Below are 66,822 nucleotides of genomic sequence, written 5' to 3' on the forward strand. Positions count from 1 at the left end.
ATCCAACGAAGTCCCAAGAAGAAAAAGAAAAAGACCAGGTCCCCAAGAAGAAAAAGAAAAACTTCTCCAGTGGCAGGACCCTCCTCTGACCAGACACCACCACCACCCCGGAAAAAGAAAAGAAACCCCAAGAAAAAGAAAAGTCCACAGAAGAAAACTAGTCGCAAGAGAGGCACTTCGGCCAGGACGCAACCTTACACTCGCAAACCACGATCTGCCACGGCAGTGACTGCGTCTCCGGCATCCTCACGTTTGTCCACTTCTCCGTTGATGACACCAGGAACTGAAGAGTACTTGGAGACGTTGATCACACCAAGAACTTCTCCGTTGATGACCCCAAAAAGAACTTCCCCAGTGGCAGACCCTCCAATTTAGTGGCAGTGGCTGCTGCTCACAAAGTACCTTCTCCCAAAATCAAAGTCCATGAAAGATCGGGCATGTTACAAAGTTTACTGGATTTGTCCAAGCAAGAACTGGCTCGATTTAGTCCGTTGCGTACCCCTGCACGACGTGTCATGCCTGTCCTCAAACTGATACGACGTAAAGACAATCAGTGGCGACGCGTTCCAGTATAAAAAAGACCTGTGACCAAGTCGGGGGTATCTGGTTTTTTTTGGTGCTCCTGAAGACTCAAAGATGTCACCCTCCAGAAAACGCCAAGGAAAGAAAAGAAAAGGACTACCACCACGTTTAGTCAAACATGGGGACCTGTTATCTGTCCTGTCCAAAGCTTCTCCACCTCCACGAAAAAAACTCATTCAATCGGCCTCCAAAGAGGTCATCGATACCGTGTGCGAATGTTGTTTGAACGTTTTGAAAGGCACGATCCCTTTGTCCAAACACCAGAAACAATGCTTAAGCAAACATCGTCACGTTCTTCGCCAAATGGTTCGAAAGAAAATTCCCATTCGTCAAAAGAAGATGTTAGTGCAACGTGGAGGCATTTTGCCTCTCTTGTTAGGCCCCATACTGAAAGGAGTCTTGGGAACCATGTTGGGAGGACTGGTGGGAGCAAGATAAAAAGACCTTCGGAAGTCCCAAGATCTCAGAATCGACCCCTGACAACCCCATGGAAGGACGAAAACTAGCTTTAGTGCCTTATAAACGATGGATGGAATACCATCGGTGGCAAGAACAACGCACCCCGCATTTACCTCCCAATCCCCATTTGAGCGAGATGTCCCAGTTACAACACGAATTGCAATCCTTGATGGATCGCCAAGATTTGTCCGAAACAGAAAAATCGCAAAAGTACGGTCAACTCTTGCAACGACTGCAACTCTTTCACCAGAAAGCTTTAGACGAAACAGCTCTACCCACTCTGAAAGATTTTAAGACCTTGATGAAAAGTCCAGCACCATCACCAGTACCAGTACCAGTACCTTTACCACCAGTACCAGTGGTCAAGACAGAAAAAGGAAAAGAAGAAGAAGAAGAAGGGTTTCAAACTCCACCAGAAAAAGTACGCAAGTTAACAACACCACCTACCTCCAGAATTGGATGGATTAAAAAGATGATGGCCACCCCTTCTTCATCACAAGAGAAAAAGAAAGTGAAGACAGAAGTGAAACAAGAACCGATATCCCCCGCTCAGACATCCTCCTCCTCCTCTTCAACACCTATTGCCGGTCGCACACGCAAGGCATTGCAATCCAAGAAAGTACCCCAAGAGAAAGAGAGTAGCCTCTTCCAAGAGTGGGTGCCTTATTAACACACCAACCAACCAACACAAAAAATATAAAAAAAATGGAAAAAGTCTTAGCCAGCATTTACTACGATCCCTCGCATCCTGCAGGTTACGCAGGAGTTCAAAAATTGTATCGTGCTGCCAAAACTCGACTGAAAAGTCTCCATTTACCTCAAGTGCAACGATGGTTACAAGAACAAGCTACCTACACTTTACACCAACTCATTCGACGCAAGTTTGCCAGAAGTCGCACCCGAGTGGAAGGCATCGATCATCAATGGCAAGCCGATTTAGCCGATGTCTCTCATTTGGCCAGCTACAATCGTGGCTACAAATATTTGTTTTGTGTCATCGACGTCTTTTCCAAATTTGCCTGGGTCGTGCCCTTGACTTCCAAATCCAGCATCGAGTTAGTGCGAGCCCTGCAACAAGTGCTGAAACAAAGCGGTCGTCACCCTCTTCGATGGCAAACGGACAAAGGTACCGAATTTTTGAACCAAGCTTTCCAAAAAGAATTAAAGAATCGTGACATTCATTTTTTTACCACCGAGAATCCCGAAACCAAAGCCAGCATCGTGGAACGTTTTCAACGCACTTTGAAAGAACGCATGTGGAAATATTTTACGCATCACCACACTCTGAAGTACATCGACATCTTACCGCACCTGGTGCAAGCGTACAACCAATCTTACCATCGAAGCATCGGACGTGCCCCGCAAGACGTGACTCCCGACAACGAAGTGTTGGTGTTTGAGCGCCTGTTTGGTACGTTCCCGACGAGGGCTGTCCCCAAGAAAAGTGGAGAGTTGGTCGTAGGAGATTGGGTGCGCATTGGCAAAACCAAACGCACTTTCGACAAAGGTTACTTACCTAACTGGACGACCGAATTGTTTCGCGTCACTGGACGAGTGCATGGCCGTCATCCTACCGTCTATAAATTGGAAGACATGAACGGAGAAGTGCTCAAAGGAACGTTTTATTTGCCCGAGTTACAACGTGTCACCAAAAAAGAAGACGACGTGTACGACATCGAAAGCATTCTCGAACGCAGAACCCGTAAAGTGGGCAAACGACGTGTCAAAGAAGTCAAAGTACGTTGGAAAGGATATCCACCCAGTTTTGATTCTTGGATCGACGCTTCGCAAGTCATCGACTATTAAAAGAAGTGACCATCATGCCCTTTCACACAGCAGACGCAGCTACGTCGACCACTCCTCCTTCACCTAGTTCTTCTGTGCAAGATTTACAAAAACATCCCTTGTGGGTGTGGTGTGGAGAACGTGTGCCTAAAACGCAAATCGTCTTTTTCTGCCAAATCTTCGTGGTGTATTGTGTCATCGGGGCAGCCATTGCCAATTTGAGTTTGCAACAAGGAGACAAACAATTGTGGACCATTTTATTGAGCAGTTGCATCGGTTACCTGCTTCCCAATCCCTCCCTGAAATTCTCCTCGAACGGGAACCACGGGAACCTTGTGTCCAGTGCCAGTGCCAGTCACCACTCCAACAACAATCACAACCAAAACCCCATTTTGGGCGGAGACACGCCTCTGACGTCCAGTAACCCCTCGGACAGCCACAGAACTCTAGAATTATGAGTCACGAAAACCAATTTTACTTAACCTTACCCAGTGACAGTTCCATGGAGGTGTTTCCCCACAAGACGTTGTGCTGTTACACGGCCAAATTACCTCAGGCCATCCCCTTAGATCACGAAGCCCATTGGGAAGTGGCTTTAGTAGAAATGATTCACCCGACCCAAGTCCTCAATGTCCTTCCCAATGAAAATTTTTTAAATGTGGAAGTTCATGACGAGCAATTGCAACATGAGTTGGATAAGAAAGTCACATATGACAAGAAAACCTATGATGACAAAACTCAAAAGTGGACCTACCACTTGTTCATTCCCCCAGGCTATTATTTTAGTGGTCAACATTTGGTCAGCACCATAGCCACCAGGTTTAATGGCGTGTTTGGGAAAGCTTTGGAGAATGTCGACAAAAGTGTCACCATGGAGTACCACAAAGTAGCTCGTCGCTTCTCAATGAAATTTGAGCGGAGTAAAATCATGTCCATTTTATTTTGTCCTGAATTGTTTGACATGTTGGGCGGAGACATGAAAATGAGAACGAACATACTCAATAACAACGAATTACCCATCGTTTACGACAACGAATCTTTTAGCAAGTTATTTCGTACCCCAGTAGAACTGAACCAAGGACTGAATTTGATGTTCGTGTATTCCGATGTGGTGGAATACAACGTGGTGGGACACACCTCCGTACCGTTACTGCGTGTCATTCCTTTCAAAGTGGATTCTGCCGCAAACGCTGACGAGGAAGGTGGAAACACTTACCACGTTCACCACGAATTTGTCCATCCTCACTATTTGCCGGTCAGCAAGTCGTATTTGGACACGGTCAACATTACTATAAAAGGAGATTTGGGACAAAATATTCCATTCACCAAAGGAAAAGTCACGGTGAAACTCCATTTTCGAAAACGGTTCTCTCACGACTCGTAAGTCATGTATCCAGTGTACCGAGGGGTTGCACGACAGCGAGGACACGGTTTAGGAGATATGTTAAAATCGGCCTTTCGTTCGGTGGCCCCGGTGTTGAAACCGATGGTGACACGCGGATTGCACGCCTTGAAAGATGCGGCACTGACACAAGGCAAAGAATTTCTCCAAAATGTCATCATCGACAAACAAAACCCTAAAGAAGCCTTCATGAGGGCTGGCAAAAATGTCTTGCTGCAAACGGGCAAAGACATTTTAGGCCGACGAGACACACCTATAAATGCCCTGCACGCTACCGAATCAGGCATTCAGCAAGGACAAGGCAGAAAGAGACGACGCAGAAAACACCCTTTCACCAGACTTCAAGCTAGAAAGGCAAAGAAAAGAAGAACCGTTCGAGACTTAGACGTTTTCGATTATTGAAACACAGAAAAAAAATGATGCACCGAGAGTCTTGCGCTTGTTCCAAGACGGAACTGGACCTGTTTGCCATGCCACCCACCATGATGACGATGCAAGAATCCCAATGGGTGGAATTTCATCCCGTCTCCTCGTTGACGGAATCAGCTCCCATCGAGTTTGAAATCAAAGGACAGCCCGAAGATTACATCGATCTAAATAGCAGTTACCTGTATTTGAAAGTCAAAGTGAGCAAAACGGACAACAGTAATCCTGGAGCCAATGATAGGGTAGCGCCCGTCAACAATTTCATGCATTCCTTGTTCAGCGAAGTGGACTTGTACTTGAATAACAAACTGGTCAGCAGCAGCATGGATACTTACCCATATCGTGCCTACTTGGAAAATCTCTTGACGTACGGAAAAGAAGCCAAGAATACTCATCTGGATGCTTGCGTGGTATGGAAACCTGACACGGCCGGTGCAAACACGTTTAACGACACAGCCCTGACAGAAGACACCAATGATCACAATGTGGGGTTTAACACATGTAGAACTAAAATTCTGCAAGGGCGAAGTTTAGAACTGATGGATCGTTTGCATTTGGACATGTGGTTACAAGAAAAGTATTTGCTGAACGGGGTGGATATCCGTCTGAGACTGAATCGTAGCAGTGCCGCTTTCCATTTGATGGCTAATGCCAATGAATACAAAACTATCATTCAAGAAGCCAGACTCTACGTGCGTCGTGTGGAAGTGTTACCTAAAGTGGGAAACGACGTCAGTCAGACGTTGAGCAGAACCACCGCCAAGTATCCGATACGAAGAGTGGAAGTGAAAACCTTCACCATTCCCACTGGACAGCGATCCATGATCGAAGATCATCTGTTCCAAGGACAGTTACCCAAACGTTTGGTCGTTGGTATCGTCAGGAATTCATCTTTCAATGGAGTACACAACGAAAATCCTTTCGAGTTTCAACACTTTGGCGTGTCCAAGATCGAAGTCAGTCGCGACGGCAAGGTCTTGTGTACCCGACCCTTTGAGCCTAACTTTACCCAGAACAATTACTTGAGATCGTACTTGTCCCTGTACGAAGCCACGGGACAGTTAGGAACCAACACCAGTCACGGCATTACGTACGAGGATTATGCAGGAGGCTACGCTTTGTGGGGTTTTGATTTCACTCCAGACCAAGGCAGCGACGAGGGACATTTCCACCCTATAAAATCCGGACAGATTCGTGTGGAAATTCAGTTTGCAATCCGAGACCCTGTTAATCCAACGTTGAACGTCATCCTGTAATCAGAATTCGATAATACCATAGAAAACAACAGTTTGAGAGAAGTCATTCTAGATTACTAGAAACCATGGAAGACTGTTATCCCTCTTTACCTAGTGGAGAAACTTTGGAGATGGAATGTGAGGAAACTGTGGAAGAAGAATCCCAAGACAAAGACGAAGAAGATATCATGATGAAGTCAAGATGGCCAGAACAAGAAGCCCATTTAGTCTCCTGTTTTGCCAAACACTTGGTCGAAAAAATGACCGAATTGATCAAAAAAGAGTGCTATGGATGTCAAAACGATCATCCCAGTCAAATTCAACGCGATAAATGCCTGATGTTGAGTCAAGAAGAAAAATTGGACGAGTATCTGGACGAGGCTTGGAGTCTCATCTCGGACGAAGACGTGTTGCAGCAGTGGTATAAAGACTTGCGTGAACATTCTTGTCCACCATTAACCACTCAAGAGATCCATCGTATCGAAGCTGTCCTGAATCAGAGTGAGGAGACGAAACGAAGAAACGGTTATTTGTCAGACATTTTCAAGCAGAAAGTCAGGATCGAATTGACAACTTATTATTACCTGTGAAGAAGAAGAAAAAAACCACACACAAATCAATGGATACTTGGGAACTTTATTACCTTTTGAACCACAGTTCGTATACGGCTTCTTGGAATCCTGTCGTCTGTGCTAAAGATGAACTCCCTCATCGCAAACCTAAAGATCACCAAGCTTACGTGATCAACACGGACGACAGTCATCTCCCAGGAACCCACTGGGTAGCCGTCTACTTTCCTCAAGAAGGATGTGTGGAATATTTCGATTCGTACGGATTGCCCCCTTTGGAAGACGATATCATCGACTTTATGAGAAGAAATGCTCAGACCACCCGATTCAATAATGTGAAATTACAAGGCACAGATTCCTTGGTGTGCGGACAATATTGTGTGTATTTTCTGCATCATCGCAGCCTGGGCTATTCCTTAGAACATTTAGTGACTCATTTTGATCCTCGTTCTTCTTCTAGAAACGATGTGAAAGTAGATCGATGGTTTTGTGACCATTATTCTTATCTTTTGTCTCAAGCTAGGAAACGTAGTGTCAATCAATGGCCTAATGATTTCCAACAGTGGAAATCACAATTTCATTCACAACGTTGTCAGCCCTGTTTAAAGTAGACTGTATTTGAAGAAAAAATGTTTGATGTTATCATGTTGGATTATTGTTTAAAAAAATGTTAGAGTTGTTGTTGGTTAGTGTTAAGTGATTTTTGAATAAAAAATGTTGTGTTTTGAAAAAAATGCCTTTGTGGTTTGTTTAGCTATAAGAATGTTGGATTGATGCTCTTTCATTTCTTACTATCCCTCTCATAACACTCAGTGAACGTTGTGACTCGAAATTTGTGTGGGGATGTTTTTCTTCACGTCCGCGCTTTGACTTTAAGAACCGGGTTGTTTCCAGTCTTACCATCCATTGTCGACTCATCCTCCTACGAAGATGTGCTCCAAACTAGCTAAGCTCAACGAAGCCTACGTGAATTTGCATAGGGTCAGACACAGTCTGATACCGAAGCCAGAAGAGATAGAGAATGTGAGAATGCTAAAAGTCACTGAAGACCTGATAGAAGAGCTCTTCAGAGAAGAAGTGAACAGGGAAAAAGAAGAATGGACAGAGAAGTACAGACTTCAGAGACAGCAGCAACAGCAGCAACAACAACAACAACAGCAGCAGCAACCTGAACCTGACAGAGGCTTTGTCGATTGTCGTATCGACACCAAAGAGTTCTTCTTCTCTTTCCGAAGAAGCAGACCTATTGCCAGAAAGTCTATCCTCAGAGGACATCGCATTCTTAGAAACTAAAAGATTGCCATAGCAAACAAAAAACAGCAACAACAAAAAAAAACAGCCCTTTTCAGGGCTACCCCAATACTCTAGAAAAGAAATAACGATCGATTTGCCAATGTGTAGGTAGAGTAGTGTGAATATAAACACTAACTCTTTTTTTAAAAAATGTGAGGGTATGTGTTTGTGTTTGTAAGTGCTCACGTACGTTGGTATGGATAGTAGATTAAAATGATGTCTTTTTTTTGGTGTTTGAGGTGAATATTTGGGGTTAGATTGCATTGCTTTGCGTATGTGGATAGTCAATTGAAGTGATTGATGAAAAATTTTTTTAGAATAGGAATGGGTAGCATAAAAAGTGAGTGAGTGTTTCTTTTAGGTCCGCGCGTTGTTTTTTTTTGGTCATGATCTAGGTAAGATCAATTTTATGTTTTAGAGGGGATGTTTTCCATCACGTCCGCGCTTTCAGTATAAATTGAAACTCGCTCGGTAGTCTAGCTACCCTTGTTGATTGATCAACACAAGAATGAATAGCAGAATAAGCAAACTTCTTGAACTCCAGATACATCTGGAATATGTCAGGCGCCTGTTAAATGAACTGGCCGCGGAGGCTATAGTAGAAGAGGAAAGAATAAAGAAGGAAGAGGAGGAGAGAAGACAGAGGGAAGAGGAGGAAAAGAAAATAGGAGAGAGGATGTCGTACAATATTCCCGAAACAGAGGATTGGGGTGCTGAAGCGAATCATCCTCCCTCTGCGCTCCCCAGAAGAAAGGTGAAAGGAGACTGGGGAAGAAGATGCGTGTGTGGCGCCAGGCCAGGAAGGTGCCATCATTAGATAGGTGCATCTGGAGTTTAAAAAAACAGCCCTTTTAAGGGCTACCCAATACTCAAGAAAAGAAATAACAATCAATTTGCCAATATGTGTAGGTAGAGTAGTGTGAATATAAACACTAACTCTTTTTGAAAAAATGCGAGGGTATGTGTTTGTGTGTTAGTGTTTGTAATAGCTCAGGTATGTTAGTGTGAATAGTAGATTATGGGTTTCTTAGAGTATGTGGAGAGTATAGTTTGGGTTTTATTATATGAAATGAAAAAGTAGGGGATGTTTTCCTTCACGTCCGCGCGTTGTTTGGTCATGATCTAGGTAAGATCAATTTTATGTTTTGGGGATGTTTTCCTTCACGTCCGCGCTTTCACTATAAGAACCCACAAAGTTTGATGTTGGAACCATTCTAAGGAATAACTGAGACAAAATGACTCAAGTATCAGTTCTATTTAATCTATTGAGAGACATCTATTTCTGGATAATGGATGTAGAATATGTTGTAGGAAGAATAGAAGAGGAATGGAGGCATGGAGATATGAAAGACTTTGTAACCAGTCAAGTTCAAGGCCTAAAGACAGCAAGAGATATCATAGCAGGGATGATTGAAGAAGAAGTCAATAAGTCAAGAGGCTTCATTAACCCACCTTACTTCAGAGTGGGAAGTTTGAAGGAAGCACTGGATCATGTCATCCAAGTCTGGTGCTTCCTAGAAAAGATCTTATACTGGACAGAGTGGAGGAATGTAAAATGGGGGTTGGACAAGGTGAAGAAAGGGGAAGATCTGATGAGAAAAGTAATGGAGGAAGAAGTAGAGAAGATTAAAGAGAAATGGAGGGAAGAAAGAAAAGATGTGGAAAACAAAAAGAAAAAGGAAGAGTTTGAGCGACTTAACAACAATTGGATGAAAATCCAAAACAAGTTCCGAGCCATGGGTCACCCGGACTGGATGCCGGAAACAGAAAAGAAGAAGAAGAAAGGAATGATGGACAAAATAAGAGGATGGTGGAAGAAGTTAAGAAGTTAGAAGAAGAAGAAGAAAAACCCGAAGGCCCTTTTCAGGGCCAGCCATATTTCTCGAAAAGAGAATGACTTTTCAATTGCCTACCCTTTTTTTAATTTTTAAAAAAAAAAAAAAAAAATCCCATGTTCAATTCCCCTTGTACGTAAAAGTGACCGACGATTTATCCCCATGTTAATTCCCCTTGTACGTAAAGTGGTATACGATTTTTCGCCATGTTAAATTTCCATTGTACGTAAAGTGGCCCAGGGTGTTTTTTAATGCTAATTCCCATTGTACGTAAAGTGGCCCCATTCACTACTCCCGCCTTCACTACTCAAAGAGTCGAAATATCAGCTACTAATTTAAAATTATCGTACATGAGATTTCCCATGTGTAGAAGTCTCTCACAGCTTCATCGCGACAGCTGTTAAAAATATCTAATCTTCCTTCATAGTCCGAGTCTCGGATTCAGCCAATGTGGGTATGTGAGAAAGCTTGCCAGTAGCTTATCGTGGGTCGGTGGTTCTTTTCGGGTCTTCCCGGGTTCTTCCTCCACCAATAATACTGGCCGCCATGTATAGCCTATCGTGTGCTGAAAAATGGCGTTAAACCCCACAACAACAACAACAACCTTCATAGTCCAAGGAAAAGGGCGTAGGAAACACACAATCAATGCCCGCTACTGCATGAGAGCGGACGGGAGAGTCTTAGACCCAGTAGGTGACAAAATTCCCATTAGACAACATTCTTCTATTGGAAGAGCCCCATAATTCAGTTTTGCCACAGGCGGGGAATGGGGGGGGGGGGGGCTTCCTACGCCACTACCCTAACGGGGAAAATTAAAACTGTATTATTTCCGTCTCTAGATGTATATACGTGGGTTTATTTTGTGTCTCTCTGTCTTGCTTCAAAAAATCCAGGAGAAATAATTTAATTTTCCCAAGCTCAAATCATACCTAACCGGTTATAATCTTTTTTTTTTATAAAAAAGAAGATATTTTCAAATCTTTAATTTGTCCCCAAACTTTGGTTTGAGCTCTGATTTCAGATTAATCACTTTCCTTAAGTCAAGAGAAGTAATGAATTGCCGATATAAATTCTTGACAGCCATTTTCAAGATCATTGTACCTTGCTAAGCAGAACAGTGTTTTTGTATATATATATATATATATATATATATATATATATATATATATATATATATATATATATATATATATATATTGGGTGGGTGGGTAAATATACCCTCTGTATTGTACCTCTTTTATGTGAACATGCTTGTGAATTATTCTCACAAGACTGGGTAATTTACGAAACGTTACAGTAAACCGGTATAGTTTTAAGGTTGATGGTCCTTGCGTTACGTTGATTTAGCATATCGATGATGCGTAAAATCCGTTTTTCAAAATCCGTTGCTATTTTTTATATAGATGATTATTGTATGAAAAAAGCGTACTAATTGTAACGCGTTTAGTGCCAATTGTTAATACAAAATAATTAGATATGCTGGTTCATACTTTCTTTATCCAGAGAGAGAGAGAGAGGGGTCAAATAAATTACCCGTATGTGTTGCGGTATATCAGCATAATGAAAACGTGCGTATTCCAAAGATAAAGTTAGATTACAGTCTGTCTGTGTGAGTGAAGCATTTTACTAGAACTTCGTATAGCGGAAATATCAATGTGAGAGAATATGTCTGAACGAGATGAAAGACACAGTCCTACATCTTAGCTTTGTTATTGGTTCTATCGTATGGACTTGGTCCCTATTTGTCTGCTTCTCTTTAATTGCTAAAATAGTCATGGTAACTTGCAATATGTTATGCAGAATGTGATAATTGTGTTGCCTGTACCTTAGTATTCGAGTCCCCGGTATTGACTCGTCGCAAAAACCAGTGGCGTCGCTAGGGGGGTGCGGGGGGTGCGGACCGCACCGGGTGACACCATCTCAGAGGGGTGACACCAAAATGAAAAATTGCAAATTTTACAGAGCACACACTGCTCAGTCTAGTCGGATTTCAGTCTGGAGGGGTGACACCATGAGTTTACCGCACTGAGTGACACCAACCCTAGCGACGCCGCTGCCAAAACTGAATACGTTTTATTTCATTCACACGAATGTCCATGGATCCATTGATGAACTCGCTACGTAAATAAGAATGTTCACAGCGACATCTTTTGCCGAATACGCTCACCGAGTTATGGTATGAATGATTCGTCTATTAGGTCACTAAATCCACTGTGATATTTATAGACGTGCTGATCTAAAAATAGACTGGAAATACGCTGGGAATTTCCAGTTATTTATAGAAGACTGCAGGGATGTACACTGGATGTAAGTAAGACTCTTGTTTATTTAGAATCCTTCTCGAATGAACATTTGTTTCATAAAATAGTTAATATGGTGTGCAGATGGTAGGCATACAGATTCATTGTTCTAAAAATGTAGTTTAAAGATAGCGAAGACTTACATTTGACTGGAATACACAGACACACGCTCAGTTCTCTTGTAATTCATGTAGAAATTATTACAGTTCATACTGTGTGTCCGTTTACCCTCAGTTGTGTGTCAGAAACTCCGACATATTTAATTTGTTCTCCAGTTCTAACACCGAGGATTATTTTTTCACTCAATTTGACCGTCAGTTCTGACGTCAAGATGATTTTTGTCTCTCAATCTTGCAACTCTGTGCGAAACACTGTCATGGCGTTGATTATTCGCTTGTAAATGTGTGTATTTAAAAAAGGACACCATGGACGAGAGGGATGAATTAACAGGCAAATACATAATCAGGTAATATGTTTAACATACAATTATTATATATCTGGTCAAAATTTAGCCCAATTTTGTTTATATTTAGCGGCGTGGGTTGGAGAGGACATTTCACAATTAGTAAATAATCGTTCGTCTTCTCAACAGCAATATATTTTGGCTATGATACTTTTTTGTGCTGCTTTTTGCGGTAGAACTAGGCCTGGGTGCGTAAATTAGCACTGCATGAGTTGCCACCACCAATTTTCCACCCCCAAAAAGTGATGTACTATTTCTCCACCTATATTTGTATGAGGTGAATTTAGTTTTACCAGGACCAACCAGCCCATCCCTTATTGGCCTCCCGTTTTTGGGAAGTGGGTGGGGGACGAGATATTCTTTTGATTCAAGGCCGTTTTTAATATAATACTCATAAAAGGTCAATACCTGAATAGAAGAGAATGGACCGATATAATTAATTTTTATAATAAATTGTTGCACTACGATCCCCTTTTTAATTTCGCATATTTTTATAACAATAGATTACGTATTCTTATTGTGACATTTAATACTGGAAAAGCTTGGACTCCATTGTATCAATGCATATCAACACAACCGCAGTGATATCAGACTGTTTTCAACACAGCCGAGGCGACGTTTTAAAATAAGATCTTTTCTTATTCGAAAGTATGTTCCCAGTGTATCTACTTATCGTTTGAAGAATATTAATCAAATTTAGCTTCCCCACTTAAAAAAAAGTTGACAACTTATTCAAAAGATTCTAGGATATTCCGATGATACAATGGGCGGATGTGGGTGGTGTTGGGATAGCGAACTGAATCCAACGCCCCTCCCCCCCCCCCCCAAAAAAAAGCACAAACCGACCTGAACTGAACTTACGGTAAGTTTACTTTACAATACAGTCAGACGGTTAAAATTATGCCTTGAAAACATTTCAATTTTAGGAGGTTTCAAGTGCTTCCAGCCACACACCGTCCATATTTTGGGATCCGCTACTGGATAGAGAGAACGTGAATAAAAATTATTTAATAATAAATAGACAGTCATTGCTGACCGCTTCGGTGGCCTAGTGGTTAGAGCGTCCGCCTCGGATGCGGGAGGTCGTGGGTTCGATCCCCGGCCGAGTCATACCAAAGACTTACAAAAACGGTACTAACAGCTGCCTCGCTTGGCGCTCAGCATTAAGAGGTTAGTGTTCGGACCGGTGTCAGGATCATGTGACTGGGTGGGACATCTTGCTACATATCAGCGGCATGATGCCCCAGTGCTAGACATGACTATAAACTGTCACACTGCAGACATCGTAGCGATATGACTGAAAAGTTGTTAAAGCTACGTTAAAAATCAAAATCACACAGTCATTGCTGATATTACTGTATACCGTATTGTATTTATGACCGATCTTTTTTCACGTCTGTGGTTATTTGAATTATTAAATTTATGTTCATCTTATATATGTCACGTAAGGTTGATAGTCTATATAATTACAGGCGATTAGTTTAGTTTTAAAAATATTTATTGAACATCATCAGTCATGCTTATATTCTGCACTTATTTCATTTTAATATGTGAAATAACTTTGTCTGAAACTTATTTGAATGATCACAACGCCAGCGTGTTTATCAGTCAGTTGCTGCATATTCATGAACTTATTTATAGTTATTCCTTCGCCGAACACAAAACTGATTGAATACCATCTTGTTGTTGTAACGGAATGAACTGAATGATTAGGCCTCGGTTTCGACTCCATTTCACACTTCCCTAGTTCATTATATAAAGCGAATCAAAAGACGGTGCTTTTGGCGCGAGAGTATCGGTAGTGGTATTGTGGACTGAGTAGCCACTCCTATGCACAGGTGCTCAGCGCGAGCTTGATGTTAAACAAAACCAATAATCTGAACGGGGAAATAAAATCATACAGAGTGACAAAGTTACCTCAGATTACCCACATAACCCGTGCTGACACAGGACCCTGTCTAAAAGTTAAAATGTGATAGGTTCCTGTGTCAGAACGGGTCACCTGTGTAGAGAAATAGAACACATTTCGTGGTTTGGGCATATATTCGGAAAGAAGTGATCTGATTATAATTCAGACCAACACTGTCCTATAGTATAACGATAAACAACGGTAAAGAATGGTACAGGTGTCTGTTAAATTCAGAAGATTCAAAGTAATTTGTTGCGTAAGCCAAGTTAGTGTCCGATCTTTACGACGTCATTAGTACACGATACTATGCAGGGATGAAGTTTGTACTTTAGAAAAGTACCAAGAGAGGAAATCGGAGTTTCCTTTGATTGTTGCCACCCAATTTATTATATTTGGACATTTGTATTGGGGGTGTAGGATCCGAGTCCATTTCCTATTGAAAAGTTGGACTTCTCAGCAAATAAATCACTTTTCCATCGATTTAATGTATGCACGACTCAACTCAACATCGTTTTAGTTAGCTAGGCCAGCCGGTAAGCGGCCAGTCTGATTAAAATCAAATCTCCACTCTTCTACGCAGAAAAGTGGAGATATGGTTTAAATCAGATTGGGTACCCTATTCGGTGGCGACGTATTCCAACTTTTCGATATTCAGTTTACTCTGACCCTAGACCAGCCAGCTTTTCTCAACCTTTGTTTGTTTTTTTTTTTTGTTTTTTTTTGGGGGGGACTGGCAGTCCAAAAAACAAACAAAAAAAAAAGGTGGAGAACAACTTGCACTTGCTGGTCTACTCTGACCCCACACCCCAACATAATTGTGCAAAGATTAAAAATTATGTGGGATGGGTCAGAGTAAACTCGGATTACGGAGCAGCCAGGTGTAATTTTCACTAGACGCGATTCCTGAACATTGTCAAAATGTTTTAAGATGTTCCTTTAATACAAAAATAAATAAATAATAGTCCTTGTGTTTAATACCAGAACTGATGAATTTCATTGTAGAAATACGTGTAAAAAAGCGTATACCTTCATCAGATATTTTCCTTTGGATCGTTCATCTAATAGCTGCTTTCATTTACTGCCTCTTTTTTTCGTGTACTTTAAGGACATTGCAGCATTTTTGGGAACGTATACATACCGCAGTAAATATGGAGTTCACCCGAATAACGTATCGTACAATATCCAAATATGGTATTACAAGCCTTGTTTGGAAAACGAATTACCGCGAGAATTACGTGTTTTCTGTCATGGCTGACAAAGTGTGGCTTGGGTTGATAAACCGATATAATTTACTTTAAATAAAGTCATCAACTTTATAATTAGCGAAGTTCCAAAAATATTCAACTCTAGTTGGGTAGTAGATTTTATCTCAAATCATCCCTTTTGTCGTTGACAATAGTGTTTTTTTTTTTATTTACTCCTTTGCCAGGTATAGGATAAATTTGAAGGGTCTATTACGTATTTAAAAATGTAAATAGCGAGAACTGCACGACAAAAATTGACCACAAACCACACGCAAACTTTATTTTATTAAAATAGTGACTTTTTTAACCAATGAGGTGATTATAAAAGCGTATTGTCATTTGTAGTAAATTAATACAAATAACTTTTTTGTTGTAATGTATTTTCGAGGGTAGACCACATTTGTTTAAAGTAGTAGCGTGCTTAACCATATCTATATGAAATGGACTTTATTACTTGAAGATAACTATAAATGGTATGAACACTAAAACTTACGTATTTAGCTACGAGTAAATCTTAAAACATTCTTAAATAAAGAAAACCATTTGAGACTGTTATTTTTGTGACTTTTGTCTTAGCCCAGAAAAGGAAATCAAATTCCTCCCATTCAAATGCTGGCCATTATCCAGGCATAGTCTCACTGTGGTGAACTATGTACGTATGTGATGTAATGCAATTTGTACAAGTATAAAACAAGTTGAGAGAACACACTGTGAACATACTAAGACATGGGGCCCACCATTTTCACTAGCTAAAGTTCTGATATGTTAACCCTATCTATATTTTGGCAGATCAAGCAGATATCTTAGTATATAATACCAACTGACCAATAGCATGTAATGGTGGTGCATTGTATCTCAGCTGAAAATGATGGAGGCAATTGTCTTAAAATGGTACTTTTTATATTTAAATTGGAAAGTAGAATATGTACCAGAGAGAATCATTACAGGTGTATTTGAGTGAAAGGTATTTGTACAAACACCAACAGGAAGTGGAAAATTGTTTATTTGTATGAGTCCATTCAAGTTAAGTGCTCCCCTTGTCTCAATCATGTAGAAACAGTGTTTACCGGTAGATTTAAACAACTTAATTTTGATTGGATGCAGTGACCACCACATCCAATGAAATTTACAGACCCAAAGTACAGACATATCTGCTAGATTTACCAAGGTTTAGATAGGATTAACATAATGGTACCTTGCCAAACAATACCATACACTTACCAAGAAATATCATACTCATGCCAAGAAATATACTCTTGCCAAGATATACTGTACTCTTGAAATTTGCATGAACATGATGCCAAAGGTAAACTTTCAGTTGGCATAGTTATGCCAACCAAAACTGTTCAAGAATGTATATTTGGTTGCAGCAAATGTTATTTAATTTAGTTACAAGCGTCCTTATTATTCTAAATTATCATACTAGTCCTGGTCTTGTTTTGATGGCGAATGCTTGTATTATCACTCATCTTTCTGGTAATTGTATGCATATTGCTCATTGTTCATTCATGGACCATTGTATAAAAATATCCTTCCTGATCCGATAAATATCAGCAGGAAAAGTCACCAATCTGTGTCACACAATAAAGTAAATTGTTCAAAATAGTATGCAGAAAATTGATTTAATTTTAAATATCTTTTGGAGAATATTCCTCATCTCTCTTTTGGAGAATATTCCTCATCTACCTCTCTTTTGGAGAATATTCCTCATCTACCTCTCTTTTGGAGAATATTCCTCAGTTTGCAAGGTCAAGCATCTCACTTTTCTAAAGTTTTTTTTTTGAGGGCAACTAGTGTGAAGATATGTCAATAAATAATATATAATAACATATAATTACTTTTTCCCAAGCAACTCAGCTCATATTTCTTTTTTGATACCATTAAAAGTGTTGTTTTTTTTTACATTTTGGATATGATTCAGATTCCTCAATGTAAGCAAGACTGGTTCTATACAAAGAACGCGATTTACCGTCCTAGTCTGCTTTAGTATATTTAGATGTTCAGTCAATTTCGGTTTACGCTGAAAATGAATTCAAATAGATGAGGGAAATGCCATAAAATGTATATATTTTTGAAGATTTCATATGTAGAGCTTTGTATGTGTTGCTCCAATATGTTTGACAAAACTTAAATTAAACTGTTAAAAATGGTTATTTCATCTCTTCTTACGTAGTTTACTAGTTAGGATGCTTGAATATCAGATCTTAATTGCAGCATCTTGTTATAATGTTTAGGTACAATGAGTTTAAATTTTACCAAAGTTAATACCTGTATATTAACACATTAACCCCTGGATGTTTTTGTCGTTTTCATCTGAAATTCGAGTAGGAAACACATTTTGAAAGCTATTTCTCAATACATCCTAAAACACCAACTTCCAGGTGATCTTCCAATCTTCCAATAACATACTGCCTAGTCGTGTTAGAAACATTGTTTTTGAATTGGCTATTTGGCTCGCACATGAGCAGAAGGGTAAAAGTTTAAGTTCTTTTTATTTTTTTTTTGCTTAATGGACCCATCATTTTCATTTCAAGACCACTCTTTATTCCAAATGTCCATCTTCTCCTACTTTATGCAAAGGTTCATCTGTCTGTTCATACCAGTCTGCCTTAGATCTCAGTCTGACCAAAAAGTTTAAAATCCAGGCACAAAATCAGACTCTGACCACAGTTGAATTTTGGTTAGAAAAAATTAGGATTTTGCCTCTGTATTTTGTAGTGCAACTTGAAATTCCAGATATTTTGGTATCATTGTAGAGCTACATCTGTCTACCTTTCTATAATACCACCCACTTAAGTGTATCATACCTGACCTTGATGCTACAGAGCTTGACAGTAGGCTACTACCTCATGCCACTTAAACTCGTCACCAGGGGTTAATGTGTTAAGGCTGTCCTCCCCCTAAATACTAGTTTCCAACATCCTAATGGGTGACCTTCGTAGATAGGTTTCACGATACCTTAAATACCGTAAGTTAAAGTATTCAACACAAGTACCATATGTACACACTTATAAGAGACCAACTACAAACTGTACAGACCCAGATCTGCCGGTGCGTAGTGTGCCAGCAGATCTGGGTCTGTGCAGCTTGTTGGGAGTAATCAGTAGAACAAGCAGCACAGACCCTGATCTACAGGTACATTATGCTATGGCAGATCAGGACCTTTGTTGTTTGCAATTTGACTCAACTTATAAGTGAGTATATATGGTAAAAAAATAAGCACACACCACATTTGTTAGGTGAATAAAATTGGCTGGAATGTTACTCTTCACAGAAGGACTTAAGGGTGGTATTGAGGGCTATGAAGAGAGATCATACATAGTAAAGTTGAGACGCACTGTGAATGTTCATTTCAAAAAGACTTATCTTGTGCATGTAGACAGTAGAATGTTTTTGTTTTGTTTAAGGTTTATTTCCTCTCTTTAGTCATTAAACCATGCATTTTAGCCTGGTGTGACTTCAAATAAGCACAGTAGAACCTACACATTGTAATTAATTTTAACTGCTGTATTACCTAAATTACAATATTGTAATTGCTAATAAATACTAATATTGATTCACCTGCCATAAGAACCAACTATTTTTATTTCTTTCTAAAACCACTGAAAATTGACAAAACATTTCATAACTATTTTGAGGCAAGCCTCATAAAGAACCTATGCACTAGTGTTTTCACACCATAGTTATTATGTATTCAAACCACATATTGCACCAGTGTTTTCACACCATAGTGGTCATGTATTCAAACCACATACATGTATGCACCAGTGTTTTCACACCATAGTGGTCATGTATTCAAACCAGAGTGCATGTGTTTTTAACACCATAGTGGTCATGTATTCAAACCACATACCGGTATACACCAGTGTTTTCATACTATAGTGGAAATGTATTCAAACCACAGTGCATCATTGTTTTCACACCATAGTGGTCATGTATTCAAACCACAGTGCTTCAGTGTTTTCACACCATAGTGGTCATGTATTCAAACCACAGTGCATCAGTGTTTTCACACCATAGTGGTCATGTATTCAAACCGCAGTGCATCAGTGTTTTCACACTATAGTGGAAATGTATTCAAACCACAGTGCATCAGTGTTTTCACACCATAGTGGTCATGTATTCAAACCACAGTGCATCAGTGTTTTCACACCATAGTGGTCATGTATTCAGACCACAGTGCATCAGTGTTTTCACACCATAGTGGTCATGTATTCAAACCACAGTGCATCAGTGTTTTCACACCATAGTGGTCATGCATTCAGACCACAGTGCATCAGTGTTTTCACACCATAGTGGTCATGCATTCAGACCACATATACACCAATGTTTTCACACTATAGTGGTCATGTATTCAAACCACAGTGCATCATTGTTTTCACACCATAGTGGTCATTTATTCAAACCACAGTGCTCACTGTTGCTACGTTTGAGGAACCTCAAATTTACAACTACAGTAGATGTTTTAATTGTCAGTTAAAACTGACTGATTATTTTTGACTTTGTAACTGATTTTAAAAATAGTTTAGACACAAAACAAAATGTTTTGGGGGTCAAAAGAACAAAGGTCAAAGATGATGTTGCAGAACAATTAAAAAAAAAACGGTTTCTTCAAAAACATTTCAGTTTTTCAGCAATAAACCTTCACCCAGGTTTGTGGATGGCTTACACTTTAGGTAAGAAATAGCGAATAGATTTAGGGTACAAATGTTAAAGGTAAAGGTCACTGTGACTGAAAGAAAAAGAATAAATTTTGCATCATAACTTTAATTCTAGATCACTTACCTTTACCAAAATTTGTGGAGTGCATGGATGGGAGAGACCTCTTCATTTTAAGGTCAAATGTGAAGGCCATTTGGACTTAAGGGAAATAGGTCATACACAGTAACCTATATTCTAGACTAAGTTTCTTGACTAAACTTGATGGTTTGCTTGCACTTAGAATAATAAATAAATATATAGATTTTGAATAGAAAAGTGAAAGATCACATTCATGGCAAGACTGATAAGAAAATAATGTTTTTACTCAAGTATATATCAGGACCACCTACCTTGACCAAAAATTCATTCTCAATTTTCAGATTTGTGAATGGCTGAAAAACGAAAAGAGGTATGTGTCCTAGAAATAATGACCTTGCCCAGAAGTTGCAAAACTGCTTATATGTGTGTATATGCATACACACACACACACACACACACACACACACACACATATATATATATATATATATATATATATATATATATATATATATATATATATATATATATATATATATATAACCTCCAAGAGAGGTTATAATTAATGCAATTTTGACATTAGAATAGTACTTGCATCTCTACAGGTATACAACAATTTGTCGAGTATTGAGAGGTTCAAAGAATAAATTTTCATTATTCCAAAATGTATTAATATTATGTAGTCAGTGGATAAATACATGTATTGTTGTTTTAGTTGGGAAATATATTTTTACTATGAGTTGTGTTGTCATTTCTAAATGAAAGAATGATAGTGTTAAAGCTCACTCGCTGGTATACACCATTCCAAATTATTATTATTATTACCTCATATACTTGGTTATAAGACGAGTCCATCTGCAAACTGCACAGACCCAGATCTACCTTCGCATAATGTTACAAGAAGATCTGCATATGAAGGTTGTTTGGAATAATATGTAGAAAAAACAACATAGATCCTAATCTGGAAGCATATTATGATATGGCAGGTCAGGATCTTTGTTGTTTACAGTTTGACTAGACTTATAAGCAAATATATATAGTCCTACTCGATAGTCTGTTAATTAATATAAGAGAACTGGAATAGTTTTTGTTTACAGAGTATTCTGAGTTGTACCTTACAGGAATATGATTCTTTGAGTTCTATGCATCTCTAGATGCTGTTTGTTTTAATGGCATATATTACTGACTTATGAGTCAAGTCAAACTACTAAGACCCTTGATCTCCTATTCCATAATGTGACTGCAGATCAGGGTTTATGTTGTTTGTTCTACTGATTACTCCTACCAAATTGCACAGATCCTGGTCTGCCAGTGTATTATGTGGTGGCAGATCTGAGTCTGTGCAGTTTGCAGTTGGATTTGTCTTATAAGCTAGTATATACGGTATATATCTGGAGCATTTGTAAATTCTTACCCATCACTATCTGTGAAGTCTCCAATGTTTTATGCCCTTGAAAAATCTCTTTTCTGCTAAATAACTTTGGAGGACTTAATGAATCAAAATGAAACTCAAGGTTTATATATTGCGCAGACCTAAGAGAACTTCAGTTTTTACCAAATTTAGGCAATGAGTTAACATATTTCTAGTCCAAGATTGACTTAGATTATCAACTTTCTATTTTGTTATGAGGGACTTGATGGATTGAAATCAAATTGAGTACGAGGCTTTATATGAAGACGATTTTGTCCATGTTTGATTTTCACCTTTCTTTGGCAAGACTTTGCAGAGTTATGGCCCCTTTTAACTTAAAACTGTCCTTCCGTTTCAATTCAGTAACTTTTAAAGATCATGGATTCAAACCAAATTTGCTGTAAGGCATTAGGTTAAGTAACTGATTAATTTATAATGCTTTCTGTCAGAATTGTATGGAATTTTGTCCCCTGTTTGAGTTAGAATGTTTCTATTTAATTATATCATACTGGTGAGAGTATCCATGGCATATGGACATGTTTCAGGTATTTGCATTTATAATCTTACCATAATGTTAACAAATTATGATGAATTTGGAATAATTGAATTAATTGAATTTAAAAGAATTAAATTGAATCAAGTAAATAAAAAAATCAAAGAACATTGCATAGGGTTTAAAACACTTTACTATCGTGACCTCACTATTGTGGTTGCTTAATGTATCTATATCTCAACCAAACGAGCACCATTCTTTTGTTTTTAGTTTTTAAAATTTTGGTTTTCACATATTTTCTAATTTATTTTATTATGATCACAAACTGAAATCCAAGTTTAATGTTTTTAAGTTTTGCTAATTGGGGATGATACATTTATTATTTTGAGGGTTCCTTCACAAAGTATAGCACATCATCTGTCATCATTATCATTTTCTTTTTTGTCTTAATTATTATTATTACTATTGTTATTGTTTTTATTATTACTATTATTATTATTGTTATTATTATTATTATTATTATTATTATTATTATTTTCAGATGTACTTGAGGGAGTGTGATCTTCCAAGTCTTGGTTAGTTAATATCTTTCTCCAATTAATTTTTCCAGTTTTGTCAAGAATTGGACATAAGGCATAAGCTTTCCAGAATTGCATTATTCTGAGATATAAGCTATGAGATCCAAAAGAATAATAAAAAGCCTCTGTCATGAAAAGATGATGTTCTTGATACTTTCGATATGTAAGGTGAAGGATTTCATACAAAATTTGCATCTGATATAATTTTTCTTGATCAATTAAAGACCGATGCCATCATTTTGTAAACAGGAAAATAAATCACATGTCGTCTTGTATCAATACATAACTAGTTTTACCCAAAACTCGGTGACAAATGCATGATGAAATTTTTTTAAATTACAATAAGTTTTTCATTTAGTTTGATATTGTATCAGAACTTATTTTAGGAATTGATATGTACGGAATTTTTAATAGTAGGTTCATTGAAGACCACAATAGTATGAGAGAAACAATACATCTAGCAAATTGTCGATGCATAGTAAGACTGAAGTAAAGAGTGGGGGATGAAAATGTATCATTTTTAAATGAAAAAATATGAGCAAAAAACAAGCAAATGACGTTGAAAAGACCCGTTTTACAACAGTTTGCTTCACAAGCAAATGCAGCAACAAAAATGAGTAGCACTGTGAACGTAGCCTTGGAACACAGCCTGATCTTTTATCGAAGCTTCTTTTGAAAAATAGACCCAAGATGTTTGAATAGGATGTGGTGGTGTGGATGAGTTTCTAAGTTCACATAGCTTTAGAGGAATGTAACATTATCAAAATAGGAAACCTTACCATACTCCAACATTATAATGTACAAGAATAGTAACACTTTCTTGAATTGTCCTTGCTGAAATCTCTGTATTCCTTATATATGACCATTCAAGTTTAACAGACTTGCTAAACTTGGCAAAGACTGTTATCACCTGATGCTTTGGCAATGGAGTCTCAGAAAAAGATGCAATTAATGGACTCCAAATAATGTCACTTGTAATTCATACTATAAAGTTAAACATAGGTTGAAGTTGTACAAGATAATCTTTACACTTCATTATACATATATAATTGTGATAGACAGATCAAAAGATAGAAAAATAATGACTCATGAGTGGGCAAGTGGATAATTTGCTACAGGCAATTAATTATGTATCATATTTTATTTCCAGAACTAGGAAAGCTGATTGACCTTTCTGATCCAAACCAAGTGAAAACATTTATGAGTCAAAAAGGATTAAATATACTTAAAGGTACACTAATTTTCAGTGTCATTGTTGTTCAAATATTTCTCCATCTACCTCCTTGCCTTGAATGTTTATAATTTAAGCACAGTGCAGTTCTATGTTGATATTTCGACCACATTTAGTCTTAATAGGAAACATTATTCACATCATTGCTGATACTCTTTAGTTTTTTTCCTGAATTAAAAAAATCAGATTTCCTGCTTAATATTTTACTTATTATATTCATGGCTTTGGAATTTCAGCAGTCAAGATTTTGCCCTAAAAAATTCAATCTTAATTTACACTGAATGAAAATAGCATTTTTTTAAAAAATAGTGCAAGTTCAGGAGCAAAAAAAATGAAACCTGCTTTAGAGACACCTTCATGCAAAGGACACCTAAATACAAACAACAATATTCTTTAGTGTAATTGTTAGGTTATATATAAGGGATATTTATCTATGATCGATTATTTATTCCATTGATTATTATTTATTGATTGGTTTCACTGCACTTGAAATAATGGCCTTATGATGGACTAAAAACATAAGATACGAAGTAATTATATTTTTGATATTTTCAATAGAATACCAACAATTTATACCTTCAAGTGAACCTACATCACGATCAGGTGATTTACTACATGGCCTTAACAAGGATACTAAAGATAAGCATACAAATGGAAATGAAGACAAACGTGCTGTCTCCAAAATGCAGACTGATTATGCCATTTTGCCATCCACAAATAATATAACTGTTTCATCAGCAGACATAGTCATGGCTGTGCCGTGTAGATTTTCTGACGCTTCAAGTGGCACAGAGTCTTCAGACACTTCATTCCTCTCCGCTGAATTGTTTAGCCAAACCAAGAGAGAGCCTGACATTAACACTACTCCATGGGTTGATCATGATAAGGGACAAAGTGGCATAACATTCGTAGATGGGAATGCTATAGTAATTGAAGATGATCTTGAGGTGATTAGTGATGAATCAAACATGTTTGGCGAGGGACTTCAACAACAACAACCAGATGAGAAATGCAATGAACCAAAAGTAACAGTGAAAACGGAAGGCTATCATAGATTTCGCTACATGTCAGAAATGGGGAATCGTGGGAACAAGAGAGTCTTCGAAAACCACGATGGGAAAGAATTTGTCTGTATTCATGTAAGTAAACTTGTAATGTTTGCTTTCAGTTTACCAATCTTGTTGCAAGGGTTCAGTTGTCATATTTTTAAAAAATTCCATTGCATGAATTTTTGTAATTGAAGAAAGTGTTCATTTCACCTGATAGACTTAGTGAAATGGTATTGTAATAAATTTGGAGTATATAGCTCTCCATTTTAAGGATTTGTTAGATTTTTGTGATTACTTCTTTGATTGTGGGAAGTCGGTGCTGGAGAGATAGTCTTCAACCCAAATAATTAGCCTGTTACTAGGAGCAAACATCATGGAGTGCTGTGTTATTGAGATTTCATGATGGCATGGTTTAATTTTAGTTCAGGTCAGAGCCACACAAGTGTCCCTGGAGCTCAGTAGTCCCTATTAAAATCTAAATGTGTGGATTGATTGTATGATTTCATTTCAGTATTTATTTTTGATTGGGGACTGTTAAATTTCACAATGTAATAAACGAGAAGGGACTTTCATCATTGGGAGGTGCCATTTATTGTTGCTATGATGGTAAATATGGTGTAGAGTCACAGATGAAATGAGGCTTAAAATCATGATTTGACTAGCCTAAGGTAGCGAAGGAAAAATAGTTCCCTGCATTAGGTGGTTGAGTTGTATATTTTCATGGCGTTACATGACGGAAATATAATGAGGAGAAATCATGCAGTTGTGAGGTTGGCAGGCTAATTGTGAAATTGTGAGATTTGTGGTCATGTATCAATTAGAAGAAAATTATTTATAGTCTGTGTGTGTTGCAATTTCCATTTTACAACGGAAGTTGTATTGAGTCCTTGGAAATCAAGGGGAAACAAGTAACTTCGAGTGGGATTCGTGCCAGGGTTTAAATTGCTCAGTAAAGAAACCCCTTTGGCATATTACAAATAAACTATTGATAGAAGAAACTTTAACACGACTCTAAAAATATATTTGTTTCTTCCTTTAGCTGAACTTGAGGGTACTGTTTTAGTATTAGACACAACATAAAGCACTAAAAAAAAACTAAATCTTTCATGACAGATAACAGGACAGGTATTAAACAAAACTTTGCCCAGCAAAAAAATGTTTAATTCTTAAGATTTAAGTTTACAACCTTGACAGTAAACATCAGGTTATATAATTGAAATGTGCCCATAGTTGTCCACTCTATATAGATCTCTCAACACTATCTTGTTTACTCTGACCCCATTGGTACTAATATTCGATTCATTACATTCAGGTGCATGTCATTGAATTATTTCCAGGTACTGCACTCAACTGTATGCTTGTTTGTCAATTTACAGGTAACAGACTATTGTGGCAGCATTAAAGTACTCATGTTCTGTGTAGACATTGAAGGAAGACCTCACCCATTTTATCTGGAAGGAGAACACTGTGTGGATGGATTGTTTATTGATAATTACACAGTTAATCAGGATCTGATAATTAGGTACAGGAAATCCCCACCCCTCTGTGCATGTGTGTGTGTGTGAAATAAATGCATTACCATTAGCCTAAGAGATTATCAATAGCTCATGCCTGCTTAAATCAACACACATTGCACACATTACACACAATACATTTAAAATCATTCCATATTTTACTTGGCACATAACTAAAGCATCTATACACTCGATATCATGAGAGTTGTATATGCATAGTTACCATTTTTAATGATCATTTTAGAGAAGATTGTGTGGCTCAATATATAAACTGGAGGCCTTTGGAGAGAAATTAAGACATCCTAAAACCTTATGCACCAAATAGAATGTACTTGCTAATATTTAAATCGGACTTACATTTCTTGGCTCAACATGCTTTGCAGACTTGCAAATTGATCATACCAGAAGTGCCTTGTTACATTCTACATCATTGCCATTTCATGAAAAGTGCATTTGAGTAATTATATTTATCTACCTATCTATGGGTTTGTGCTTGAAGAAAATGGATATAATGGTTGCCATGTACCCTGATAAGGGCAATGTAGATTTCTATTTACATAAGACCACATTCCTATAATAAATATTATAGGCACTTCAACTTGAAATTCATTGGTTAATAATTTGCAATTGTCTGATGCCATTTTTACATAGAAAAAACTAACATCACAACATATATACAGTATAACATATAACGGTAAAATTATGTTTGTAATTGAACAAGACATATTTTTAATTTTATGTTATATTTTATTTAGGATAAAACAGATCAATATTATTTGTCCAACTCATAAGAAATACAAAGAGTGCCTGGCAAAGCTTAGAGATGCCCTTAAGAAACACGAGACCTGCCATGAATGGCAAGGTAAAAATTCATATTTACTGTTATCTGTGATTTTCCAATCAGAAATGGCAATTAAATCAATCATATCTCCAGGAATTATATGGTATTCATTTGACTAAATATAACCCCATGTAAATATATGAGAAAAAAGTTTTGATTTATTTTATGGTATTCTAGTTTCTGAGATAATATTGGTGTAATTGATTTCACAAGAGTGGTATTCTGAAGCAAGTGGTTTTTGCAGCATTATTATAATTGTAATTTGTTTGGGCCATTTTTGGTCAGTTTAATTTGTAGTATTATGTCTTAAATCTTGGGACAAATTGTAATTTTCATCATGTTAGTCAAGTGCCTCAATTAATACTAATTAAAATGAAATGAAGAATAATGATAATAGGATTTTGCAAAATGTAGCCTCAATAACCGAGAAATGTTTAATGAAAATGATAAATGAGCCAAACTTTTGATCATGATATTATAGATCAGATATTGGAAAGGAAAATTGAAAAATAAGAAGAAAAAAATGTTTGCTTTCATGTTTTTTTCATAATAATGAATTCTTTACTTTCTTTCAGAAAATGTATCTCTTTATTCATCTGTTTTTTGTGATAGATGATGGCCGCGATGTTCAGCTCAAGACCGTGGATAAGTCAAAGGTCCGCTTGCGGGTTGAGGTTAGATATGAAAATGACCAACAGAGTATTGTGAAATGGTCAGACCCCATACAAGACCGAAGTAAGTATGTAAAGAATCTGTATTACAAAGCGTGACATCCACTGCAGAAGAACACACACTTAATTGATCCAATTTAAAATAGTGAAGATCTTAGAATACCAACTTTGTTAAAGAAACATCATGCCAATAAAGTACACACACACACACACACACACACACTTTTCAGTGAAGTGAACACAGGTTTAAACTATTCAGTTATTTACTTGTGCACCTATGGCTGCCTTCAAGTAATATTGAATCCTGATTCTGTTATAATTGCTGAATTTCTTTCGGTCACAGAACATTTATTACTGTTTCAATTGTTTAAAACAAAAAGTGTTATATACCATACAGTAGAATAGTTGTTGATTTTCTTTCATCACCAGTTTTGTAGAATTAATACCTATATCATCAGGCTTAGTCACATTTCTTTCTACTTATAGTGTGATTTTCATATAATTGATATTGCAAAATTCTACGATATTTAGCATTTGCTTGCTTCAAAGTATAAATGCATAGACATATATGCATTTTATGTTTTTTTTTTATTATTACTCAGAACAGGGCATGGATTTCAAGATACACACTGTCAGAGACCCCAGTGCACCTGTCAGTGGAAGCCTTGAGGGGAATTCAATTCTGATTGTAACCACCAATGAAACTAATTTCCCCAAAAGTGAGTAGTTCTTTGTTTTTGAGGTAAAATTTATGCTAACCCATTTGCATTGATTTTTGCAATTTATTCTTTAGAACAAAATTTTCAATTCTGAATAGCTAATTGATTCCTCTGTTTGAATATTTCAGTCCTATCATTTCAGTCACTGTCATAACTGCTTATTTGTAATAAAAGTTGAGAAACAAAATTTATTTTAGAAGTTTGCTAGGAATAGTCTTGTAATATGCTATATATCCTAACACATCTCTTTCATAATTTTTTGTTATCTGCTTTTCATGCTCGTTACATTTTCCTATATGTATTGTGACACGGCTGTTCATGGTTCGTTATAGCATGCTGTTTTATTTTATTCCAGTGATTCTATGATTACCATGACAATTAATGTTTGATGATTGGTCTAATCAGTATATTTTCTTGTTTCACAATACCTTGACAATTAATGTTCGATGATTGGTCTAATCAGTACATTTTCTTGTTTCACATTAACTTAACAATTAATGTTCGATGATTGGTCTAATCAGTATATTTTGTTTTTTCACATTTCCTTTTCATTAGCACTTTAAAATGTTTTGGGAGTTCATGTAAAAAACAGTTCAGGGTGATGTTTTTAGTACCATTTCAGTTATCATCATTGTTTATTTGAAATGATTGGTACTGTTTATCATGTCATTATAATTTCACTTATCATTGCAGTTTTCAGTCTTTCTCGTAGTTTTGATGTGATTGTTTCTTTATAGCAAATTTATCTTTTGCATTCAGCCATTTAATTTTTGTTAATACTTAAGCTTGTTTAAGTTTGAATAGACTGTAAAATGTAGTCCACAGAGCAATAATACAGTAACAACTAAGTAACCAGTAGACTGAATTAACAGTGCTTAACAACCTCCTCATCACTATTTTTATTACAATTAATTATGTGGTTCCATGATCAGTAAGGGTTACATCATGTAGTTACAGCCTTTTCATTATTTTGTCAAAAGCAGCATGGTGTTACTTGGTAAGAAATACTATCTTGCATATTGGGCATGACATGGCTGAAGGAATCTGTAAGAAAAGCCTATATGGATGATGAGATGGACCCTGGATAGTTGACATTTTTATCAACAACATAACATTAGCAGGAACCTTACATTCACTTAGACTGCTCCAGTGGCCTAGTGGTTAGAACGTCTGCCTCAGATGTGGGAGGTCGTGGGTTTGATCCCTGGCGGAGTCATACCAAAGACTTATAAAAATGGTACAAACAGCTGCCTGGCTTGGCATTCAGCATTAAGAGGTTAGTATTAGGACTGGTTGGCATGGTGTCAGGATAATGCGACTGGATGGGACATCATGCTACATGTCTGCTAGGCATCACTGTAAACTGCCACACTGCAGACATTATAGCGATAAGACTGAAAAATTGTTAAAGCTATGTGAAAAATTCAAATCACACACGCACATGCACACACACACACACACTTAACAATAATACATCATGTAGATAAGAACTCACCTCATATTATTGCTATTGCTGCCACAATCTGGACTTAATTAGTTTCAGTCCAGGAATGAATGACCATGTTTAACTAAGAAAATAGATTTTATAAACATAAATGCTGTATAAATGGGTTTTCCTGGGTTCTTCCTCCACTGGTTATGCTGGCTGCCATGTTTAACCTACCTTGTGCTGAAAACTGGCATTAAACCCACAACAACAACAATAAGTAGTCAACTCAAACAAAACTTGTCAAGTAATGAATACCCAATACCTATTTGTTTATACCTATAATTTATCTATATATTATATATTATAATATACCTGTATTATATCAAAATTCCATGAAGTTTAATTACATTACCTGTTTTAGCCAAATTTGACCTTATGAGATAAATGGTGTGCATGATACTAAGTGAGTTTTGAATGGGAAGTTGACAAATTAAAACCAGTTTTCAAAACCGGGCTCTTGGCAAACTGAAAATAGACTTGTGACATTATATGCATGTCAAATGTTCCTAACAAAGTGTCCAACCATACTTTTGCAAGTTATCTGAGGCATCACTTCTCAAAGTTCAAATTGAAAGTATGGCAGCTCTCATAGTATTCCTATAACATTTTTTTCATCTATACATCAAGCTTAGTATTTTATTCTGACAAGGAGCTTCACTTTGGATAAAAAAATTTGCAGTATTGCACTTAAAATTGATAGATCTTCAATCCCCTTCAATACAAAAACATAATCAGAAGAGATAGTATTCTTGTATTAAAAGATTTTATCATTCTGAAGGTATGTCTTGCCTTCTATTGCACATTTTTATTTAAAGGATTTACAAATATTTACATGTACATTATGGACAACAATACAAGTCCACACCATGTTGCTAGTTCAAGCGGTGACTGTTTTTTCTGTTCACATTTACATGCTAACTTGAAAGTACTGATTAAAATATTTGTAAAAATATGTTGGGGGATGCTCCACATGTTATGTAGTGCTTTGGTTATCGTTATCTGGATCCCAGATCATGGAAATAATGATATAAAATAAGAAAATTAATGAATGGAATAACAGATCTGAACAAGATATAAAATAGAACAACATGAAGCCCTATATATAAAATATAAAAATTTCATTATATAAACAAAATGAGTACTAGCTGAACAATGTCAGTCGACACACCAATTTTCTTGGTTGAGAGAATTCACAACTTAATTACACAAATGAATTAAGGGACTTCATGTCTTGTCTTGACTACATTACTTACTAACTAGCGATTTCCTGATGTACATTTCCAGACAAAGAAAAATCAGTTCTTAGCGTACATTCTGCATATCATTTTTGACAGATAAATTCTCATAATTTTATCAGATTAATACATGAAATTTCTACAATACATGATTTCTATTGCATACAATGACTAAATTCAAGGACATTCATATCAATGAAATATTGTAAGACATTCTTACATGAGTCATATAACATTCAAGACCAGTGAATGCAAAATTAACTTCTGAACTCAAGGGAAATTGATGCTTGAATTTAAAGTAAATAAATTCAACAAATAATTACAAACTTACATCAATGAGCATATTGTATGCAATTGAGACAATACATTTGTGCCTTTTCGAGACTCACTTTTTCTATGCAGCCAAATCTCTATCTGCTTCTGGATCTCTCAAATTTTTCCCTCATACTTTCCTTTCAGCAGAAACTTGGACTGCAGAATTTCACAAGAGAAATTCCCTAAAGCGTTGAATTTCATCTGGGAAATATATCCCCTCATTGAGCCTAGCTAATCAGGATTAACTTCTGAAGCCACCAGAATCTTAACACTCAAATCAAATTCATGATAATTGTCATTAGTTGGCCTTTATTAATAACTGTTCCTGAAAAATTTCATTTTATGACACCTATTTCAAATGGCCCAAGATTGTTTCTGGCTTGTCTCAACTTTGTCATTTTCTGCTACTTGATCTTACATTAACATTGGCTTCTTCTCTCTGTTTAACCATTATGCAAACTGACTCTAATTAAAATTCAATCATGCCATCAAACAAGATGTTATCCATCACAAGCTACCAATTTATTGTGAGCCCATACACCAGTCTTAATTGTTAAGTGTCATGCGGCTGACGATGACAAAATGTGCTATGAGAAAACAGCTACAAAAACTTTGCACCATTACAAAGTATTTACCTTTAATTATTCTCAGTATTTGAAAGTGTGTGTGTGTGTGATTTGGATTTTTAATGTAGCTTTAACGATTTTTCAGTCATATCTCTACGATGTCTGCAGTGTAACAGTTTATAGTTATGTCTAGCACTGGGGCATCAATCTTTTGATAACTTCCTTACAATTTTAAGACAGTCATTGAATCAATCTTTTGATAACTGCCTTACATTTGTAAGACAGTCATTAAATCAGTCTTTTGATAACTGCCTTACAATTGTAAGACAGTCATTGAATCAGTCTTTTGATAACTGCCTTACAATTTTAAGATGGTCATTAAGTTTTTCTGTTGACTAAATGACTCTGGTTATTTAAAGTAATTCTTGCAAAATATTTTATGCAGCTAGGATAATTTCCAATTTCCGATGCACAGTTGATTATCAAACTTGAAAATCTGGATACCAAAAGTTTTGGGATACTTTTAATTATTATCATTATTGTAAGAAATATTCATAGAATTCAAACTAGTGCAATGAATATAAAACAAAAGGAGCTGATTTGTAATTGTTTGATTGTTCATCTTACAAAGGATACTTTCTTTTACAGATGTTGATGTTGTCCTCTTTGACAATAGTGGATGGGAGATGAAGGCAGATCCAGCATCAGTTGAAATCATAAAAAAGGTGAACAGTAGAATGTCAACAACATTGTTCACTAGTTTTAAAAAATTTACTGAACTGTAGAATTACTCATTACACTTATTATACTGATATTCTTTTAACCGCTAACTTTTTTAAAGGTGACACATTTACAGATTTATCTGTTATACATGGTTTCAGAGAATCAAAATATGTATTCACCATGTAAATGCAGTTTTCAATTTATTGCTTTTTAAGTCCCTTTAATGTATATTAGGTCTAGAATTCTTAGTAGTTCTCTTTCCTCAATTAGTTATGATGACAATGTACTACTTCATGTAAGCCCTTTTTCTCTGTGTTTATGCCATAGATACTGTCATTCTCATGGCTGTTTGATATGTTTATTTTCATGTTCATTTTTATTAAATATATCAGTCTGACAATTTTGTTGATCTTTCATTTATCCTATGTTTAGTGTGTAGTGATATTCAAGGCTCCCCCCTACACGAAAGACCGAGACATCAAGGGCAATGTAACTGTTAGTCTGGCATTACATGACAGAGATACAGGCAAAAGGACTCCACCAGTAAATTTTCTTTATTATGCTGACTCAGGTAAGAATAAGAGTCATCTTATCTTGTTCTGTGTCTCAATAAACATTACATATATCTATTTACAAGTTTACCTAATTATGTACATTGTGTCAACATGCATACCTAGCTGTAAATGTGACACCTTTCACAATTTAATTAATCACGGTCACATACATTTTTGCATTAATTTTTTCACTTTCACATGTTTCATTTTGCATTCTTTCCTACTCTGTCTTATATCTCTGTTATGTCTAATAACACTTGTATTTTTATGTGATAATGTTGTTGTTGTGGGGTTTAACGTCATTTTTCAGCGCACAATAGGCTATACATGGTGGCCAATATTAATGGTGGAGGAAGAACCTGGGTAAACCCCGGAAAGAACCACCGACCCCCAAGAAACTACTGGCAAGCTTTCTCACATACACACTTTGACTTAATCCTAGACTTGAACCGGCACAGACAGAGGTGAAATATGTGATAATGAAAAACACTTATACTTCATTTAAAATCATATACTTCCTTGCTTTATTAATGCCTATTTTATAATTTCATTGTATTCCTCACTGATTCTAACATTGTTTTCCTTAGAAGATTGATTGTCATCTTTTGCTTTGTTAAAACTATTCAAAGAGATATAAACTGTAAGGATCATTGTTTGTCCAGGTAATATGTGATTTCTTTGCCCAGGTAATATGTGATTTGTTTGCCCAGGTAATATGTAAATTGTTTCAGCTTGATTAAAATTAGATTACTTTGACTTCATCATTTCATAAAAAAGATTTAAATTTTTAAAATAATAATATTTGGAATGGATGTTGCAACTTACAGGACTAAAAATAGTCTAATAAATGGATCAGGGTTACCATATATGTATTCAGAACTTTTGTTAACAAGGAATTTAATCTATGACCAAGGTATTATATCACTATCATGTATATAATGTCTATATCAATGACATGCTCAAAATTTTGTTTGGGTTTTTGATCGCATTATCGTCATTGAAGCACACTTAGGTATTTTTACATCTGCTATAAGTCAATAAATGGAGTGATCAATTTGAAAGTGATTTCTTGAAATTTTCTGCTTGTCTGTAGAAAATGCTGGTTGACTTATCCTTTTTTTTGTTATGATGTTGAAAGAACAAGTTATAGGACAAAACAATTACCTCTGTAGTACAGCCTATATTTTAAAGGAAATGTTGGATACCTTATTTCATGTAATGGAATGTACGACATTTACAGTTGTGTACTTTTGCAATGAATATATGAATTTACTATGCATTTGCACTATTATGTTATTGCTGTTTCACCAACATTTGTCTGAATTCAGATATCTATGGAGTCCAGTCAAAGAAAAGGAAACTGGATTCATTGCAGGACTTGTCATATCAGAACCCCTCTGAAATAAGTAAGCTGTTTGCACCTTAATAGTCGATATCTACTAACCCCTTGGAAAAAAGTAACTTGTTTGCACCTTTAATAGTTAGTATCTACTAACCCCTCTGAAATAAGTAAGCTGTTTGCACCTTAATAGTCGATATCTACTAACCCCTCTGAAATAAGTAAGCTGTTTGCATCTTAATAGTCAATATCTACTAACCCCTCTGAAATAAGTAAGCTGTTTGCACTTTAATAGTCAATATCTACTAACCCCTCTGAAATAAGTAAGCTGTTTGCACCTTTAATAGTCGATATCTACTAACCCCTCTGAAATAAGTAAGCTGTTTGCATCTTTAATAGTCGATATCTACTAACCCCTCTGAAATAAGTAAGTTGTTTGCACCTTAATAGTCAATATCTACTAACCCCTCTGAAATAAGTAAGTTGTTTGCACCTTAATAGTCGATATCTACTAACCCCTCTGAAATAAGTAAGTTGTTTTCACCTTATTAGTCTGTTTCTACTAACCCCTCTGAAAAAAGTAAGTTGTTTGCACCTTAATAGTCAATATCTACTAACCCCTCTGAAATAAGTAAGCTATTTGCACCTTAATAGTTGATATCTACTAACCCCTCTGAAAAAAGTAAGTTGTTTGCACCTTAATAGTCAGTATCTACTAACCCCTCTGAAATAAGTAAGTTGTTTGCATCTTAATAGTCAGTATCCACTGTATAATGTCAGAAATCCTACAGTAATGTATTATTGTAAACCACAATTTGCATCCAGTTTATGTGGATATAAGAGTGAAAAGCTTGTGAGATGATTTGTATTTGTGAAGTTTCAGTTGTCATAAATATTTTAGTCATGAATGTGAAAGTGAAGTTGAGTCAATCTGTAAAGAATAAAGTTTCCACTTTTCCAGTACATGATTTTACTTTTTCCCAACATGTAACTTTTTGGCAAAACTACAAAACTACAAAAACTGTTAATGGCAAAATTTAATAAATAATGGTCTTTTTACAAAACACTTATAGAATTCTTTATACATGCATGCATACAGGTGATGCTCATTTTACACTATAGATGCATTCCTGAGTTTATGGCATAAACTGAAATTAATTTTCCCATAGGATACTTGTAAATTGTTTTGGCAAAGTATGCCTCTTAAGTTTTCAGGTACTGATTATACATAGTTTTCAGACAAAAATGAATACATATATTTGTACATGAGCTGTTTGTGAGTCACAGCATGTGGCGCCAGTGATGGCATACAGATGAGCACAGTGGCACAAACTAAATGTTATTTCTTCACTGTAAATGGCATTAAAATGAAAGCACATAAATTGAATTGACATATAGCAAGCATGACCTGTACACGCATATATACTCCACAAGTAGGTTCTGAGCTTTCCCTTTGAATTTCCCTTCAGGAACAGCAGGCCAAGCCGACAATAGATTGCTTCAGGTTGTGAAGAGAAAGTTAGGAAACAAAAGAAGAAGCCCAGGTAGTACATATACATTGACTGAGATTTATCCAAAATTGATGCATACAAATATAGCTGTATTTTATGTTGACTCTTTTATCTTACAAGTTTAGGAATGTATGCATACAGAAATTATAACAGGGAGTATAATGAAACCGAATTAAACCTATTTTCATAAAGTGATTGTGTAATAAACAAAAAAGCAAAACCCACATATATATGCCTTCTGCTATTTAATAAAGAACTTTCTCAGCCAATTTCCATGCTGAAGCTCAGTTCAGCAGCTTTAAATGAAAGATGGGACAGTTTTAGGAGATTGCATAATACTGTATTAATAGTATCAAGAGTTCTTATGCACTATTTAACTTTCATACATAACGTCTGCCTTCCTAAGAACATTTAATGCTATAATACGAATTGCAGTTTTAGTTCTTCTAGGAGCATACTCAAATAACCTATAATCACAAGAAAAGTTAATTCTGCATATTGATTGTATTGTATTGCATCAATTATAGGTCCCTAATAGATAAGTAAGCCTGAAGTTCACATTTTATTCTAAAACACGGTTGTACCAAACAAGCTTACCATTCAGATGATTTAAGAGTAAACAGTTATCCTTTGTCTTTTAAAATTTTAAAAGTATATTTATCTGCAAACATTTGGTTGTTTGGAAAATTGAGGTGCCATTTCAAAAATCAAAGCAGTATAAATTTTATTTTGGAATCATTTGATCAGAAGAATGTGTACATGTTTACAGATGCATCAACCAGCAGTGCTGAAATGGTAGAAAATGCCATCACAGATACGAGAGAAGAAAGAAAAGTCACATTGCAAGATGAAGCTGAAGTTCCCAATATACCTTCTTTAGGTTTCTCTCAAGTGCATGAAGCTCAAGAACTAGTTCCTGATGAAATTGCAGCATTGTTGCTGCAAATGGAACAGTTTGACAGGAAAGCAGAAGCACACAACAGTGAACAAGTCTCGGTACCGGTTACCAAACAGCCATTTACTTTGTCTAAGGGAAAGTTGTCAGTAACATCGCTACAGAATGGAATGCTGCGTATTTCTTACAAGGGAAATGTAGTAGGTGATGTTAGTCAAGAAAGTTGGTGTCAGATGTTACAAAAGAAAAGACAGGAGAAATACAGCAAAACAACTGTTTCAACAAGCTTGACAACTGAAACTCAGCCTATTTACCCTCAACGGTGTTTACATGAGAGTACTCCGATAACCAGTAACTCCCAGAATCAAAATCCAGCCATAGGAAATCAACAATCATTGGAAATCCTTGCAGCAATGTTGGAAAAGCAAGAACAGTTTCAGCAGTTAGTCAAAGAATTCATGTCCAGAAACCATCAGCAACAAAGTGGAGACATTAAACATGAAAGTTATGATGTAGGTTCACGACCTGATCAACAGTTTTCAGTAATGCCACAGCATCACATTCCTATAACACTGGAACAGACTGAAGATTATGTTTTTGATAATCCAGGCAATGCGGTTATGTATTCTTTAGTCACATTAGATGATGGCAAATATTATCTACAACCAAGCAGTGGTGATGCCCATCAAACCATCACAGATTACCAGTCAAGTCAGGAGGATGGATCACAGCACTATATTATCCAAGACCCCTCTGCCAGTAATAACATGTCTCTGACATTTAATCAAGCACACACCCCTACACATCAAATGATAGAGGGTCAACCGATCCTTGTTCAACACATTCAAGAGCATCCAACAGACGAATATTCACCAACAGAAGTTGAACAATTTAAACAAACTGCTCCATGGATTCAAGATAACTCTTCTTCCAGCAGTGTCCTAACCTGGCAACATGTCCAGGACTCCAATTCAAACATGTACATTCCTTCTTCAGTTTGTTCCCAAAGCACAAACCAAATGCCTGTGACAAGCAGCTTTCAGGATCACACCTATAGTGACCTTCCAAGTTCGGATTTAGAATGTGACAACAAAGTTCAACCTGGTGACAAAAGGATCATAATGAATGAAGATCTTACAGACAATGACCTTGAATGTGATACAGTCCCAGTGCCAGCTGTTGAAGTTGAAGTATAGAGAAAAAATCAATGCTTATGATTTTAGCAGCTGATAAAGCAACTAATTTGGATTAGACAAAATAATGTTGATCATTTATGTGTAGAAGGCTTGAGACAAAAACAAATAAAGAACTGCTTGATTGAAGAAAGCAACCATTCTTTCAGAGGTAGTTAATAGGCATCACTGTGCAAATTCAAGCCTTGATATATTTCCTTAAATACGTTGTTGATAAGATGCACTGCATTATTTCAGAATGCAGATGGACCAAGACCATCTTATCATAGGCACTAACTTGGACTCAGTTTATTAAAATAAACATTATCATAGGTTATGTTTTATTTTCTGGAAATAGTTGCAATGAATGCAACGACGAGAATTTTTTGTGCATGTGACCTTTGTGGAACCAGCCAGATCTTTATCATAATGTGCAAAAACCACAAGGATGAACTTGTAAACATTTTATTGTCAGCTTAGGCTTTAATGCTGCTTTCTGTTGAATGCCTCTAACATTATTGACTGGTTAGCAAATCACGGACAGATCGGAGATAACTCTAGGAATGAATTTTTAGTGGCTACAATAGAATGTAAAGTAACGGCTGTGCCATCTAATTAATGTAGTGATACTTTGAAGAGATGACAAAGGTTTGAATTTGCTTGTCCTGTATATGTAGTGAAATTGAAGTATAAATGGGAAGTGCGGTTGCATTTTCTCTTATGTGGTTGACTCCAGATTTCACTTTGTTTTACAACACCTAGGTCTAATTGGAACTTTCTATGATGTGTTTGGTGACAAGGATTCACTTGCAGTACTCATCAAATTATGAAGCATATTTGGTGTTTTTAAGCAAATTAAAATTAATTTCTACAAAGAAAAATTTATTCATTTGTTAAGATTAATTTTATAAAAAATTTAATCTAGTTTTAAATATTCAACTTTTAAATAAATAAAACAATATCAGACATTTTGCCCATATGTTCCATCAGGTTGTCGCTTTGTAAGATGTCCCAAAATGTTTATAATGGTACTTATGATATCACAGTAAATGGACCTAAAGAATGTATATCTATTGTATGTACATAAGGCAGAAAAGGAGAAGTTGGAACTGAGTTACATAAACATGGACATATTTTGAAATCAAACTGTGTAATCATCTTTTGTTTTGATTTCCAACTGTCTGAGGAAACTTCAAGTACTCACCCCCAATTCACCACTGTATTTATTGACATATATATATATATATATATATATATATATATATATATATATATATATATATGTGCTTTCTTATTTCATCTTAATTTGCATCACCTCTGTCTGTGTGGGTTCGAGTCTCAGATTCAGCCAGTGTGGTTATGTGAGAAAGCTTGCCAGTAGCTTCTCGAGGGTCAGTGGTTCTTTCCAGGGATTTCCCGGGTTCTTCCTCCACCATTAATACTGGCTGCCATGTATAGCCTATCATGTGCTGAAAAATGGCATTAAACCCAACAACAACAACAACTTAATTTGCAAAAAAACAATCAATCGCAGTTGTAATTAGAAATTTTTTAGTTGTTGTTACATGTAATGTAATACCATCTATCCTAGCTTTTAAGTTGAGTCAAACTGCAAACAACAAGGATTCTGATCTTCCAAGGCATAATGAGCATGCAGATCAGGGTCTGTGTTGTTTATTCTACTGATTACTTTTAACAAACCGCTGAGACCCAGATCTTCTGGTGCATTATGTGATGGCAGACCTGAGTTTGTGCAGTTTGCAGCTGGACTTGTCTAATATATGAGTACATATGGTAACCCATTTGAAAATGACTCCAAGATCAGTTAAATGACTTTTTTCCCAGTCATCTCTTCACCATGGTCCTTAGTCATTGTTATTATAGTGTCTTTGTAATGCATGTCACTGTTAAACCAGATTATTTTTCTAATTAAATAACATAAACCTAAATTTCTCCTCCATATCCTTTCTGTAAAGTATTCATATCAGTGCATTGCTCTGGTCTAGGTTGAACTTGCTGATAACTGTTTAGTTAATACTGTATTTTTATAAATGTTTATTTCTCATTTTGGAGTGATGATGCTCATGGCAATGTACATTTCTCACCTTAAGATTTAAATAAAAATCAAATATGAGTAATGAGACAATTCTTCCAACTTTTTTATTATAGTATCAGTGTGATAATGTGCTCCATTACTCATACAGGTCACTTAATGAATAATTCATCCAACAATTCCTAACTACTCATATGTATTTCTACATTATCTAAGCAAGTTAATTTTTCTTCTACATTTCACATGTGTTTTCTTGAGCTCAGAGAGAGAGAGACATTAGTGCAAGAGATAAGTTGAATATTTAGGACTTTATGCCTATGTGCTGTGACAGGAAAATCTTCTAGGTAACTTAGCATATTTTAAACATTGTATACTTTTTCACAAAATGTTTGACACAATTAGCTATTTGTTATTTGCATAATATTCATTCAGTACTTTACCAAAAGAGAGTTTCAAAACCTAAAACCTTTAAACGGACACATTCTACATCCAGTAATCACACATGGACTTTTTTATTACATGAACAGTGGATCTTGAATCATTTTTGTTGTTGCTGTATATGTTTGTTTAGGTGCTTAATTATTGTAATATATTTATTCATATCTTGTATATGCAGATAGATAATTTTTAATGGTGAAAACAAAATGTATACTGCATACATGAGGCATAGTAATTAATGGTTTGTTTTATTCATCCAAAATCTCACTATTATTTGTTTCTATTTACATATTTTTTATGTGTAAAAAAAAAAATCCTCACCACAACCTTGATACAAGTATTTCGTAAGTAAATTTTTGTTTTGAACTTTCAGTTTAAATACTTAGGTTCCAGATATTGAAATTGAATGTGTCTCCAAATTGGGAACGAGGAGTGCTTAAGTTTGTAATTAGTCATAGAAAAGATATCTACAGGTGTGTTGTACATATTCAGAACCAATGTTTGAACATCAGATTTCAAAGATCAAAGTTTGGTTTCATAATCATGAACTGTTCAAGACCTCTACAAATGTTTCGTTTTATTACTATTATTTAAGTTTGTTAACATTTTTTTACAGTTATCTAATAGGGACGATTTTCAAAAGTGCCTATCGCTGTACAGTACAACCAGTCATAGGTAGCCACCTCATACAAATGCAAAAACTGAGTTTAGGAGATTTAATAGAATTTCACTATTACACCTACTTAGGGGAGTCACAGTAGCTCAATTGTCAGATTCTTATCCCAAGGGTCATGGGTTCGAGACCAGTTGAGGCTAGCCCTGTGTCACTGCCTTCGTGTGTCTTTGGGAAAGGCACTTAGCTCCTATTTCCTCAGCATGGTGCCTACGGTACTGTACTACATGTGCCATTAAATCAACCAAGTAACCACAATGAATTGGTTTACAGACCCTGCAGAACCTGTCATTTCTGACAGATGACTGCCTAATACAGCTGACACTTAAATGGGTGGATCATCTTTTTTTTTATACATTACTTGTGCAGTTATGCATGTTATATGTATTTCTAGATAGCATAGCCATCCTTGAAAACATTTGTGCAAGATTTACCTTTTTTAAACTAGATTTTCATAATACAATATGGATAAATTCTGTACATATATATTTACGAGAAATTGTAAGGAGTATCCAGCTGAGTGAATGAGTTACATAAAGTATTGCATAATGATACAAAAATCAACGAAGACTATTATATCAGTTTCTGCATACATTTGAATATGTTGTACCTTGTGCCATTGGCATTGGCCGGAAATTTTCTTGGGGGGGATGGGGTGGAGAGGAGGCAAAGCCAAAATCAAAGGGACCAGACTCACAGCCATATATATATCGCAATAGATTTCTTAGAAAAACTATTTTTAAAATGCTTTACCATCCCTCTCCTCCTGTGGACTCCAGAATATACAAGTTTCATTTGTTTTGTGTTCTTTGTTATTGTTTTTGTCCATTAACTGAAAGACAATTTCATTTTTCAGACTCCTTCACATAAACTATAGGTTTGCTGGGATTCTTTATATAAATTCTATGCATGTTTATTATTAAGATTTTTATTATTTTGTCACCTTTGTCAATTTTACTTTGGCTTTCAAATTTGAGTGAAAAGATTTACCTTTGAAAGACGAGTTTGCAATGGTTAACAAAATATTATAAATTTGAACACTTCCTGCAATGTTGCAACTTCTCCATGGTGTAAATAAAATTGTTTAATATTTATAAAAGATTTATTTGTAAAATAAAGTGTATATAGGTGTTACTTGTTGCCCTTCTTATCAGACTGATCAATGGATTACAATGGCAAAATCATATTTATTTCAAATACCTATCCAAAGCTTGCATAATAAAGGTTCACAGCTATCTTGCTTCAAACAAAACAGCTGACACATCACTTTAAAAGCTATACTACTTGTAGTTTAAAATGTAGATATTGCATAAAAAAAATAAGTTGCAAAACAGACCCGTCATTTAAAGAAGTTTGTTAATTAAGTTTGTTAAATAAGTTAATTAATTTGTTAAATAAGTTAATTAAGTTTGTTTGATAGCTACAGAATTATAAGGAGCCTCCACATTTTGATTAAATTCAAGATCTCAGAAATAACAGATCTGACGGACACAGACTTGAGATCGTGTTATGTTGACCATTTCACTCATCAATTAAATTGCAAACTTCACAATGAAAGTAAAAAAAAGCCTCCACAGTACATGAAAGTAACATACAGGATTACTAACATGCTGTCCATTGTGCATGTTGCAAATGTAAACAACTTCACCTTACACACATTGCTCTCAAAGAAGTTCATAGTATCTGTAGAGCGCCACTCTGAGATACTGTAGTTGCCATGAACCCATGTGTCTATGGGTGGCTAGCTCTGCTTCCTAGCCGACTATTAGTATATCACTGGCTACATACTGTGCAGTGATTATGTGAGCTATACATGCCCCGCACGAATTATAAAACAACACGAGTCTGAAACACCTTATTCACAAATATATCCATATCTTTAATTATTAAACAATAATAGCTCAAGAAATAATATCATAACCTTCAGTTAAGAAATTTGAAAGGGGCCAATTTACCAAATCGTCTTTACCACATAAGGGCACGTGATCAAAATGGATGTACTGCAGTTCAGGTCTTCTTTATTTACACAACAAGTTTACAAGTCCATGATGATTATTGTTCATCATACTTATTTTGGAAGGGGTTTACGGCTAAGAAAATTATGAATAATTTAAAAATGTTAAATCTGAGTTTTTTAATTTCATAAACCATGACAAGAGCTGGATTTTGCCTCACTTGTCCGTAAGGCCTAGTTTATTGCATAACAGTGTGTTACGCATTGGTCTGTCCGTCAACGTTTGATAGTTTCCCCCTCTGGAGGCCGTGTTTTTAATCAGATTTTCATCAAACTTAAAACTATAGGTTTATATCATCAAATCTGGAAAAGTTTGATAATGAGAATGAGAAAGAGAGAGAGAGAGAGACTTAAATGTGGACATTTTGTTGGAAGATAAAGTTCATTTCAGTGCAGTAGAGTAATCTCGGCTTTCTTATGATGTATTTTCTAAACATTAATTTATATGGGCCACAAAGAGAAAATAAAATACTTTCCGTTCTGTTTGGTGTATATTTATAATTTCGACTTGACCTTTCCAATAGCGTCGACTAGATACCGTATATTATTTACCTAATATGAGTATACTTTTATTCCAGCTTTGAAATAGGGGTAGACCGATACTGAAATAGTTGTTGATATATATATAAAAATTAGTTACAGATTCAACTGTTTTGCATGGCACATTTTGAATTTAAGTAATAAGCTTTATTAGAATATACAATAATTAATAACCGATAATTCATTTTGACCTTTCCAGTTGGAGGTTCCGGTACAGTTATTGCTGGTAATGGTATGTTCCGAATTATGTTTTTCACTATCAAATATGTTGAAGCTGTAGTTGCATTAGTGGATCATAAGGCCAAAAGAACATGAAATATAAGCAAATCAAAACCATTCAACTTTAATGTGTTTCTGGAGAGAAGGCATAAGAATTCCAGGAATAATCGAACATATATCATTAGAGATTAAGTAACTCTTATTATGAATAACTATATGAATGAAAGAAAAACGTTTTGCAGATTCAATTCTGTTTGCTTCATTATTAGACACGGTGAATGGGGTGGGGATCAGATTAATTAGACTTTGACCCAAAAGTGTGCCGTGCTAACTTTCCCTCGTTTCTATCACAGACCTCGACCTTGAGAACAAACTGGTCATGCGAATGTGTGTCTGGATGACTGGTCATACCTACGTAGTGAGGCATTCCTAATACCAACAACATTCATTGAGTGGTCATGAAATACAAGCAAATCTAAACATTAAACTTTAATGCAGATAAACTATGTATATGACACTGACCACATGGGCATAAGGTGACCATATCTGTCGCATGAAATATATGTTTCATACTGACACTTACCGAATGTGAACAGAATCCAAAAAGGTGTCAGTGAATATGAGCGACTGAAAGCGGCAACCAAGAACCTTTACACAATGTTTCCATGTCCGTGATCTTGACGCGATAGATAGTCGGAGAACTGAGCGAGGGTGCGACTGAATGGTCTCTTCTTTATTATGAGAGATGAATAAAATCCAAAGAAAAGCTAAGACAATTAAAGCAAATTATAGCCTGTAATATTCTGAATATATATATATATATATATATATATATATATATATATATATATATATATATATATGTATCGTCTTACGGTTTTGTTAAACTCAGTATTGCCCGCGATCGCAAAAATTGTAAAGAAAATAGCTAAACCAAACATTATTGATTTAAGAAAAAGAAGGACGGGTGGAGAAGAAACAGCAGCTTGGTTAGATATTGTGCGCATATATGTCAGCACACACTAATGATGTAGCGACATCGCAACAGGCTGTTTATGAAACCAATCCCTAGGTTATACGATGATCTAAATAAAGTGGAACTCAATTTACAATTCCTGCTTTTTTATTAATGAATTTTTAATTTAAATATCTGTCTACTTTCTTGGTATCCTAATAATGAGTTCAAGGCAAAACGTACGAAATCCAAAACTGGTCTAACGTTTTCCTTTTATGTTGACCATCAGCCACATTAAAATGCCTTTCTATCCTAATTTCTTAAGCACCCATGTCTTTACAAATAACCACACTGTACAACGATACATTAATTTATCGAGTCCAGTGTTCAAATATCACATCATAAATAAGTGAAATAGCTAGTTATGACAAATACATAAAAATGTCAGTAAATCACCATCAATATATATGTACACAACTAACTGTACGTATTAGTGTAAACTCTTTTTCTTATACGTGGCCTATTCGACACAACGTACAATCCAATGTCTAAAAGCACATGGATATACATGAATACATGTCATATGTTAATGACAATCGTGACAGTCACCATAACTGAACGAAGTACCATCTTGTAATTAGAAACTGCTTTTATATTACTTGACCAGTTTGTAACTTTGTTAGAATTTGTCTTTTTCTTAATTTGATTCACATTCTTCTTTTACGGGATGGCACAAAATAGCGGAAGTGCATACCAAAAATAGAATAGTTCCAATACTTGCAATAAAATTCAATATACATCCAATTTATGCATACATATAAGGCTTATTTAAGATCAGTAGTTAATGGCAAGTATTTTTTCATTATCTTTACGATGGGTATTCAGAACGAAAGACTGATGATACCCGAAGATATAAACTTTGGCGAATTAATGCTTACAGAAGTACATGCCTTGAACGATGTGATGAACAGAAATAAAATGTAAGCAAGCACATAAGTCATTTAATAGTATACATTTCAGGAAGGATTTGTAATTCTCATTGTTATTAACAGTACCGACCATAACCATAATTTCAATATGGACAGTTTGACAGCCATCAGGTTACAGGTATGCATGTTATAATGTTATATGAGTGTCAGTCAAGGGACCGAGCTGGCTGGAAGAAGACCAATATGGCAACCCCCATTACCTTGCATCATGATGTTTTTCACGTGCATGGTACGCAAGGTCAAATGTAAATAAAAAATATAACGTTCGTCGCATCTTGATTAGTCTTCATGCAACAAGATAATTACAGTGTAATACCAACAAGATAATTACAATGTAATACCAACAAGATAATTACAATGCAACAGATCTATACTCTCACAATACCGTGATCTATTGCTCGTAAAATACAATATCATATTGCCTATTTTAGCTCCAATACATAAATTTTCCGCAAGACAGACTGTACCTCAACATATAAATGACAGCTGGTTAAGTGAATACTATGTAACTTTAAACTCATTACGTATAGTACCTGATATTTGACTATACCATACCCACCCACCCGTTAAGCCAATTCGTTTTACCAATAGCGCTTAACAGTGATGATAGGACACAGACCTAAATCCCAAGGGCCAGCTTTGTAATTACGATCAGATGTGTTATATGTGTTGAACTTGTTTCTAACATTACCATATGTAACCGATTAAAGTCCTTTAAACTGACACTACCATATACATCCATTTTTTTTGTCTTAATGCTAATCAATAGTTATGTAATATCATGAAGGGAAATGTTAGGTATTAATAAGACGGAACAAGTTTAGTTTAATCGAAACTATCGTTTTTAAGCTGGAATCATGTCTGTTTCTTGACGACGGATTTTAGGGTTTCGGCCCGAATACCACGAATTTGTTCTCGGATGCCCTTGGATGTTTGCATTTGAAAATGCACTAAAACTTTTGAGTTAACCTGAGAATAATAAACACGCCTCATAAAAATTTGGCATGCTTCGTCTACTTGATGTTATGTATTTGTCTCTCCTTTCTTGTTATTGGTTCGTCTTCTGTTTTTGTTGAAGCTCCTCCTCCGTGTTCTCTTTTTTTCTTGGGGCACTCTCAAGACCAGTGTCCTCTTTTATGTGTGTGTGTGTGTGTGTGTGTGTGTGTGTGTGATTTGGATTTTTAACGTAGCTTTAACAATTTTTCAGTCATATCGCTGCAATGTCTGCAGTGTGACAATTGTATAGTGATATCTAGCACTGGGGCATCACGCTGCAGACATGTAGCATGATGTCCCACCCAGGCAAATTATATTGAAACCAGGCCGACCAGTCCTAATACTAACTTCTTAATACTGAGCACCAAGCGAGGTAGCTGTAAGCACCATTTTTGTAATGACTCGGCCTGGGATCGAATACACGACCTCCCGCATCCGAGGCGGAAGCTCTAACCACAAAGCCACCCGTGCGGTCCCGCTTTTATGAAAATGTACTAACAGGTATATATATTAACTTTTGTTGATCATTTTCCTCTCTTAGTGGATCCGTTTCTTTGACCTTGTGGACATCTTGGAACTCAATTCAATGTCCTTTCCCTCGACTGACATAGCAGGTACGTTGACCTTTATCTCGAGTGGAGTATTTTGAAGCCTTATTGGAAGTATATTATATATCCGCAATGAAAATATCTGACAAGAAGTATAGTCTGTTTTGATTCTTCCATCTCTTTACAGATTTAACACTGAATGAGTGTATTTTCTGACGGCAGTCTATCTTTCCTTATGTCTCTACACACACACACACACACACACACACATTGGAAGAACGAGCCTTGACAAGAAGTGATGTAATATTGAATAGTTTTATGTTCTCAATCGCTTGTTAGAAGTGAACCAAATTTGTCACTTTCCTAACAATATAACAACAAAATAATGTCGACAACTCCAGAGAAGGATTATATTTCAGGCCACATTAACGATCTTTTTAATTGAAGCAACATGCTAACTGTTATCCTTCTTAGTGTCAGATTCCAGAAGACAAAAGACATTCAAAGAATGGTACCGATCCCTAGACGTAGAGAAAAACGAAGGAAAAGACGATAGTTTGCAAATGTTATGTTGAATTGTTAGGGGGGAATATTGGCTCAACGTCTGATTTTGCCAATAATGGAATATTTGGCAGGTCCAAGTCGATATTACGACAAAGGACACAACAATATAGACGTCGACAGCATAAAGATTTGACCTTGGTGAATTGCAAAGTTGCAGAGTCCCCTCCACCCCGGCCCTCCCTCGAGGGGTTTAGAAATATCGTAATAACAGTCTTTATGACAGCCAATGTCCGTTTGAATTTGTGTTCTGTCTTGGAACCTTTAAGAGATCGGGTCTTTTACTTTGACACCGTTAGTTGAATATACATCTATCGCCCAGGAAGCATGCATCGAAGAAGAATGTTTAGGAAAGCGGTGCAGTGAACATCGTGAAGACACTATTTTGAGGGTTTCCAATGGAGGACTGAAAACTTGCGGTTACTTCCGACAACGATTCTTTTACCAGGTTATTTCGTTCCCCCAGTAGAAATGAACCAAGGACTGAATTTGATCTTTGTGTACTCCGATGTGGTGGAGTACAATGTGGTGGGACACACCTCCGTACCGTTACTACGTGTCATTCCTTTCAAAGTGGATTCTGCCACGGCCACGGACGAGGAAGGTGAAAACACCTATCACGTTCACTGCGAATTTGTACATCCTCATTATTTACCCGTCAGTAAGTCGTATTTTGACACTGTCAACATTGCTATAAAAAGGAGATCTTGGACAAAATATTCCATTCACCAAAGGAAAAGTCACGGTGAAACTCCATTTTCGAAAACGGTTCTCTAATGGTTGTAAGTCATATATCCAGTGTACCGAGGTGTCGCTCGACAGCGAGGACATGGTTTAGGAGATATGTTAAAATCGGCCTTTCGTTCGGTGGCTCCAGTGTTGAAACCGATGGTGACACGAGGATTGCAGCATTGAAAGATGCCGCACTGACGCAAGGCAAAGAATTTCTCCAAAATGTCATCATTGACAAACAAAATCCTAAAGAAGCTTTCTTGAGAGCAGGCAAAATGTCTTGTTGCAAACAGGCAGAGACATTTTGGGCCGGCGAGAAACTCCTATAAATTCCCTGAGTGCTAATGAGTCAGGCATTCCTACTTCTCTGACGAAACAGCAAGGACAAGGCAGTAAGAGACGACGAAGAAAACACCCTTTCACCAGACTTCACACGTCTAAAGCTAGAAAAACAAAGAAAAGAAGAACTGCTCGAGACTTAGACGTTTTCGATTATTAAATTTTTGAGAAACAGAAAAATGATGCACCGAGAGTCTTGTGCCTGTTCCAAGTCGGAACTGGATCTGTTTTGCCATGCCACTCACCATGATGACGATGCAAGAATTCCAGTTGGTCGAATTTCATCCCGTCTTCTCTTTGACTGATTCAGCTCCCATTGAGTTTGTTATCAAAGGTCAGCCCGAGGATTAGATTGATCTGAATAGCAGTTACCTGTACTTGAAAGTCAAAGTGATCAAAACGGAGAACACTAATCCACGAGCCGATGCTAGAATAGCTCCTGTCAACAATTTCATTCATTCCTTGTTCAGCGAAGTGGACTTGTACTTGAATAACAAACTGGTCAGCAGCAGCATGGATACTTACCCTTATCGAGCGTACGTAGAAAATCTCTTGACGTACGGAAAATAAGCCAAGAATACGCATCTGGATGATTGCGTGGTATGGAAACCTGACACAGCGGGTGAGAACACGTTTAACGACATAGTCCTGACAGCAGATGACGATCCTCACAATGTGGGGTTTAATGACCGTCGTAAGACAATTATGCCAGGACGTAGTTTAGAACTGTTGGATCGTTTGCATTTGGACATGTGGTTACAAGAAAAGTATTTGCTGAACGGAGTGGATATCCGTCTGAGACTGAATCGTAGCAGTGCCGCTTTCCATTTGATGGCCCATGCCAACGAATACAAAAACTATCATCCAAGAGCCAGACTCCACGTGCGTCGTGTGGAAGTGTTACCTAAAGTGGGAAATGACATCAGTGACACTTTGAGCAGAACGACCGCCAAGTATCCGATACGAAGAGTGGAAGTGAAAACGTTCACTATTCCTGTTGGACAGCGATCCATGATCGAAGATCATCTATTCCAAGGACAATTACCCAAACGTTTGATCATTGTCATCGTCAAGAATTCAGCCTTCAATGAACTTCACAACGAAAACCCTTTCCAGTTTCAACATTACAACGTAGCCAAAATCGAAGTCAGTCGCGATGGCAAGACACGGAGCAGCAGGGAGGGCGAACAGACCTCGGTGTTCGAGCAAAAAATAAACTCTCCAGAGAAATATAATCCGGAGAAAGGTTCTATTTACCGAATTAAGGATTCCTGGAAGAGTTATGTCGTTATTGACCCTCAATCCGAAAATAAAACCTTGGTTCGAAAGATTTGCTGCGTATTAATAGAGTTCATGAATTTTTTTTGTTTTTTTGGATTGTTCTTGTCGACGTACTATACTGAAGCGCCCTCCCTGCTGCTGTTGTTTTTAAATGAATTTTATGGAATTAGCATCAAAATAAAATAAAATACTGCATCAATTACATTTTTATCCTTAATTTTAATAAACAAAATGAAAATAAAATAATATGGATGTTGGAGAATCAATAAGCGCGAAATTAGCACGAGAACGACTAAAGGCAATAGAAGAATATTTGCCTGTGCAAAAAGAAGTAAAGAAGAAAATACAAGCGATTAAGCGAATGAAGGAAGGATTTGCCGAGACGACACAAGAATTATTCAAGCCAGTAACCAAAGCAACTGAAAAAGCCTTCATAGGTGATATAAAGGACCCTGAGGTAGCGAAAGAAGCAGCAAAGGAAGGAATAATACCCTTGTTGAAAAGAATTGAAAAACAAACTATTGTAAAAACACCACACGCTGACAAATTCAAGGACGACGAGGTAACAAGAATAAGAGCAATAGCGGATCTCGATGCTCTTGCTGAATTCGCATACAGATCATTTGACGATCGAAAAAACATATTGAAACCTGAATACGTCAATATTGCCCCTGGTCGTGACAAATGGTACAAAATACTATACTACGTGTATCGCAACATCAACAGGATTGATAATGAATACACTAATTACGTCAGCAGAGCAAAGAGATTCGATTTATTAGTTCGAAGACCTCAACCCGTGGCGCCTCCTGCACAACTACGTATGCCCGAACCACATGAATTTTTCACGAAAAAAACTAATCAGGACATCAAAGATCCAAACAAATTGATTGATATAGCTAGGGATTTTGATAATCGAGAAAAATACTTGAAACCCGAATTCGCAAAAACTAAATTCACGAAATTGACATGGCAATCGCAATCGTATCTCGCATTCAAGAGGATTACAACATTAAAACCAAATGATCCAGATTACAAAGAATTCATTGATGCTGTATCTCAGCCTGTGCAACGACAAACTGATATTCCAACTGATCAATCAACGATGCAGGGGGTACAACCTAGAGTATTTTTCTTCACCGCTGCTCTGAAGGAAATTACCGATCCGACCAAAATACGTCGTATTGCTGCATTCGGATACGACGAAAAGGATAGATACATACAAAAAAAATATCAAGATAAAGTCACCGAGGCCGATTGGATTCCTGTTGTATTTTTCGCTGGAAAAAACACCAAGATCGATCTAACCGACGAGGAATATATCAAATTCAGAGAAGGCATATACAAATACAGACAACCCTCATCGGCACAATCCGCACGACCGCAATCGCTCGAAGAAGAATTCCAGGACGTACCCGAAGAGACTGATGTGATAGGATCACTTTTCGACACTCCGAAGACAGGCAAGGGATACACAATCTGCCCCGATAGCGTCGTTAATGATGTATCTCGACTGGAGGTTCTTGTTGGTGGGAAACGAGCTGGAAATAATTCACGTGAAATAATAAACGAAGCAGCAGATATCTGCAGGAGGTTGTTTCAGGGAAAAGTTATTGATGTATCTATCTATCGCGATCTTATTGACGAGCTCGTTGATAGTGATTAAATAATTACATTATAAATAAAAATGATCGTTCATAAGAGCCATCAGAGAGCGATACAAGCTCGTATCATGAATTCAAGGTTGCCCGTGTACAGACTCAAGTATGGATCGGGTATAGGCGATTCAGTAATTAAATTTTTCACTCGAATAGCTCCTAAGGTCGGTCCGCTAGCCAAACAATTATCATCGAAAGCCATAGGGGTTGTTCGCGATAAGGTCATAGGTACCGTTGGTGATGTTGCTGGTAAAGCATATGACGCCATTAAGGATAGAATCTTGCGATTGATAAAAGGAAAACCAAAACCCAAAGACAGATTACCTATCACAGCCGAGATGCCCAGCGACGTCAGCAAGATCATAAACGACGCAGCTAATCAAAAACTAACATCATTGGTGTTGGAACAACCGCAATAAATAAAACAACAACCGCAACAAATACAACAACAACAACCACAACAACCGCAACAAGAAATTAGTACAAGTGCATTTGGAGGACGCCTTCGTTTTAGACGATAAAGATATTTTATAAAAGAGATGTTCTCGCGTGCATCTAATGAAGCATTCAAATTGGATGAACCAATAGAGAGAGACGACTCAGTTCGAGATTATCAATATTACTCATACGACGCGATAACACCAAATAGCCCCAGCAGAATAGAAATACAAGTGCAAGATACGACGAGATATTTTCTCCCGTGTGAGGCATACATCGAGGTTGTTGGAAAGATTGTGAAAAACGATGATACTAATTACGCCGCTGCTACCAAAGTCGGATTAGTCAACAACGGTATTATGGCTTTATTCAAGAGTGCGGCGTACATGATCGACGGCAGAGAAATCGAATCAATTAACGACAACGTCGATGTAGCAACCACTATCATAGGGTTAGCGAGATACTCAGATGATTTTACCAGATCTGCCGGCCCTAGTATGATGTTTACTAAAGATAATACAGATGTTGCCGAGGATTTAGATTTTATTGTGAGACGACCCCGAAATCATGCTGGAGACGCTAATGCTGATGTCGAAGATATGATTATAAATGTTTCAGCCGGATATAATCTTGGTTTTAAAGCTCGTACAGCTATGTTGAAGGGCGATGCTAAAAAAAATTCGTGCGCTATCCCGCTATCCCATATCTTTGGATTTTGTAGAGACTTTAGAAAGATTATATTTGGAGCTAAACACGCGATTGTTTTTTATCGAAAGGGTGACAGCAACGATGCTATCTGGAGAGGAGCAGGTGATCCCGGCAAGATCGTATTAGAAAAACTAACGTTATGGATGCCTTCGATAACACCATCGATCGAAGAAGAAAGAAATTTGTTATCGTTTATGAATCAGGGTGGTAAATTTGTCATGTCGTGGCTGACGACGTATACAGATAGCGTTCAGAATAACATCAAAGGCAATTTTACTTGGCACATAGCATCTCAACAGGGTGTATCTGCACCAAGACATATTTTCATAGCTCTTCAGCAAGCAGGTCGAGTAGGTGATCAAACAAGAACTCATATGATTTTTGATCATTTTAACACCAGCGATGTATCATTGAGGGTAAACGGACATCAAGAACCAATTGAAGAGATTCAGCTAAATTACAGAGAGGGATCAGTAGCACGTGGCTATCATCGCCTCTGGAGTTACATGGGTCGAGATCAAAATATCGATACTGGATTGCAAATCTCTCAACTAGATTTTCAGAAATTTTATCCGATATATTATTTTTCGCTGGAACATATGGATTTGATAAAACAATCCGTGGTTGATATTCATTTCAAGGCCCGAGTTGGTCCACTCAATCTAGCTGCTCCTAATGATGTTACTCAATACAGAGCTGTTGCTGTCATACTCAGCGACAGGACCATGAATCTAAATTTATAGAATGCCTTATGATCACGTTAGCGTGACTCTCACTCAGAGTCAGATAAAAAAATTACAATCGGATTTAGCGAGAAAATACGGAACTAAATTGACGTTAAAACACGATCAGATACTTGGTGGACCGAATAAAATATCCCTGACAAGAAGACAGCAACAACATTTCAATAAAGCTAAATTATCCAATACTGGAATAAGAATTACGTTATCGCCGGCCGCGTTGAAGGATATGGTTAAGGTAGGTGGAATTTTCCCATTATTAGCTGCAATACCTGCATTACTCGCTGCTGCTGCACCAGCTGTGGCGAAGGCAGCTGCGTTAGGTGCGGTCGGATATGCGGGCCATAAAATAGCACAAAAAGTCACCGGTGGACGATACAGAAAAAAAAGGACGAGGACTCCGATTGCCGGGGACTCCTCCGTGGTATTACGGACGAGGACCGATTCTACCAGGAACTCCCGCGGCGTGGAGAAGATAACCCCGATGTCGAATTACGATCTAATTAATGCCGCAAAAAAACAAAAAATAAAATTTTTCAGAGGCGTGTTTATGCGAGATCAATTACCACCCCGTCCGAATAAACACGAAACAGGAATCATAAATCTCGACGACAATACCGGACCAGGTACTCACTGGGTAGCGTACGCTATTAATCCGCGCGAGGCTATTTACGCGGATTCATACGGTATACCCCCACCTGTGGAATTCCTAAGATACGTAAATCAAATAAACATCCCAACGTGGTATTCTACGTTACCGATACAAACACTAGACGATCCTCCGATATGTGGCGATGAAGCAATAAATATCTTATCGGCGATATCCAGATCGAAAAAACCATACCATAAAGCCGTTCATGAATACACATCAAATAAATTAGATCAACGACAACAGTATAATGGTTGATATTTACGGTAGATCGCTGCTAACGAGAACAATAAAAAAGATACTAGAACGAGAGAAATTTGATGTAGGTGATTTATCAAGATACGCAACAAAGGACGACGTTAATAATATTCTATCGTTAGCTGAGGCTGATCCTGGTGAAGTTGCTGTTTTTCAAGACGATTATGGAAAAATAAAAACTAGCAACGTGAAGATAGGCGATATAATCAAACGAGACGAATACAGCGCTCACATGGTTGATTTTAATACCATCAAAGAAGACACAAAAAAAAAATACTAGCGCCGTCGAAAGAAATCGCGGGGATATCGAGTATATTGTTGCTCTTGTTCTTCGAATGGCCAGCGTCGATGATATTGATAAAATAAACCAAAAAATCGCCGTGATCAATACATCAGTCGGGGGTAAAATCGATTTTAACAAGATTCCATCGGCGATAAAAGATTCATTCATCAATCTAACTCCTACCATTGCATCGGGAGTATTAAAATGGACAAACGCATCAAATACAATCAAATACACAGCACGTGTCACTGGCGCGTATAGGATAAACCATTTTCCCCCGATAGATTTAGAGTCACCTGCGAAAAATACAAATGGCGACATCACTCCGATAGATTTCTTGGTACATTAAATATCCTACTGGATAAGAATATCGAAGAAATAATCAAATTCGAATTCGCCGACGTTAACAAACCAATACCGGCGGAGATATCCATATGGTGGTTCATAGAATTCCTCGCTGAGATGCCTTCCTCATTTAGTTTTTGAATCACAATCAGTTGAAATACCTTAATTATAATATGGAATACAGATACAATCAGGCTGTTGCATGGCAGATGTCGCTGAAGAACATCATCGACGTTTATCAGGTAAAAATAAAAAAATACCAGCGCAGACTGGTTATTATTGATGTTGCTGTTTATTCTGTCTCTGTGGTTATTACCGGCACCGGAATAATATTATCCGCGTTAACGATGACAGCGCCGTTTGTCATCACGATAATTGTTTCAAGAACAACCGCGATCGCTGGTGTATCATAACGAAAAAAATATCTTCGTGTACTAACACAAAATTAATCTCGTACAAAGACAAACTAAGTACAGCAACAGCGGCGTATTCTAGATTATCGTTGTTGTTGTCGGAGAGCCTCAACGATGGTGCTATATCCGACGCAGAATTCGCGTTAATGTCAGGAATTTACAATCAGACTATTAAACATATTAATATTAATAATGACGGAATTGTTGCAGCAGATCGCGACGAACACAACAGTGACAAAAACAACGATGATCTCGGCTAGTTCAACCAAACTGGAATTCAGTATCGTTTTTCCCACTCCCATCTCTATCGACGAGATAGCATTAGCTCAGTTACGTGTTTATTATAGCTGGCCAAATATCAGATCAAAATTTTTCGGTGGATTACGATCAAATAATTCTTTCGTTTTCGCTTATGAAAACAAAGATGATGGTACTCCTGACTGGAACGTGGTTGGATTGCCGGCAGGTAGTTATCAGATCGATCAGATCAACGATGAACTGATACACAGAATAAAAAATATAACAGGATCAGATCCCGGAATAAAAATAATTGTACACGAACCAACATCAAAATCGATTATTGAAATCAACTCTGATTATCAGGTCGATATTTACGCGAGTTCGATAAGAACCGTATTAGGTTGGCCCGAAATCAAACCACCGACACCACCAATACCACCAGAGCCTAAGAGAGATTTTGATTTTAGACCAGAATATCTTCGCAATGCATATTATTATATACCGTCTGTAGATCCTCTGTATTACTCCTGGAACACGGTTGATGATTTTATTATCAGAAAAAAGGACGACATGATATGGATTGCTGATGGCAAAAATTTTAAATTTAACGATATTATTAACACATTCAATCAATACGAACAAAAATATGATGAAGAAATTCAATACATAAAAAATTATTTTCAGGAATATATTTCGGATGTGCCCAATTCATATAAAGGTATTATCTCACGAGTAGAACTTGTGCACATACTCATAAATACCATAAGAATCGTTAATAAAAATTTAATTTTGGGAATAAAAAATTCTCGTGTAGATAATAAACAAAAATTCTTAACCGCGTACGGGTTAACTGATGAAACATTATTAGATTATAGATTTCCTGGTTATAACGTAGATAGATTAGAAGCATCTTTCGCTAGCTTCACGAATGGATTATTCATAAAATTACACGCCGCATGGAGAAAAAAACTACCACCACCTGCCGTTCTCAAACGCGATAATGCCGAGGATGGTACCGGCAGGCATCTCTCACCGGAGATGGTCAATATAACAACAACAATCGCGGTCAATCTCAATTGTGACGTCGTCGAGAATAGCTATATCGCTGACGCATCTCTCTCTGATCAGGCGAAACAAGGATTCGTTCTGTATTCATTCTCGCCGAAGGATCCACCAGGATTCTTGTTGGTGCAAGAGCCAATCAATCCTGTTTATCTTAAATGTCATAATCGATTATTACAGCGAGTAAATTTCTCTCTGACCGATCAATCGGGTCATTTGTTAGATACGCGCGGAGAAACGCTGAGCATCAATCTGTTAGTAAAATCATAAAATATATTTTAGTTTTCTGTAAATATTTCTGTAGAATTATTTTATTTTCTGTAGAATTATTTTATTTTCTGTAGAATTATTTTATTTTTTGTAGATTTTTGTTTCTTTCAGTGAAATTTGGTTATTTTGGGTGTTTTTTTTGGCTATTTTGGGTGTTTTTTTGGCTATTTTGGTCGTTATTTTACCCCCCCCCCCCCCAATCCAGTCGATTCTCTAAATGGATTCAATTAGAGAACGATACAAGAATCAAAATAGCCATTAATTTTCGATTATTTTGTTAGTTTTTTGTTAGTTTTTTGTTTGATTTTTGTTGATTTTGGTCGATTTTACCCGATTTTCCCGGTTCTTGTATCGTTCTCTAATTGAATTCACTTAGAGAATCAGGCATCTTACCCATCCAAACTGATGACCAAAACGACCAAAATCTCGATTTTTCACCCAAAACGACCAAAATTCACTGAAAAATAAGAACAAAAAAAAAAAATAATTCTACAGAAAATAAAATAATTCTACAGAATAATATTTTTATCTGTAATGTACATAATTCGATAGGAATCCTCGTTCAGAATAATCATCATGATCAATATCACGAATCGATTCGTCTGGAACTGATTTATCCGTAATTGGTGGCTCGGGATTACTATCTATCAATTTTCGTAATTGCCTCGCGCGTGTATCTATTGTCTTTTTTGATTCGTATTCATCGGATAGCGACGATCGAATTCGCTCAACAACACGCGCTAACGGAGCAAAATCCGCTAAATTAACATCATTAATGAGAGATGTGTACATCGCAGACTGTATTTTCTTGATAAGTCTGTATTCAGACGATAGTGTGTATCTACCTTCGTGTTTGTTTTGTAATATTGTATCAAAATCAGCGATAATTCTATCAGAATCTAGATCATCTGATAATTGTATTTTTTTTGTTTTTAATGCCTCAATCGATTTTATTATCTCGTTGATATTTTCTTGATTCATATTCATTAATGATTTTATTTATCTAATATTAGTGGGAAATAACTAAATTTGATCCACACGCCGATTTTGTAAGAAAAGGACGAGTTGATTGTACCCTCCGCGCACATACGTACTGAAGCTGAACAAATACCGAAGTATTTCGCGGCTAATGTCATCGATTGAAAATGTATTTCCTCGTTAGTTTCCATGTTGATTGATTTAACAGCCTTAGAAATTTTCTTTCCACAACCGGTATTTCCCCTCGTGGTATTTTCACCCTGAGTAACAGCTTGTAAATTTTCTATGGAATTATTTAGTCTCTTTCCATCAATATGATCGATCACTAATCCATGTTCGATAGGTCCGTGAAAACACTCAAATATAAATTTATGATTGAGGTAATTTTTTTGATGATGGTTCTTAATGCTAAATCTGAGATAACCACCATGATTAGCGAAACCAACAACAGTTTTTTTTTTGTTTTGACGTTCCTAACTGTACCATCAGCTGATGCCTCATAGTTATCAATGATTGGGTGCTTCACGAATATTTTGTTCATTATACAATATCCATTTGTCTAATAGATAATTTGTCTGAAAACCTAATCAAATAATCCTCCTCGCATTTGATAGCGATGTTGCTATTGGGAGATTTTTTATCGTAATGTCGTTTTAGCTCTCTGTATCTTTTACCGCCACATTCCAAACAAATTCTTGTTTTCCCCCGAATTCCGATGTTGCATTTGATACATCTCGAAGGGCCAATTCCACCGCGTTTCAAGTAAGCTAAATGTATCCCGCAGTATTCCTTTCTACACGATCTATCACAACAAGTAAACGATCCAACCATTAGCCATTTGCAGTTATTCATTATTATTTAGATACTTGTCTAAAATATAATATGGTATTCGATCTAGATGAAATAGAGCACGTGATTCCCGAGTTGGATCAAGCCAAGAAAGAATTTTACGATGACGGCGCATCTCATGTATGGTCAACGTGGAAAGCGGTTGGCATCGACAACACGATGAACGATGAACGAGCTAAAAAAATAATTAATTTGCTCAGCGATAAATATATTTTCAGAATAAAATTCATAGTAAATAACGAAAATGATATTTGGATTACTCGTGATAAGCGCGATCCTGTTATTAACGGAAAAAATCTGTGACGGTGAGTAATAATTCGAAGCCAGGATTACTCACGGGAATAGATAAACCGTATTATGTGCGAGCATATCCTGTGACGGCTGTTGTTTATGGTATTTACAAACTAAATAAACCCACCGTTGAGAATCTTGTCAAAATGAAAATGTCAGTAAAAATTAATTGTGTAGCTGAGCGAGTAATAGAACACTTTACGAACACGAAATGCGGCAACGGATTAACTGATCTGAGAAAACAAAAAATAAATGATTGGGCGGAATCAGTTGCTGATGGTGCATCAATAAACGACGTTGCTACGTTATCGGCAAAATTAAAATTCCCTATCACGATTAAAACAATATCGGGAGAAATATTATACTCATCCGCGTATAAATCCAAAGGCGCTCCTATCGAGATAATTGATCATAATTCACATGCTTGGTCAAAATCAATAACAGTTTTTCCTCAGAATCGTATTATTAAATTTTATTCTGCCACAGAAAATTCTGTGGAAAACATATTCGACGTTATTCATGAAATAAGTAAATCAGATCCTGTATCGGTTTGGTTGTTTTCCAGCGACGATCGATACGATCAGTTTGTCAGGCCAAACGGCGATATGTATCGAAGTGAAAAATTACACGATTCTATGGTCGAAATAGCAAAAAAAATACTCGGTAAATGAAGAATTATTGGTTAATTGTTTCACGATTCCGTCTATTGTTGCTCATGCGGCGCGAGAGAAAAATTCGTGGAGACCAACCAAAAAAGAATTCCTTAGTGATATTCAGCAGAGTTGTGTTGAGTATGGTCATGGTGGGTTATGGAATACCGATTATAATTTTATTGATATGATTTCATTCGACATGATACCGTGTTATCCCGGTAGTTTTCTCGGAATGGGGCGATGTAACGAATATTTCACTCAATTTGGCCATCCCTGCGATGAAATGACTCGAGTATCGATTAATGGTCCGTTACCAGATTTTCCCCTAACAGGAGTCACATCGTTCGAATTCGCGGCAGGATTACACAAAATATGTTATATTTGGTTTGGACGGCATTTATCAGAACGAAAATGGACTCCAATAGTATTATTAAGATATATGCTAGATTTTATGTTAACGTCGTTAACGGTCAGCGAAGCGATTATTTCGTATAAGAAACAATTTGATGTTTGGCTGCCCACCGAGCACGATGACGCGAAGGATTTAGGTAGGAAAATTATTGGGAAATTCACTCAAGGTGGCGCGTATGATCATCAGCGACGTAATTGTAGATTAATCATGGACGGGGCTGAATTAGATTTCATAATCGCAGATACAGCTGATAAAGGAATATTTTGTACGCGAGAGGATGTTTATATCGCTGATGGAACGAAATTGGGTACTGTCGTTAATTATCTTGACGGGGAATCACCGCAGTATGTTCACTTAAGATCATCAATGTTGGCGTATGCGAGTATAAATTTGAAATCGATGATACTCATACACTAAGAAATATCCATCAGACTTGGTGTAGCGGCGACATGGATATAAATAAATTCAAAAATGTCTTCGGACGAGCTCAATCAACACAGTATGGATTCGTCACTGTGAATTTATGTGATTCTAGAACGAGATATCGAGTCGGTCTAGATAGAATCTTTTAATGCTGATCAGGTTAAATTTTTCATTTAAACACAACAGCAGCAGGGAGGGCGCTTCAGTATAGTACGTCGACGAGAATAACCCAAAAAAACAAAAAAAATTCATGAACACTATTAATACGCAGCAAATCTTTCGAACTAAGGTTTTGTTTTCGGATTGAGGGTCAATAACGACATAACTCTTCCAGGAATCCTTAATTCGGTAAATAGAACCTTTCTCCGGATTATATTACTCTGGAGAGTTTATTTTTTGCTCGAACACCGAGGTCTGTTCGCCCTCCCTGCTGCTACACTGTGAACCAGACCCTTTGAGTCTAAGTTTGGTGACAGGAATTATTTGAGATCGTACTTGTCCATGTATTAAGCCATCGGACAGTTAGGGACCAGCACCAGTCACGGTATTTCGTACGAGGATTATGCAGGAGGCTACGCTTTGTGGGCTTTTGATTTCACTCCCGACCAAGGCAGCGACGAAGGACATTTCCATCCTATAAAATCCGGCCAGATTCGTGTGAAACTTCAGTTTGCGAATCCACTACCCCCAGATAACACAGTGAACGTCATCTTGTATGCAGAATTCGATAATACGATAAAAATCAACAGTTTGTGAGAAGTCATTCTAGACTTTTAGAAGCCAATGAAGACTGTTATCACTCTTCACATAGTGGAGAATCTTTGGACATAGTATGTGAGAAGACCATGAAAGGAGAACCCAGGTCAAAGACGAAGATGTCATAATGATGAAGTCCAGATGGCCAGAACAAGAAGAAAATTTAGTCTCCTGTTTTGATACATACTGTCAGAAAAAATAAGGAATTGATCAAGAAAGATTGCTATGGATGTCACAACGATCATCCCAGCCAAATTCAACACGATAAATGTCTGATGTTGAGTCAAGAAGAAAAATTGGACGAGTATCTGGACGAAGCTTGAGGTCTCATCTCGAAAGAAGTCGTGTTGCATCAGTGGTATAAAGGCTTGCGTAAATATTCCTGTCCTCCATTAACGCTTCTGGAGATCCGTCGCATCGAAAGTCTCTTGGACCAGGGTAAGAAGGTGGAGCTAAACGCCTTTTACTTGTCAGACATTTTCCAAGAGAAAGTCAGGATCGAAATAATCACTTATTATCACCTGTGAAGAAAAGAAAAGAACACAAAAAATAGATACCTGGGAATTTTATTACTTTTTGAACCACAGTTCGTACACTGCTTCTTGGAATCCTGTCGTGTGCACTAAAGATGAACTAACTCATCGCAAACCTCAAGACCATCAAGCTTATGTGATCAACACGGACGAAAGTCATCTTCCAGGAACTCACTGGGTAGCCGTCTACTTTCCTCAAGAAGGATGTGTGGAATATTTTGATTCGTATGGATTGCCCCCTTTGGAAGACGATATCATTGACTTTATGAGAAGAAATGTTCAGACCACACGATTCAATAATGTGAAATTACAAGGCACAGATTCATTGGTGTGTGGACAATATTGTGTGTATTTTCTGCATCATTGCAGTCTGGGATATTCTTTAGAACATTTAGTGACTTATTTTGATCGTCATTCTTCTAGAAACGATGAGAAATTTGATCGATGGTTCTGTGACCATTATGCTTATCTTTTGTCTTTAGGTAGGAAACGTAGTGTACATCAATGGCCCTATGACTTCCAACAGTGAAAATCTCAATTTCATTCACAACGTTGTCAACCTTGTCCAAAATAGTTAATTATTGAAAAAAAAATGTTTATTGTTAAATTGAATGTTTAATGTTAAAAAAAACAATTGTGAATTGTTAGTGGTAAGTTATTTGAATAAAAAATGTTGTGTTTTGAAAACAAATTCGTTTGTCGTTTGTTTTGCCATGGGTATCATGAACCATGCTCTTTGACTTCTCTCTATCCCTCACATTAAAACTATTTTAGCGTTCCGAAACCGTGTAGGGATGTTTTCCTTCGCGTCCGCGCTTTTACCATAAAAGCGGGGCAGTCTCCAGTCTGACTATCCATTTCTGACTCATCTTCCTACGAAGATGTGCTCAAGATTAGCCAAGTTGAACGAAGCCTACGTGAATTTGCATCGGGTCATGACAAGTCTGATACCGAGACCTGAAGAGATAGACAATGTTAGAATGTTGAAAGTCACTGAAGTCCTGATAGAGGAGCTCTTCAGAGAGGAAATCAAGAAGGAGAAAGAAAAATGGATGGAGAAGCACAGACTTCAGAAACAGCAGAGAGAGCAGCAACAGCAGCAACAACAGCAGCAGCAGGAACCTGACAGAGGTTTTATCGACTGTCGTGTCGTCACGAAAGAGTTCTCCTTCTCTTTCCGAAGAAGCAGACCCTATCCTGTGGGAAAGCCTGTCGCCAGACGAGGTCGCAATCTTAGATCATAAAAGATTGCCATAGCTCCTTGTTCACACAAAAAACACCCCTTTTCAGGGCTACCCCATACTCTAGAAAAGAAATAATCATTCCATTGCCTATGATAAGTTAGTCAGTTCGATAAAAAAACCCAGAAGTGCGTATATAAGCACATCATTTCTTTATCTTGGTTAGAAAGTGTGACTCAGAGTCTTAGTTTCAATCGCTTGTCAAAATTTTTAAAATATTGACTGTTAGTAAAAGAAGTGTATGAGTGTTTCTTTTAGGTCCGCGCGTTTTTGGTGATAATATGGATAATGTAAGATTTGAGTGTCAGGGGATGTTTTCCTTCACGTCCGTGCTTCGGTAATATATACAGAGGACTCGGCAGTCTGGCTACCCATCGTTGACCTGTCAACAGTGAAGAATGAGCATCAGAATAGCCAAACTCTTGGAACTTCAGATGCACCTGGAGTACGCCCGTCGCCTGTTGGATGAGCTGGCCATGGAGGCCATAGCAGAGGAAGAAAAAACAGAAGAGGAGGAGCAGGAGAGAAAAAAGAAAGAAGAGGAGGAAAAGAAAACAAACTATATTACCTCACCTCATGATGAGAACTGTGTGTGAGGTGAAACCTGTAGCAAGGACGCCTCCACAGGTAGCACGAGAGCCACAGCCACAACAACAGCGTCAACAACAACCACAAGCGATACCTGTACCAGTACCGAGAGATGTTGTCCCCCAAATATAAAACTGGGGGGGGGGGGAGGAATTGGAGAGAGAGAGAGCGGGATAGAAGAAGAAGAGAGAGGTAAATCTTCAAAATCCCAGAAACTGAAGATTGGGGTGCTGAGGCTACTCATCAAGCCTCTGCACTCCCAAGCACAAGGGTAAGTTGGGAAGGGGATTGGAGCAGACAATGCGTGTGTGGTGCCAGACCTGGGAGATGCCAGCATTAGCCAGGTGACTCTGAAGTTCCAAAAAACAGCCCTTTCAGGACTAACCAAAACTCTGGAAAAGAGACTATTCAATTTGCCAATGTGTGAATGTGAAGTAGTGTGAATATAAACACTTCCTTGTGTGATTGTGTGTTTATGTGTTTGTGTATGTTTGTGTTTTTAAGCGCTCACATACGTTTGTGTGGATAGTAGATTATTGGGTTTTGTAAGTGTTCACATACGTTTGTGTAGATAGTAGAGTGTGTGGTTTTTTAACCTTCCCTTCTGTGTGGATGGTATGTTTGGGTTTGATTTTAGGCTTCTTCGCGTGTATGGATAGTAGATTATGGTAATGTTATTCCTGCTTCGCGTGTGCGGATAGTAGATTTTGGTTATGTTTTTTGGTGCTTCCCGTGTGTGAATATTAGAATATGATTATGTTTTTTGCTGCTTCTCGTGTGTGGATAGTATATTATGGTTTGTTTTTTGTTTCTTCGCGTGTGTGGATAGTATATTTAGGTTTGATTTTGCTGCTTCGCGTGTGTGGATAGTATATTTTGGTTATGTTTTGCTTCTCCCCGTGTGTGGATAGTATAGTTTGGGTTTGATTTTGCTTCTCGGCGTGTGTGGATAGTAGATTTTGGGTTTTGTTTCTGCTTCTCCCGTGTGTGGATAGTAGATTATGGCTATGTTTATTTGTCTCATTACGTTTGTGTGGATATTAGATAATATGAGAAGAGAAAAGTAGGGGATGTTTTCCTTCACGTCCGTGCTTTACAGATAAAAACTCAAAGCGTTCGTCATTCGCGTCATTCTACGGAATAAGCAAGGAAGAACAAGATGGTAGAAGCTTCTGATTTGTTTAACCACTTGAAGGATATTTGGTATTGGATGGTGAATGGCTTGTATGTAGTAGAAAGGCTTGATAAGAATTGGAGGCATGAAGTTACTTGCCTTGTGACTATTTTGTCACAAGGCAAGTAACTAGCCTGAAATTACCTATGTATCTTGTGAAAGACATGATAGAGGAAGAAGTGAAAAGATTAAGAGGCTTTATTCAACCTGAGTATGTGAAGGTGGGTATGTTGAAAGAAGCCTTAGATATTGTGATAAGAGCAATGTGTTTGTTGGAAGATATGGTACAATGGACAGATTGGTCTTTTGTAAAATGGGGGTTGGACCAGCTGAAAAAAGCCGAAGAACTCATGAGAAGTGTGCTGACCCAAGAAGTGAAAGAGAGAAAAGAAAGAGAAAACCTAAAGAAAAAGGAAGAGTTTGAGAGGCTGAACCATAACTGGATCAAAGTTCAGGAGAAGTTCAGAGCTCTAGGCCATCCTGACTGGATGCCAGAGAATGAAACGAAGAAGAAGGAGAAAGGAATAGTGGGAAAGGTCAGGAGATGGCTGAAAAAGTGGAGGAAATAGAAGAAGAACCCAAAGGCCCTTTTCAGGACCCCTCATTTGCCTCGAACATAAATTGACTTTTTTGCCTAATTTTTTTTAAAATGTCTGTTGTCTATGTGTTATATCAATCTCTACCTTTGCTCAGTCCTGTGACGTCACCTGCCCCCTAGTTGTTACAGTGTTACCAATCTCCCTACCGTGACGTCAGACGCTATCTTTCCCTTGTCCCTATACAGCCCCGCTATGTTTTTTACTGCATTTTCCCATTGTCCCTATACATCTCTCCGTGTACCTTGTCCCTATACAGACCCAAGGGGGGTCTGTAATGTTAATTCCCATTGTCCCTATAAATCTTGTCCCTATACAGGCTGGGGGGGGGGGGGTCTGTAATGTTAATTCCCATTGTCCCCCTATCGCCTCACTTTA

At 37.0% G+C, this 66,822-nt stretch overlaps 1 protein-coding gene across 2 annotated transcripts; it reads left to right on the forward strand.

Moving 5' to 3' along the window:
* The first annotated feature begins 11,800 nt into the window (after positions 1 to 11,800).
* Positions 11,801 to 44,207, forward strand: LOC149805649 (uncharacterized). 2 transcript variants are annotated; one of them, XM_089950301.1, is made up of 14 exons: positions 11,801 to 11,893; positions 20,584 to 20,612; positions 22,688 to 22,721; positions 23,875 to 23,955; positions 24,514 to 25,094; positions 26,381 to 26,526; positions 27,274 to 27,380; positions 27,972 to 28,094; positions 28,633 to 28,749; positions 33,003 to 33,079; positions 33,510 to 33,648; positions 34,960 to 35,037; positions 36,440 to 36,514; positions 37,251 to 44,207. In XM_089950301.1, the coding sequence occupies exons 2-14, from the start codon at positions 20,592 to 20,594 to the stop codon at positions 38,570 to 38,572; spliced, it is 2,901 nt and encodes a 966-aa protein (XP_089806427.1). In that variant the 5' UTR covers positions 11,801 to 11,893; positions 20,584 to 20,591; the 3' UTR covers positions 38,573 to 44,207. The 2 variants fall into 2 exon arrangements, with proteins under 2 accessions (XP_089806427.1, XP_089806426.1); XM_089950300.1 differs by lacking the exon at positions 11,801 to 11,893 and adding an exon at positions 11,909 to 12,352.
* The last annotated feature ends 22,615 nt before the right edge of the window (positions 44,208 to 66,822 follow it).

The sequence above is a fragment of the Sinohyriopsis cumingii genome, chromosome 2 (assembly GCF_028554795.1).
Source record: "Sinohyriopsis cumingii isolate HCF-2022 chromosome 2, ASM2855479v2, whole genome shotgun sequence".
Taxonomy (NCBI): domain Eukaryota; kingdom Metazoa; phylum Mollusca; class Bivalvia; order Unionida; family Unionidae; genus Sinohyriopsis; species Sinohyriopsis cumingii.

Bases quoted from the DNA above. Each gene is read 5' to 3' on its own strand.
- LOC149805649 (XM_089950301.1), top strand. From the start codon at position 20,592: ATGGCTGAAAAACGAAAAGAG. The intron at 25,095-26,380 runs GTAAGTAAACTT...GTCAATTTACAG, and splicing joins AAGAATTTGTCTGTATTCAT to GTAACAGACTATTGTGGCAG. The intron at 26,527-27,273 runs GTACAGGAAATC...TATTTTATTTAG, and splicing joins AATCAGGATCTGATAATTAG to GATAAAACAGATCAATATTA.